A 72,089-nucleotide genomic window follows, 5' to 3' on the forward strand; every position below is an offset into this window, starting at 1 on the left:
ACTTGCACAAAATTGATAAATCTTTTAATTGGTTCAAATGTTGTATCATCAACATATCTCAAGATAATACAAAGCTGATCTTTGTGACTAATGTCTGGTGTAGAATCGACGGATAAACCAAAATATTTTGAATTTTTTACTTTGTTGCTAATCGACTGTGAAACATTCTTGGACATCAGTGCAACGAGTTCGTCACAAACAGTCTTTGACAAATAATTAGTTTTTCCAGATCCAACATTTTCATAATTTTCCACATGTTCAGATAGAAAAGGGTCAAACTTCGAAATAAGACCCAGTAATCCTTTAAAATTGCCATTGAATTCTTTGCCGAAACTTTTCGTTGGATCCTCTGAAAGTCAAGTTTTTTTCTATTAAAGTACAAATCACTGCTACTATTCGTTTCAAAACTTGTCGCCAGTAATTTCGTTCCTTTCTGATTTCAGAGTCCAGCTGATCTTTTACACTATAATTATTTTTACGCTCTAAATACTTCATAATAGCTTTTCTATGTGAAACGATGAAAACAAATTCTTTTAGAAACTCTAAACAGCTTTCACACAAAGCAAAACACACTACCTAGCGATGGTGAATATATTAACCATTCTCGTTCAAATTCTTCACCATTGGCTTTTTTGCTAGTGAAAAGGTTTTTTGAGCAATAGCGATCGTTTTCTGCATACGACGTTTTTGAAGCCAAAAATGTGTCATTTATATTCTGTTAGACTTCAGGCCCCTTTTGAATTCAACATCCTCCATAGACAAATCAGCCCATAGTCCGGCATCACTCTGTCTATTAATTTGAGCTCAGATCATTTAATGTTATTGCACTTATTAGAGATGACTCATAACAAGCTTCAGTTGATGTTTCAGTGATTGCTGAAAAATTATTTGTTTTAAATCCAGTAGCAAACTGATCAAGCTTTGGTAATTTTTTGACTTCCTCATCTTTTTTAGCTTTTTTCTTACGTTTTTGAGCTCCGCTTTCATATGCTCTCTTCATTTTTTAGTTTTAAGTAAAATAAAGGAAAAAGTCAAATATTCTTATATTTCTTTTCTGATTTGAATGAAATAATGCACTAATTAAATTCTTACATTCATTTTTATATTGTACTTTACTTAAAAAATCATTTTTAATCTAAGTTTCTAGTTTATTCTGTAAAAATAGAATTCAAATTTCAACTTATTAAGTTGAAATTTGATTTATATTTCAAAATTTGATTATACCTCCACCTATATTATAATTTCACAAATTATGAATAAGCAAGGTGTTCCACCCTAAGTCTGTTTTTAAACGAAGCCGGGCTTGGGGTGATATTTCACCCCGAGTGCGGTTTTTCGTTGAAACTCGGGGTAGGTCATGTATCACTTGGAGTGAGTAACTTTTTAATGCGAATTAATATTTAGAATTTCGTTTGTAGCGAGTTTTTAAATTAGTTTTACTCCTTCAAAATACAAATGCATAAGAGATAATGATTTTAAAAGTATTTCATGATTTAAAATATATATTATTATATTATAATTTTAGATATAATTAAAAAAAAATCATTTGAATGTCTATGAATATAATTTTTAATTTTTGTAATCATATGAATCATAGGAAAAACTGTAAAAATGAATCCTGAATGTTTTGAACAGCAAAAAGATCAGTTTGAAAAATGGTTAAGACTTAACAACAAGTCAAATAGCTCTATTTTATCTGAATATGAATATACTTCCATTATTAAATATTTGAAAAAAAAAAAAACTGATGAGAAAACTGCATATATTGTTTCACGGAATATTCAACGAAGAATCAAGTCAAACAAATTTAAACTAATTGATTACCCACCCTTTGGTTTAAAAGATATTTTATGTGCTCCAACTAAATGTAATAAAGAGGTAGACTTTATCTGCTATATAAATTTATTGCATAAATTTGTTTTCCATCAACAACAAATTTATGATAATATTTTATATTATGAGTTTTAAGTTTTGCTGTATACACAATTTGTATATACTTCTCGATCTGTCAGAATATAATTAAAGTAAACAGACAATACCGCACCTTTTATGCTTTTTGTTATATTACAGCTACTTACTACAGTGTGAAACTTTGAATAGATTTTAGCCTATACTTTTGAACAAAACTAGCTTTTATGTGCATTAAGTAGTAAGTTTAAAGGTAAATGTGTATTTTTACATGGTATATACTTTTATTAATATTATATATGTATAGTATATTTAAAGTCTTTTTAAATTGGTTTTAAAGTTTTAATAAATATCTAATTAAACTTATTTATTTAGATTAATTTGCGAGATTCGTCACCATTTGGAAACTACAGTTGTGCAGTGAGTACTAAAGATGTTTTCTCTGCTATTAATATTGCACATTGTCAGAATGGTCTGCATCTTGGGGCATTAAAAACTTATAAGAAGGTACTAGTTACTTACTGATATTTTATTATGTTTTATGTTTTTCTATTGCAATAACCATGGTATATTTAGTAAATATACCATAGGTATCAGAATATAAAAAGTAAATTACTTTTTTTATGCTGTGGAAAATTAGATATCGTACTAATTTTATCTAGCTTCAAATAAATACTAACTACTCAAAATATTATTATATTTTTCCATATTTTAAAGATTCAGTTTTCATTGTAGGGGCTTGCTCTATAAATGAATTAACTTATCTTTTATAGATTATTGCAGGTTATGCAAACATTCCAAGGAAGGCTGTTGAAATTTTTATCAGTTTCTGCCCAACTTGTAATTTAAATAAAAGACAGTTAAAAAAAGCACCATTACAACCATTAATTTTTATTGGTTTTTTGCAACGTCTTCAAGTATAGTCGGTTTTTTGACTTTGAATTTCTAACCATGTTTTTTTTAAATAAATATAATCATTTAAATTTTTGTATGTTATTCTGCTATTAGTTAAGATTATTTTAATTAAGACTATTTTAATGCAATTAATTTGTATTATATTTACATATTAAATATATTTAGATTGATTTGATTGCAATGGAATCTAAGCCAGATTATGGATTCAGATATATTGGTCATGTTGTTGATCATTTCAGTAAATTTCATATTTTGTTTACCATGAGAAATAAAACAGCTGTAGAAACAGTAAACAATCTTAAAAGATTTGTGCTGAGTTACTTTGGTTTACCAGCAATTTTACATAGTGACAATCGGAGTGAATTTGTAAACGATGTAATAAAATCACTTTTATTATTATGGCCTGGGAAAACCCAACTTATAAATGGTTCACCAAGACACTCCCAAAGTCAAGGGTTGGTTGAGCAGGGCAACTTTACCATAGAACGATTAATTTCTTCACGTGAATATGATTCTGGTCAAAGTAATTGGTCAGAATGGTTAGATGAAATTCAATGTAAGTTTATTTTAAATTCAAGGTTTTTTTTAAATGAAAAGCTATAGCTCGAACTTAAACAGTTTTATTGCCACTAACATGATAGCATTTTTTCATGTAACATATTTTATTATTATTTTGACAAATAATTTAATGTAAGAATATGGGAAAAAATATTTTGTTTCTTTCCCTTAAAATTCTAACTAAATGTTTATAGATGTTATGAATTCTACATATGTAAGAAGTATAAAAAAGACACCTTTTTGTATTTGGCCTAAAACCAAACGGACAATTCCCATTAGAGGGTAAAGAGGTTAATGAAGACAATGTTTCAAACATAATTGAGAATCCTGATCAAGGTAAAATTAAGATGACTTAAATGTTAATTCTATCAAAACCTTTTTATTATTTTAAAGACTTTTTATGAATGTCATTTTTTGCAATATAGCAGGATGAAAATAACTTTCATTTTGTTATCATTTATTGACATTTCTGTAACAAAGCTGTTGGTTGTATAATAAAAAACCTGGATTAGTTTTTTTTATTTCATTATCAAATAAAGTTAGTTGAAATTCCTTTTTTTGTGTGTGCAAGTTTATTTTACATACATGTTTCTTGTTTTATTTATTTTGACTATAAATATCTGAAAGTTTTGTTATTGTCTAGTTGTTGCTGACAGTAGTACAATTGACACTCCAGAATGCAGCGGAACTTCTAAAGACATTGAAGGTAACTTACTGTTTACTTAATTATTATTTTTTGTTTTAATTAATATTGTCAACCAAAAATGTTTCACAACCATTAAAACTTTTAGTTTTTATGTCTTCAAATGAATTTTTTGTTTTTAAATATTTAGAAATATTTTGTTTTCAATATACAGTATGCTTTATTATTATTAACAAAATTTATGTTCATTTTTGGTCTTCTTTATTTCTTTATTTTTTTTATCAAGGTGGCTTAAGTGATAACACTCTTACTGACGGAGAAGACTGTGGTATTGTTGACTTTTCGTACCACCATGAGTCTGAAGAAGATATAAAAGACAGGATGAAGGTACAAAAAAAAGTTGAAGACTTTTTATAATTGTTGTCATTTTAAAAAAATCTTTTGCATTAATTTTCTTTATTCAAATTGGTTGACATTATATTTAGTATGTCAAATACTTATAAAAATAAGTTTTTTAAATATCATATTACATCATGTTGTGTTTTTAGATAACTTGTCCAATTCGCATGAACCATCGTCATGAAACAGCATGTAATCTTGAAAAAAAATGCAAAATTCATGGTTTAAAAGTACAATAAACAAAACAATATAACAGTTGCAGCTTTTAAAAAAGGTGATCATGTTAGTGTGGCTATACCAAAAGCATTGCGTAACTCTACGGATATGTTGCGTTTACCATGTGTTGTTCTTCATAAGGCGTTTGGGGAAAATCCAACCTATAAATTGGTGACATCACTTGGAATTCTTGAAAAGCGGTTTACTGCCACCCACTTGTTGCCATACACTAATGTTGTCAAAGTTAAAAGTGATGCTACTGTTAGCTTGATTGAGGCGGTTTTGAATGAAATCACTAATAAAGTAGTTTTTTGTCGATGTAAAAAAGCTTGCCAAACCAAGCATTGTCGATGCTTTGAAGTTGGTATACCGTGTGTTTCACGATGTCATAAATGAAAAACAAAAAATTGCGAAAGCAGCAACCCCTATTTGTGCACAGAGACTTCATGATGCCCGGGCTAAGCATCCAATTTATTAGATACCCTACCCCCACACTTAAAAACCATTGATTAGTGTATGTTATAATTGAAAAACAAACAATAATAATATAAAAACTGCCTACGTACCTTTATATTTGATCACCCATACGCTTAAGTACGTTATTTTTTGACCCCTCCTTCCCCTTATTAGCATAAGTACTTTATGGACGACCCTTTATCGGCCCTTTTTTTAGTATACTGAGCTTAAAAGTTTCACTTCCTCTGTAGAAAGTAACAATTCATCAAGAGCGCGTAAAGAATGCAGGCAATTTACTGGAAGCTCCAATGTGGTCAAAAACTAATATGGTACTAAACTTTAGCATTTTTTTATTATAACTTTATTATTATATTAATTCAACTATACATAAAAAGCACGCATGGACATATGTTTGTCCGAAACATTGACATAAGTTTGTCATAATGTATATTTCCTTTTGTTTAAAAACCTTAGAGAAAAAGCCTTTTGATAAAGGGCATCGACAATAAATATCTGTACTTTTAATAACTAATATATCACAAATTTGTACCTTAATAATCAGAAATAACTTCCTTTAATTTATATTCCGGATCAAACCGTAAAAAAAAAAAATTATGAAAAAAAAATCAGCAATCCAAAAAGATAATTACTTTTTTAAACTTTCAATATCCGCAAAAATAATTATTTTAAAAACTTTCAATATCCATACTTGGGGTATGTGTCAAACTCGAGGTACCTACCCCAAGTTCGGCACCCCAAGCCAGGCTCTGCGTAAAAACCAAACTCGGGGTGGAACAAAGGAAGGGGTGTATGTTTTCACTAAAAAATTACTAAAGTAATTTTTAAGAGATGGCGCCCGTAGAAAAACATGTTTTTCAAATTAATTATTTGAAATTATGAACGTTTATGTGCAAAGTTAAAATATATAAAGTTCACTTTGTTTTCAATACAATTGCTGATTTTTTATAAAAAGTTTTCAATTCAAATTTTTATTTGTTTTGGAATTGGATCTCCTGATGCTTGGGGGCCCCCTAAATCTTGGGGCCCTAGTCAGTGCCTAGTCTGCTTATGGGTAAATCCGGGCCTGCTTTCAATAGTTGTCATTTTTTCTTCGTTTTCTCGATAGCCTTTGTATATTTCTATGTTCAAAACATAACCTTGAGCTGAACGAAGTCGTATAATTTAATTCCGTATTTTACCTTTTTGCCTTTCATGTACGTTCGAAATTTAAAGTCTTCCTCAAAATAATAACAAACATTCGTCTAATGATAATGCTTCATTTGGTGCATATACTTTCGCAAACTTTTGTATAAGCAAATCAAGAAATATTTTTATTTTCCTCAAAGGGTTGTTTGAATTTTCTTTTACACAAAAGCATCTCAAAGTTTGCTCAAACCTCTTTCCAGAAATTAGTGAAGGAAATGCTGGATGGTAATGTAATGCATCAATTAAAGAGTTTTCTAATGACAGAGAATTTTAGCTGAAACTGAAGCAAACACAAACCTAAAAACTCGCTCATTTCAATCGATTCAGTATTTTTGAACTTTGCCTTCCTACTAAGCCTTGTATGTGGGCGTTTTTGAATACAAGGTTTAATGCCGTAATCATTCGTTGATGTTATAATTATTTCCATTACTTGGTCATCCCATATCTTTTCAAAAACCTGAATTGGAGAAACATTTTAGCCTTTATCCAGAAGAATCCCAGCGGCATCTGCATCAAAAGAAAAGTTTCTTTTTGGTGTTGTATTGGTATGCCATGTTTCATCCATTTCTGGTTCTTCTGGTGCTTTATATACCTCATATTTAGTTGATCCGAACTGTTATTTTCAGCACTGTTAGAATTGGATTCAGATTTACTGTTGCTTGACCCACTGCTCGTTTCCTCAAAAAGCTTCAGCAGCCTAGCCTGCTCTTTTTCCCAACTGGACACTTTCTTTAAATACTGAATGAAACATTTTATTTAACATCATTATTTATTTTATTTCAATTGCAAAATCATAAAAAAACAAAAAGTAAATTGCATAACCAAAAATATTTCTAATGTATCAAAAAATGCTGAGTTTTATTTTTTTTATTTTTATTTAAAGCGTAAAATTAATACTAAACAAGTACTTACCAGTAAAACAATAAATATATTTAAATGTATAAATAACATAACACAATTCAAGAGAAGACACGATCGCATTACTCCCTTTGCAACCACGTGCGTACTAAAGCTGCAAGTCGTGTAAGAGGTGGAAAAATTCAACCTAAAAAGTTATTTCCAAAACATGACACGAGGTTTCTAATTGTACGCCGGTAAGTGCACATTTGTGCCGCTATAGCCTCAGTGTCCAAAAACGACCGTTTCGTTTTAGACGGCTATTGCAGTCATGCCACATACTGAACTTCGCTTTGACGGCGATAGACGTAAGTGTCTGTCAACGGGTTACCAGTTGTATTGCACATTATATTAACTTTAAGTTAAAACTCTTAATAAAACTTATGAAATAAAATGCCCTAAGTTAATGATGTATTTAAAATTGAAATTAAAAATCTTAAAAAATTGCAAATTTCAAAAGTCTTGAGCAACCACAAAAGATTACCCAAAATGGCTAAAAGTTTGTGTACAATTTTTTATAGTGTTTGTCACCACTTGAAAGGTTTTAAATTTAACATTACAAACTTTTACGTAACTGTTGTACGTAAAAGAGTGCTAATTATTTTAATAATAGCAAAATATGTGTATCTGTTATTTAAATGGAGAAAATCACAATTTTAATAGTACCGTAAAAGTGTCTAACTTTGCCCAAAGTTTTGACTTATTTGCAATTTTCATCTATAATAATCTGCTTTAAACTTTTTATTATATTAATGTAAACTTGCAAATAGTTTGTTTAGGATATCTAAATTCTATTTTAATTGTTAAATTTATTTTTACAAATTAAGAAATAGTTTTTCAAGATTGTTTATAAATGTGCAAAGTTATCCAGGGGTCTGGGTAACTTTGTACAACTTAAAAAAAATTGGAATAGTTTTATGATATGTATTACATATCATAAAACTAATCTAATTTTTTTTAAGTTGTACAAAGTTAGTTTAACAAAAAAAACAAAAGATTAATTATAGAATTATTATGCTTAATAAAGATTATAACATGGTATGATAAAAGAAAACTGAGCACAACCTCATTAAATACACAAAAAAGCTCATTTGTATCTTGGTAAACTTAAATAATTAAACATTACTTTTAGATAAACTAAAATAATTAAAGATTTCCTTTTTTTGAATAAAAACTCAAAATTAAGAAAACACAGTTCAAAAACCCTGTTGAAAGCCTAATTCTGGTACTTTGAAAAGTTTCCTAGTTTTGCTTATATTTTCCTATTTGCAAATGTCTTTGAGGCAAAATCACAACCCTCGTTAAATTTTTCTAGATCTTCAATGTTAACACTTTTGCTTGCAGGAACAGAAAGTTTCTTTTTTTGTTTATTAGTTCCTACAGATTCCAAAGATTTAAATTTGTTTTGTAAGAAAATCTTAAAGCTGTCTTCTAGAAATTCTTTATCATTAGATTCTCTTTCTCTAAACTTTGTAAGTTCATTGACATTCACTAGATAGACGCCGCACTTTCTAAAACCTGATTGTAAATTACTAGCCTGATTTGGCTCTACAGCAGACATTGATTTATTCAAAAGTTCTGGGAAATGTTTGTCAAGCGATGTCTTTGTGGAACCAACAGGTGAATCTTTATACGTTGTGATAATTTTACGCCTAGCTGTTTTTAAAGGTGTTAAGAAAGCTACATCTAGGGGTTGAGTTGTATGTGTACTATTTGATGGTAGAAAAACAAACTTTATTTCATTTACTTCAACAGGCTTCAATAACTTTTGGAGAGATGTGAGAGGATAGGCTATTGCCTAAGAGAACTTTAACTCCTAACTTCTTTTTCAAAGAAGGTAAAACTATAGAAAAAAACCACCTTTTGAAAGCTACTCCATCAAACCACCCACTTTTAGTACTGAAGTATTTGGCTGCTTTAGGACCTCCTACACACCAAGTTGATCACAGATTAGTAGCCTTATAAACAACAAAAGGTGGTAAAGTTTCACCTGTTGCATTACCTGATATCATAATAGAAATACTTGTCTTAGAAGTGTTTCTTATATTTGTGGGGTATTTACTGCCTCTTTTTACGAAGCACTTTTTTAAGCCAGGGTCATCAGTTAGATTTCTTTCATCATAGTTGTATATGTTGCCTGGAGGAACATCTTTTATGGTTTTGGGAAGATGTTGAATATATTCTTTTAGAATTTCTTCATTAACATTTGCTCGTGATTTTTTTATGTTTGGCACAAATTTATTTCTTAGTTCTGGATGTCTTTGTAAAAATGACTTGATTAAATCAGGCCCAGGAATGACTTTATATTCTTTTACTTTTCTACCAGAACTATGGATATAATTTTACATAATATGACGTAAGTCTTCTTTACCGATAGGAAATCCAAGTTGACTTAATTGAATGGTACATTTGACAAAGGTAGTCTCCTTTAATTTGGAAAAATAATACGGTTTACCAGGTTTTATGTTATGCTCTCCTTTCAATTTGTAACTAATCGTTCTTTGACTAACACCATATTTTGTAGCAGCTTACTCTTGTGTCAGCCTTTTAGATTTTACATCTTCAAGACATTTAGCTAGATCGTTCTCTGTATAGTTTTTGCATTTTCTGGTTTTAAGCTTCTTTTTGTAATTACTTGATCTCTAAAAAAAAAACATTACTAATAACTTAGTTTGACTTTGAGTTACCCAAGAAATTATTTAAAGCTATAAAAAAGTATGAAATAACTCTATTATATAAAATATTTGCATGAAGTTTTAGAAAGTATTGTTTTTGGATGACCAACAACATTTAAGGTGAACTGTGTACATTGTGCAGAGTTACCCCGAATTCTGCCAAATAAGTACTTTATTTACAAGACTTAAATTTTAATTTTTTTTTATCGATATTAGTTTAAACACTTAGTATACTTCAAATCAACACCATAACATACACTTTAAGCAAGTTTATTCAATTTTGAGTTTAATTCTGATCTGCTGCACAGATAAAGTTTGTAAGACATAATTTTTGTATTCTACTTCTATGTTTACACAAAACGACTCGTGTTGCGAGAAATCGCGTTTATAAAACTATTTTAAATGAGTTTCGTATTAACACTAAAACAAACCGTAGGATTCTAAAGTGATTTGCATTTGTAGTTCAAATTTTTAGTTCCTAGAGAGTAAAACATCTTTGACATACTGTTGTGCAAAGTTACCAATGGTTGTGCAAAGTTAGGCACTTTTACGGTACTTGAAGTTTCGTGCCTTATCGCAAACATCAGCTATTAATGACAATTTAAAATTGTAAAAACCGTTTAAAAACGAATCAAAGCTACGGTAGAACGAATAATGAAGTAATGAACAAAAGACGCAATCGTTTAGTTTTCATTATCAGAAGAGTATAGAAGGAACTTATTAGAATGTCGGCACTTAGATATTATTTCATTTTTTTTGTTTAGCAGGTTGTTTTCTTTTGTGTGATAAAATTTCAAATTTCTCGTGAAGGCAAAGGTTACAGGTCTTGGTTTCTGGGTTGTAAGGTTTGCAGCGGTTTACAATTCTCCACTTTGCTATAGGTGTAAAGGCTTCTTCTTTGAAGTTCCAAATTTCCTTCGAAAGCTCGGTGTCATTCTTATACCTGGCAGTGTTAAAAGATTTTAAATGGTTTGCGTATCTTAGCATGAATGATGTCTCACTAATGCCATGATAAATTTTTTCTTCGATTTCAGGATTTTCGGAACTCAAAATAGCTTGTTAAACAAGATTACTTAACAAACATTGATTGTTTAATGGACAAGCGGTTTTGGTGATACATTTTCAGGTGTATGTTAACCAATGCTAGTAAACGGTTTCCTATTTTTGTTTCCACGTTCTAACTGAATGGAGGGATAAACCATAAAATATTACACTTGCGCTTTGTGTTTTTAGTCATTTCAACTTGAGGTTAATAATTGAGTTTACATTTATAGCCTGCCTTTTTTGAAGCCTCTATGTAAGGTGGAGTAGCTTTTTTAAAAATAAGTTGATTTGATGAAGTTGAAGATAATCTGAATCAAACAGTGTGAGGTAGTCTTTTAATAACACTAGGTGGGTGGTTGGAGTCATAGTTGACATAACTCAGTTCATTATCAAGTTTTGAGTAGAGTCGAAAGGAATTGCCAGTAAGATCGAATGTCACATTTTTACGTTTTTAATTTGCAATTAATAGCCGATGATTGCCGTAAAGCACAAAACTTCATTTTCAACTCCATTAAAGTAACATATATATATATATATATATATATATATATATATATATATATATATATATATATATATATATATATATATATATATATATATATATATATATATATATATATATATATATATATATATATGTATATATATATATATATATATATATATATATATTAAAAGTTAGGGTGGCCCAGAAAAACTTTTTGTTAAATTTATTTGGAGAAATTTGTTTTTTGTGTTTCCTTTGAATTCAAAACAGCACAGAAAAAATCTCATGAATGTATGATTTCATTTAGTCAGTGGCGTAGCTAGGTAAATAAGGGCCTTGGGGCAAATTAAAAAATGGGGTCCCACTGCTATGTAAACTGATTAGGTTTTATCAAATAAAAATATGAAATATACAAATACTTTAAAAATGCTAAGCTACTTTAGCTCTTTTTGTGCACTGCAGGGCATTTGTTAAAAATATTAAACAGTAACAGCGAAAAATCCGACCCGAATACCTGAGGGTACCCGTAGACGGACAACTTTAATAACTTTAGTTACCCGATACCCTACCCATCGGGTCGAGTATTACCCGGTGTAAATAACCCGAATATTACCCGTAGAAGTACCCGAAAACCGAGTAGTAAAATTACCCGATCATTGTACCAAAATTTTATGCGCGATCGGGTATTTTCGTTAATTTTTTTTTTAATTTTTAATGGAGTAGGTGAAACTAATACTCCATGTAAGTATTAATTCCACCTACTAATTTTTGATTAGCTAAAATTTAATACTTTTATGGATTAGGTGAAATTTAATACTCAATTCTCAACAGTTTTTTTTTAAACATTGTGCTATTAGCTCTTAAACATAAACTAAAAATTTCTTTTTTTAATTTATTTACTTTTTTATTTAAAACGCTACCCGCTTTTATTACCCAATCATCGGAATTACCCACATTTCGGAATTAGTCGATGGATTTTCCATTACTTTTCCGTTAGTTTTGGCCTTCAACATTTTGCTTGATCGTCGGGTATAAGTAGGTGTGGTGTATGTGGTTGTGGAACCTTGAGTTTTAAGTTGAGGTTCGGTCTCCACTTGGGTCTGGATCTGTGCTAAGGAGTTTGTGTCATCAAGTAAAGACTGGGAATTGGTTGGACATGTTTTCCTAATGCATATTTGAAATTGCTGTAGAAAAAAAAAACTCCTGCAACAATGTTTTTGAAGAATTTCTTCTCATTGTTAATGTTGTGAAACACATGTCAGCCTTTTCAAAAATGAAATATTATACTCTACTTGGAATGAACTTTTATTGTAATGCTGGGTTTGACCTTCTGTATTCATTTCTATTAAAGACATGGTTTCAGAATATCATTGAGTGGAAGAATTATGTATTGCTGGAATCAAATTATAAAGAGCTAGATTTAAAGTTAAAACAAGATGAAGAAACTGTGCGCTATGTAGCAGGATTTGTTTAGTTTTTATTGTGAAAAATTTATTCTAATCGTAAAAATACTGATTTGAGTAAAGCTGTAATAGACCTAATTAAGTCATGGGAATCTGATTCTGATATTGAATTCTAAAATAAAACATTTTTTAGAACATACCAAAGGTTGGTCAGATAAAATAAATAGAGGTGAAATTTTTTCAGTAAATTATGATTTTTACATATTCATTCGAAGGATTGAGGATGCTAGGACGGTATTGAACTCTAACTTTTTATCAAATGTAAAGGTGAAGATCTGAAAGATATTTTATCAAATGTAAAGGTGAAGATCTGAAAGATGTTTTATCAAATATAAAGGTGAAGATCTGAAAGATGTTTTATCAAATGTAAAGGTGAAGATCTGAAAGATGTTTTCATGGAAAAATTTCAAGAATGTTGTTTTACTGATTTGAGTTGGACACCTCTTAGAAAAAAAATTAGGAATCTCAACCTTTAAAGGATTTGTTAAAAGAAATCATGCTGAGGAAGTGGGGTGAGCATACGCACACGGACATTTTTGAAAGCCTGGATCCGAATAATAAATAGAAAAAGTGGAAAATTAGGAAATAATAAATAAAAACAAACATCAAAAAAAAATAGCAAATGATAAATGCCATAGTTAGTATTTTTATTATAACTGTTATTTTTTTAGCTAGAAAAGTGATTTTTTTAAAAAAGATTTATCATTAAATTCTCTACAAAATGACATGATTTATTTAATGTAAATAGTCTCCATTATTTTTTGACATACGATATAAGCGATTGGTCCAATTAGTACAACTTTCTAAAGCTACATTTACTCGAATGTTTTTTACAGCTCGTTTAACTTCTTGAATTAACGTTAATTTTGATTTAATTTTATTCCATTTCATTTGGTGAACGAGTTCATCCCATATTGAGTAATCTAAAGGATTGAGATCGGGGGACTTTGGAGGCCAGTGGTTTTTGTCAATAAAACACTTTTTTTATATACTAGTCATGGTTTACTGTATCTTTGTCCAAAATAACCAGTGGTGTAACACCTTTTGAACATGCTCCCAACCAAACTATTACCTTTTGAGGGAATTTTTGTTTCTGTTTAATACCACCATCTTTATCAGCTTCATTACGATTAGTGGGCCATGTGAGATCATTTTGGGCATTGTACATACCATTTAAATCGAAAATTTTCATCTGAAAACAGAATTTTCAGTGTTTATTCTTTTCGAAAATGGTTTCTTATCCAGTTTGCAAATTTAATTCTCTTGACCTTCAACTCTGTGTTTGTATGCCTGCAAATTGAGATCCTTTTGAAGTATTCTTTGAAGACTGGTTCTGGAGATATTGAGTTCATTAGCTAATTTTCGAGATGAAATCCTCTTTTTACGTTTTAGACTACTTCTGACTTTTTGAATGTTTGCATTTGTTCAAACTGATCTTGGAACACATGATGGACATTTCAACTTGATAGAGCCTGTCTCTCTTATCATTTGACACCACCGATTTATTGTGCGAAACCAAATGACACCCTTAATAGTAGCAAATATTTTTGATGGACCATCACCATTTTGGTATTTAGAAAGTACAAGCATTTGCAAATATTTAGATTTCATTATCTACAAATAAAATTAAAAACCATAAAACAAACCCATCAAGACAGACTCATAGAGAATTTAACAATAAATCTTTTAAAAAAAAATTCACTGTTCTAGCTAAAAAAATAACAAAGTTATAATAAAAATACTACCTGTGCCATTTATCTTGGGCCACCCGTTAATATGATTGAAATAATCTTTATCCCCTCAAAAAAAACGAATTAGTGAATATTTTCTGTCCTTGTAAAAAAATGGACCCACCTAGACCAAGTCTTATTAAAGGTGCGTGTTCCTGAAGATTCAAACTTATTTTTTAGCTAGTTTAATGTTTTGGAAAATATTTATAGAGGTAGAATAGCAGCAACACATTTTGAATAAAAAAAAATTTTAGAATATAAAAAACTCATCAACAGATATCTTTAGTTAAATTTTTTTACAGATGCTTTACTTTGCTTACCAAACTATTCCTTTGTTGGATCTTGACAGAACGTTTCGGGCAGAATGTATTCCGCTCCTTTTACAAGAAACAAAATTTCCAAAGGTTTCAATCGAATTCACAAGAAAAGAAATGTTTTTTTCTTGAATATATTGTGCAAATTAAGTATTCAGTACATATAAACTATACAATCTTTAATGAAAGCAACTTGAAAATATGCATGGAAGAAATCTTTATTTTTACATAACTGATATGTAATAGAAATAGAAAAAAATATAATAAATATGAAATGGTTTTACTTAATATGTTTTCTGCATATAAAGAAGGCAATTAATTAGTTATATTTAATTGACCAACGTGGTACAGTAGAACTCTTTTTACCAGTAATGTGAAGTTCCTCAAGAGTTTATTTACTTAAGCAAAATTGTTTTTTTCTGCTTGAGACAAGTTAAGAATGTTTAGGCGCTGCACTTGTTAAAAGCGGCAAAAATTACCTAACTATTAAATATATGCATTAAACATATACTATACATTAAAATAAGGGTTTTTGGGGTCAATGAATTCAAATTAAGAGCTTAAAATTATTTTCACATGCACTAACTGCCCGTATTACGCAGATATACGCGTTAAAACGCGCGTTAGCGGACATAAAATTTTAAATACTATTTTTAGTAAAAAATCTAGCTTTCTTGACCCAAAATACAACATTATTTTATTAATATACAAACGCTCGCGTACGCGTTAAATGCGCCCGAATTTGCTAAACACGCGCAGAAGTGTTACAAAGCGCGTTATGAGTCTTTAACGCAAAAAAAAAAAAAAAAAGACAAATACATTTCATAATACAAAAATAAACAATTCAGAATATTAAAACTTTTCAACATTTAACTTGCTGACAATTTTAGTATTTCTTATGACAAAAAAAAAAAAGAAGGTAAAGAGTATTGTTTCTAAATATGCATTTTGAATCTTTTTAAATTTTCTCGCGTCATTTTTAAAATTTTTGTTTACACGCGTTTATTGTTTGCATATATGCTTTTTTGATATGTATGTGAATGTGGTAATAAGTGCTTTATAGTTGTTTTATTAATGTGTTTTTTCAATAATGTAAAGTAGTACAATAATGTAAAGTGTTTTTATTGTTTGTGTATGTGTTATATAATTGTTTTAAAAATGTGTTTAAATATGTATATATAAGGTATATATTTAGCCTTATGTACATATTTAAACACATTTATTTTATTTATATTTAGTATATATGTTTATATTATGTTGTGTCCGTGTTTTCAAAGTGCTGTGACTTGGTAAACATCTACCTAAAAATCAATTATTGTATTTTAGAGAAGGAGCAGAACAAATGGCTTTAGAGCGTGCAGCTCAAGGTGATACGCACCTAACGGCATGGTTTAAGTTAAATACTGAAATTGAAAGAGCACATTGCTTATTCATTCTTATGTAAACATTCCTTAATACTTTATATTTGATGTTAAACATTGTAAATGGAAGGTTAGACAAAAGGGTGGTAATAAGGTGATAGTAAGAATGGATAAAGGTAATCCAACTGGAGAATTGTTTTTTCTTAAACTGTTACTTTTGCAAGCAAAAGGAGCAACATCTTGGGAGGATGTGCGTACTGGTAATGGTATTGTCCTTGAAACGTTTCGTGAAGCATGTGTTTTGAAAGAATTGTTGTAAGATGACACTGAATGGCAGAATACTCTTTCTGAGGCAGTTTTAACACGTATGCCAAAGCAAATTCGACAGTTATTTTGAATTATTTTCACCTTTTGTGAATCTGAAAATCCTATGCATCTATGGAATATATGCAAAGCTTTTATGATGGAAGATTTCATTCTTTGCTCAATCCTACTTCTAATAGCTGAACAATCTACTCTTCATCAAATTGAAAAGATTATTAATCAAAGTGGTAAAATACTGGCTGATTACAATCTGCCTGTTATTGATGAGTTTATAGGCTTAAATCTAGAAAATTTTGATGAAAATGTTCAACAACTGAAATAGTAGAATTGTGTATAAACACAACCAGTTGAAATAGTAAAATTGTGTGTAAAATGTTCTTTGCATTGGCAATGGGTGCAGAAGTTTGCATTAACTGAAAATATAACAGTACAAGATGGGGAAGGTGAACTTTCCCAACGGCTACTAAAACTTGGGAATGGAACAATACCTGTCAAAGAGGAGGATCCTTTTAAAGGATGCATTGAAATACCAAATCAGTGCATTATTAGAGAAAATGAATCAATTGTTGAAAAGATTTTCGGAGATGCTGATCAAAATGATTATTCTAAACGTGTGATTTTAAACACCATTTAATGTTGATTCATTATCATTGAAGAAGTGCTTGAATGTCTACCGGGTGAGGTAAAAATTTATTTAAGTGCTGATCAAATTGATACTGATGACCATAATGAAAGGAATATTTTTCCTGTTGAGTGTTTGAACAGCTTATATCCTTCAGGTATGCTACCTCATTGTTTAAAATTGAAAATTGGTTGTGTAATTATGCTACTTAGAAATTTAGATCTCAAAGCTGGGTTATGCAATGGTACTCGAATGAAAGTTTGTGCTCTTAAAAATGATTATATTAATGCAGAGGTTTTGACAGGTGTTTCTGGTGGTAAACGGGTTTTTGTTCCTCGAATTCAGTTGGCTCCATCAGATTCTAGTTTACCTTTTGTTCTGAGATGTTGTCAGTTTTTGTCAGATTGGCTTATTCAATGACAATTAATAAAAGTCAAGGTCAAACATTTGATAGAGTTGGGGTATATCTCAAAAAACCGTGTTTCTCTCATGTTCAACTATATGTTGCATGTTCAAGGACTAGAGCATTTAATAGTTTGTTTTTCAAAATTGATAAACATCTCATTCAAGGTATGGAAGGTGAAAAGTGTTACACAAATAATGTTATATTTTTTTTATTATTTAACATTTTTTTCATAGTTTTTGATAAATATACCTGTCATTTAATATGTTTATATGTTATATGAAACCATATTTGTTTACAGCTGTATATATGTTTAAATTATGTTGTTTCCATGTTTTCAAAGTGGTGTGACTTGGCATTATGTTGAGCAAAACTGATAACCTTGCCAGCCAAGCGATGTAGTTATAGCAGAGGTGTGACTTGGCAGCATTTAGTGTCAGGCGGTGTTACTACTTTAGAGGTAGGTTGTGTTGTCTAGCCTTTTTTTAATTATTCTGGAAACACAATGTTGTTAATGTTTTGCGTAATGTGTATGAGAGAGTATGCAACCTTGATCTTTAAATCTAGGGTGTTTTAATGTCCTAAATTTGAAGTAATTGAATAACTAATATTGAACATAAAAACAAATATACTTTTATGTAGTTATATGTTAAATAAAAAGATAAATATATAGTTAACTTTAAATTGGTTTTCTAATTTTGCCTTTCATATTTTAATTTGGTTTGTTATTTTCGCTGGATTTAAGGATCAAGGGTGTAAATATTCTATTGTTATGTATTATTTTTGTGATGTTTTGTGTTGATAGATTGCTTGGCGTACCTTCACGTTGGTGTCTGTTGTTAAAATGAATAATGGGTAGTTTTACTATTGGAACTTACTGCTTTTATTTATATAAACTTTGTAAGGTGTTTAACTAATTAATTAGCTTAGTTTGCATTTGCAACACTTTTGAGGAAAAAAAAAAATTGTTATACATGTAAATCATTGTTTTACATTTTATTATTCTGGTAAAAGGTCTCCATCAAAAACTTGACTACTCTTAATAAAAATAACTCTATTCTCCTGACCACCATTAAGGCAAATATCTTTTAATAATTTGTTCGTGAAGTTTCCCAAGTTAAAGAAATATTTATCGTACACATTTTCGAAAAATGTAGAGGTCTGTGGTTCCTCCAAACTCTCCGCTCTTATGTGTGTCATGCAAACATCATCCACGTTCACATGATCGGTGGCGGAGGTATCTCTAGGTGTTTGGAATACAAATATCTAAGGTGTTTGGAATACAAACATCTAAGGTGTTGAATACAAATATTTTAGAATAATTTTTGAATTTTCAAATGATATAATCAGGGCCGGATTAAGACTTTTTAGTGCCCAAGGCACAAACCCACATCGGTGCCCTCTTCTGCCCGGGGCCCCCGATTTTTCGCTAACAGTGACCGCTAGTATGTTCAATATTATGCAAAGAAAACAGTTTTTAACAAATATGTTTGTAGTTTGTACTACTATCACTCATATAAAACCTTCTATAAAGTATTTCTGTATTAAAATTAATAATTAATTGATTTTGAAATAATAATAGACAAACTGTATTTTTTATTAGACGAAAAAATCAAAAAGATATAGTAATTTACGTTTTGAAGTTTTTTTTTCTAGATTTACATCTACCGAAGTCTTTGAGTATATCGTCAAAGTTAATTTTGCGCAACATATCTGCCTCAATCATAAGCAGAGATAAGGAATCGAGCCTTTCTTGTTTCATTGTTGATCTATTTGGATTTTTTGTACGTTTCAACTGATAAAAAGAACGCTCAGTTGAACAGTTAGTAACCATTAATGTTAAAAATATGCGGAAGGCGATTTCAACATTTGGAATGGCACACTCAATATTGTCTCTAACTATTACTTGGTATAATTCCTCATGATTGAACAAATGATAAAACAGCTTTAGTAATAGTTTCACGTTGTTAATGAAAAAATATCCTTAAGTGAAGTCGTTAAAGCGCAAAAAAAAAAAAATAATAATTAAAGCGCGAAAAAAATAATTAGTTTAAGAAAAAGCTAAATAGAAAAAACCGACTCATTCATAGCTTAACTTTTAAGCATTCAAGATTTTACCAAACTTAAATTTGAATTTTTATTATAATGAATTTCTTCATTTTCATAGCACTTGTTCTATTTTCTGGACTTAAATTTGTTAAAAAAAAATATTTCTTGAGGAAGTGTGGTGCCACTAAACGCTTGGTGCCCAAGGCAATGCCTTGGTTGCCTAATGGTTAATCCAGGCCTGTGTATAATATTACTTAACCATTAGACGGGGTAACATTTTCAAAAATTGCCTGACTGTCATGGGTTCAAAAGTAGTATGCTAAAACAGTTTATTAAGGTTGGTTTTGATATATATATTAAGTTTTGTGAAGTGAATTAGCATGAAAAGTATAGTTTTGCAACGCCTACTGTGATTTATAAATGTAGTTTTGGAACATCAGTTATGTCGTCTAAATATAGTTTTGAAACAACAGTTAACAATAACAAATTTCAATAAAAATTTTTTTTTTTAACTTTAAATTAAATAATTATCAAATCTTGTTTGGTAATTCAGTTTCTTAGTCATGGCAAACAGCCAACAGTGCTCTATTGGAATCATCCTAGAAAGTGAATATCATCTCACAACATATAAAAGCGAATTCGTAGTTTCAGGTGAAAAACTTTGTCCAAAATGCAGACATAAATTAGCATCAAGGAAAGAATCAGAAGAGAACAAGTTGGAGATAATTGAAGATAATATGAAAAAAGGAACTGTAATCAACAAGATTATTGCTCAACAGTACTTTATGCGAACTTGAAGTGTCTCCTCTAAAATTTAATTTACCCAAAACCTCTAACATGCCTTCACTTGGAAAGAGAAAGAGAAAGCAAGTTGAAGAAGCAGTTATTAAGAATCTTGCAATTGCTCTGGATATAACCGAATCCGATCTTGTTGCACCAAAAAATGATGATCTAAAAGGAAATTCAAATAAAAGACTGTGTAAGTGTTGGGAAAAAAAATACATGTCAAAAAAATTTATTTTTTGTAACTTAAAGGAGCTCTATGTGGCATATAAGACAAAGTACTCAGGCCATAAAATTGTTTTTTCTAAATTTTGCAGTCTTGGGCCTAAATGGTACATCTTTGCTGGTCCAAAAGTTACACATTCTGTTTGTGCGTGTACAATACACCAAAATGTTAAATTAATGTTGAGTGTTATAGACCTTGAAACATCTTACCATGAAATCATTGAAAAGATTGTCTACAGCAGAAAATCTAAAGTTTGCATTTTTCACTGATGCAATAGTTGTCCTGGCATACAAGCTGTCCAAAATTTTTTCAGCAGTATCTCACACGAAATGATGGTCCAAAAGAGCAATATGACAGTGATGAAATGAATAGTCAAAGGATTTCAAACAGTGGACAACAATGATAGAACTGAACTATTAACAATAAAACTTCAATTAAATGAATTCATAGAGCTCCTGTGTGAAAAACTTGATAATATTACTTCTCATTCATACACAGCAAAATCACAATCTAGCTATCTAAAGCATCTCAAGGAAACAATTAGTATTGATGAGGCTATTGTACTCAGGGCCGCCGTGAGGGGGGGGTCTACTGGGTTGTTTTGTCCGGGGCGCCAATCGACAGGGGCGCACGAAGCCGAATATAAATTTTTTTTTTTTTCATGTTTATTTAAAAAAAAGATGAAGTACTGGGAAGCAGCGTGGAAAATAAGAAAGCAAAAGCAGCCGGTCAATTTGACCAGCTAAAACATATAATAGACGGTCAATTGCTTTATTTGACCGGTCAATTTTTTTTAGTTTAAATTTTCAACTTTGTAATGAAGTGCTTTATAATTGGACTTTTTAAATAAAAAAAGTAATTAATGCTTTAAAAGTAAGAAATTAGCATTACTTTCAATTTGAAAGTAATGCTAATTTCTTAGTTTTAAAGCATTAATGACTTTTTTTATTGTATTTAAAACTAATGTTTTGAAAGTTTCAAAACATTAGTTTTAAATAAAGCGATTCTTTTTATATAGCGGAAACTCGCAAATAAAGTGAATACTAATGATTTATTTTACAACCCGCTGAAGTAAATGTTTAAAATAACTTTAGTGCACGGAGATTTTCATTCAATTAAAAACGGAGATTTTTTACTTTATTAAAAAAAGAGATTAGATTAAATCCAAGTAGTTTGATATTGATATAAAATATTAAAACAATTTTATTAAATTTATTTCTCTAATTTTTAAAATCTCTTAAATTTGAAACAATTTTGAAACACGTGATATCGATGTGATAGTCTGATAGACCAAATCAAGAAGAAATTCAAACAGTTCTTTGCTTATGAGCTGATGCTGTTTCAAAAAGAATTAAAACATGTCTGGTTTTAAAAAGAAAGATTCTGATTGTCAAGTAAGAAAGAATGCTGCTCAAAGAACTGCGAATGAGGAAAACAACAAACGCACTCTTCAAGACTGTGGTATTACAGTTACAAAAAAAGGAGAAGATGAAAGTCCTACTGCTTCAAACTCTTTCCTGCCAAGTCAATCGATTCAAGTAGTAAATAGTTTTACCCGTGAAAGGATATTTTCCCATTTGATTAATTCAATGTTATATAAATTTTTAACTAATTTTTATAGGTTGGAACTGAAAACGATGTCACTGACATTTCTGAAACCTCGGGAGAGCCCCTATCAAAAATCGGAATGGTAGCTGTGAATGAAGAGAATATTTTGGTAAGTTCTACCTCTTTAAAAGAAATGATGTTAACAAACTTTTAAGCTAATAAAATAAGATTTTTTAAAATTTATTCTCAGGTGTTGCCAACAGAAGAACCCATCGCTACCATTCCTTCCAATAATCCTGCTTTGTGGGCAGCACATCTTTCCAAAGTGGAAAGAGATTCTGTGCTTCTACAGGGGCTTCCTCGAAATCCTTCAGCTTTCCCGAAAGATTCTAATAAGAAGAAGGTTCCTGAATCAACTTTCTACGAAACTTCTCTCAACGGGGAGAAGACATGCCGAGATTGGCTGGTCTGGAGTGTATCTAAGAAATCATTTATTTGCTTTCCGTGTTCTCTGTTTGGAAGCAAACAATCTTTTGGGATCGGACACCAGTCGCACCTTCTAAGATGGAATGATGGAATAAGCTGCAACTGGCACAAGCTACCTGAGAAAGTCAAAAGTCACCAGAATAACGCCCAGCATCGAAACTTTTACATAGAATGGAAAACGGCGCTAGAAAGCTTAGAAAATCAAAGCGGAATAGATGCAGCTCTTGAAAACTTGATAAGAAATGAAGCAGCCAGGTGGCGTGAAATTCTACGATGCATCTTAGATGTTACTCTTTTTTTAGCGTCACGAAACCTTAGTTTCAGAGGTAAATCTATTTACAATTATTCTATTGTGATACCGACTATCTTTAAATCTATTTAGCTTATATTTATAAGATTAACTAGATATTTTGGAAATCATTAAATAAAACAAATCCTTCTTTATTCTTTTAAATAAATATGTTATAATATTCATAAATCATAATATAAAATCATCATAGAATCGTCATAAAATAAAACAAATGCTTCTTTATTGTTTTAAATAAATCTGTCTTATTATTATAATTTTTAGGTTCATCAAAAATGATTGGAGAAGACGACAATGGCAACTTTCTAGCTACCCTAGAGCTCTTGGCCAAGTACAACAAGACTCTCCAACTACACTTAGAAGAAGTTTCCCGCTGCCAACAAGAAGGTAACAAAATGAATGCCCATTACTTGGGCTGGAGCACTCAAAATGAATTCATCAAAGAGTGCGGAGGAATCGTTCACGGTGCCATCATCAACGAAGCTCATATGGCCATCTACTATTCCATTCTTGTGGACGGGACTCCGGACGTCTCTCACACCGAGCAAATCACCTTTGCTCTCCGCTTTGTATACTTTGGTATTGACAAAAGATGGACCGTGAAGGAGCGCTTCCTGAGGGTCGAGAATCTTGAAAAAAAGATAGGTGCTGACATTGCCAAGCTTATTATGGACGTTATAGAACAAAATGGAATCGATCTCAAAAACTGCAGAAATCCTGAAGCTCTCTATATGCCATGCAGCGCTCATAGTCTCAACCTTGCTGGTGTTCATTCTGCTGAATCTTCGGTTGAAGTCAAGAACTACTTTGGCCGAGTCCAGTAACTTTACAATCTTTTCAGTGGAAGCCCTAGTCGGTGGAAAGTCTTGATTGAAACCACTGGTTTGTCCCTTCATCAAACGTCGCAAACCAGATGGAGTGCGCGAATCGAGGCCGTGAAGCCGTTAGTCAAACGATCCAGGGAAATCCTCGAATCTTTGAAAAAGCTCCGCGATTTTGATCTAACAGCTAATCAATTGAATGAAGTAAAATCTCTGGAGAAGTGGGTTCATTCATTCGAGTTCATCGTAATGACAACCTTTTGGTATAAAACTCTTCAATCAATCAACTACGTGAGCCTTGCACTCCAATCAGAAAATATCTCCTTGGACGACGAGATGAAACTCATTAAGACTCTTATTGAAGATCTAAGTTTACTGAGATCATCTTGGACTAGCATCCTTAATGAGGCACGTTTGATAGCATCTGGTCTTGCTTCTTTTGGTTTTCAATCAGAGTTTGTGAAGAAGAGGACAAAAAAAAGGAAGACCTTTCACGAAGAGGTGAGGAACACCGCTCATTTCCATGAAGACGAAGCAAAAGAGTTTGAGGTGAGCGTATTCAATACCGCTCTTGATACTCTTATTCAGCAGGTCAGCGATAGATTCCAAGCTGCTGAGAAGACGACGAATATGTTTTCGTTCTTTTGGTCATTGAAATCTCTTGTTATGTCAAATGAAGAAGAATCAGAAGAAAGTGTTGAAGCACCTATCCAATTGGAGGAGAAATGCAAGGTCTTGGCACAAATCTACGCGACCGATGTTGAGGAAGAGAAACTTATTGAAGAGGTCCGCCACCTCGATGCTCTGAAGCGATCCAATCTTTTTGGTCCAAAAGAATCTCTCACTTCCATGACGTTAATGAATGGAATATACCAGAAAGGTCTTCAGCCGCTCTTCGAATCAGTCTGCATTTTGCTGCGCATCTTCAACACCATCCCTGTTTCTGTTGCGGAAGGCGAGAGATCTTTTAGTAAGCTTGCTCTAGTTAAGACAACTTTAAGGTCTACAATGAGCCAAGAACGACTCACGAATCTTCTGGTTATTTCCATTGAGCATGATCTTGCCAAAAAGTTGTGCTACGGTGAAAAGATTTCCAAATTCGCCATGAGTAAAGCTCGAAAGATCAATTTCCTCTGAAGTTGAAACAACAATAGCTATTGTATTCTAGACAAATTTTTGCTCTTAACATCCAATAGTGTTTAATGATTGTCTTTGGTCTGTTTCTACCATGTTCTAGTGTCGACTTTATCATTTTATGTATGAGTGTATAACCAAGTCAAAAGACCATTGCAATTATCTAGAAATAAACTGTTCAAATGTTCATTAATTAAAATTAAAAAGTTCTATATTCTTTTATCCTCTTTGATTTGTTATCAAATGGCTTATTATATGTATTGAATTATGGATCATTAGATCAGCTTTCACTTTCAGTAGTGCGCTTGGGAAATTTTGACCCTGGGCGCCGCAAAGGCTCACGGCGGGCCTGATTGTACTGGCAGACTTTGAAGAGAATTACACTTTTGTAGTACAAGACGAGATACAGAGTTACCATTGGAGCGAGAGTCAATGTTCCCTTTATCCTGTTGTCATCTACTACAAGAAAAAAGAAATTGGAAATATCTTCTTTTTCTGTAATTCAGATGATTTGAATCATGATGTTGGATTTATCAATGAAGTTATGCATAAAGCCATTAATCATACAAAAACTCATCTTTGTCCCACAATTACAAAAATTCATTAATTTTCTGATGGCTGTGCAGGGCAGTATAAAAACTGCAAACATTTTTAAAACTTATGTCACCACGCTTAAAATTTTTCTATACGTTGCATCTAGATTTTCTTTACAACAAGCCATGGCAAATCTCCATGCGATGGAATAGGTGGCACTATTAAAAGGCTTGTTGCAGCAGCTAGCTTGCAGAGTCCAACCACAGGTCATATAATGTCTTATCAAGCAATGTTTAAATACTGTAAAAAGTCTATCAGTGGGATTACGTTTGTGTACGTCACTGCTGAAGAAATGGAGCTATTAAGAAACAAACTTACTGATAGACTTTTAATAGCAACCACTATTTCTGGGAAAAGAATTTTCCATCAATTTATACCATCTTCTCATTCAATTATATAAGTGAAAATCCAGCAAGCACACAACGTTGAAACAACGTGGAAATAACGTTGATCGATGTTGATCAACGTTATTTCAACATTGTTTCAACGTTGTGTGCTTGCTGGGAAGGGTATCTGATGACGATGATTTTGCTCTAACATTTGACTTCCTCAAAAAATAAAAATAAGAAATTATTCAAATTGAAAATGTTATGATGTTACAACACCTATATTGCAAATACGACAATTTTTACTGGCTTGGTATGGTTTCTGAAGTTGATAAAGAGAATGATGGTTTTATGGCAAATTTTATGCATCCACATTATCCAAATCGGTCGTACTACTGGCCAAAGCAGGGTTATAATTGCTGGGTGCTAAGAATAAATGTCATTTCTCTTGTTAAAGCACCTTCAGCATCTTCTGGGCGTCAGTACCAGAAGATGCTGAAGGTGTTAAGAATAATTAAAAAAAATTACTTTTTCAATGTGTTGTATAGTAAACTATATTTCCATGTATACTTTTGAAAACATTAATCATAAATATACAAGTTATGCAAAGCAATATAATTTTTTATTTTCTTTCAGAGACTTAAACTTTTCCAAACCATCTTATTTTACAATGGGAGTAAGGCAACTCCAGAAATAAGTGAAATGCAAATTATGGTTACAAGAAAAAAAAAAAAAAAGGACGGTTGGCATTTTTAAATTCTAAAATATTTGTATTCAACACCTTTAAAAATGGTCAGGTACCAATTATCAGTCATATTTCTCTACTAGAACTTAAGTTATTCACACAAAAAGTATCGCTACAAAATCTATAATAGAGAATAGCGTCCAAATAAAGAAATTTTTTGTCTAAATTTCAAAATGACATATCTTTATTATGCTTTAAGAAAACAAAACCTTCTTTTTTACAACGATAGCCTAGGATCACCTAACTCATTTGGAAAAAAAATCGAATCCATGAGACTTGGGCAACTCCGGGAATTAATGAATGCGCAACCCATGGTAAAAAAACAAAAAATTTGACTGGCCATTTTAAAATAAAAAAATAATTATCAAAAAACTTAAATTTCACTATTTTATCTACATTTTTGTATTCAGCACCCTTAAAAATGGTCAGGTACCAATTTTTAGCCACATTCTTCTACTAGATGTTGACTTATTCAATTAAAAGTACAACCACAAAATCCATAATTGCGGACTTCGTAAAAAAAGGAACGTTTTAGACTGAATTTCAAAATGTCATAACATTTGAACCGTTTGGGTTTGGGAGCTCCAGTTTTGTATTTTTTCATGATTCCAAAAAAGAACCAGCTATATAAATAGCTGGTTCTTTTTTGGAAACTGTTTGCATGCATCAAAAGCTATCACGTTTTATTGAGGAGAATATTAGGGGAACCCATAAGTATTAATTATTTATAGTGTATATAATGCATACTAAAGTATTTTATTGCGCAATAAAATATCTGTGAATTTTAAGTTATTTCAATTTTTTCCTTAATATTTGTCTTAAAAATATTTCAGAGGCATGCATAAAGTTTTCTATAAAAGAACTAATCATTTAAAGCCCAGTGGGCACGGCGATGTTAGTTTAACGTTTAGGCGACGTCGAGTGCGACATCGCATTAACGTTGGAAATGGAAAGTTGGATCGACGTTAATATGCGATGTAATCGCGATGTCAACTTTTGATGTTAAGACGATGTTTATATCCGATGTAATATTGATGTCGAATCGCAATGTAATAGCGATGTAAACATTCGATGTATCTGCGACGTTGTGTACGATGTCGCCTCTATTTTGGAAATTGAAAATCGGATTAACGTTAGAATATGATATTAAGCTGACGTAAATCAAGCGATGTTCAATAAAATATTTTATTGAACATTGCTTGATTTACGTCGGTTTTAGATAAATTTAAAATTTAGATAAATTTTACTACCATTTAAAACTCGAAACTTAAAATATAACATGTTATATTTCAAGTTTCGAGTTTTAAATGGAAGTAAAATTTATCTAAATCTTAACTTGCATCTCAAACTCCGACTTAGGTTCACACGTGTAAACCTAAGACGATGTACATCGTCGGTTATTAATGTTTAAATATAGACTACATCCTTCATTAAAACAAAGAATAAAATAGAATTTCAAAATATAATTACGGCATTAAAATATAAAACATAATTTACAAGTTATTTACTTTATATATTTCTTTTATATTATACAAATTTTTTATGTTGAAGACCGTCTTCCGCCTGTGGCCTTGTCTGGAGCGTATCGCAAAATATCTTTGACGCAATTTAAAACGTCTTCTCTGTTAAATCTTCTATCCTTCATTGCTGCACCTGAAATATGAAAAATGACTGAAAAATTAAGCGTATCAACTATTCAAATAATAACTTTCATAACAATTTGAATAATTATTTCTATAACAACAACAAAAAAAGGCATTAAAAGCTACTATTTTAACCTAACTCAGATTTTATATTATTATAATATTTAAAAATGGAAATAAATGTAAAAAAAAAGTAAGTGGAAAAATAAGCATAGTAATAAGGTACATAGTAATAAAAGTAAAGCTTCTAAAAACTGAAGTAATTTATAAAACGTACAGCACACAACTTTGCATATATTAAGTTTTTTAAAAGCTTGTTTTTTTGGTCTTGAGTCTTTATTATTTTCAAGGCGATTTGTTCCTTTAAAATTGAACTTGGCGAACACATCGTACGTAGCGACGCTAAAACAAAATATTTATTTTACTATTGTTTTATTTAAAGAGAACGATTCTGAAGAAGTGTTAAACTCCAAGTGAAAAACTTTAATATAAACTTATATGTTGGATGATATGATAAGAACAAGTGTTCAAACTTAGCTATTTTATCTAAGAAGATTATTTGCTATAAAGTACACAATATTCACAATACCCAGTGGACATGTATCGTTCTTAGAACTTCTTAAATACACATGCCCACTGGGTAAGGGCTATAGCTAATATATCATCAATATATTGAGAACCTTTCCATTATGTTTTTGACAACATCTTTAACATCTTTACCCCCAGCAGAAGCGAGAGATAAAACCTGATAAAATTAGAAAATGGAATAAAATTTAATCACAAGATAAAATATTTTTATGTCATAACCTTAATGATATACATTAAAATTAAAAAACAATATATAATACAGAAAAATTTCTACATATTATTTTGAATTGATAGAATCAGACCACCTCTATATAATATATAAAAGACACCATTTTCTTTAGATTGATTTCGCTCATGAAGGAAAATTAGAACTTGAGTAAAATATATTGAGAAAGTGTTTTAATCAAATCGATCCTATTTTAAACCTATTCAAGTGCTTATTAATTAATATATCTATCAAAACCCAAATTTTTAATCAAAATTTATACAACATTTATAGATGCCGATCAAAAAAAAGCTTATAATTAACATAAAAAAAAAAATGATTCTGTGAATCAAAATTATTCTGAGACCTGATCATTAATGGAATTATGTTTTGGTCAGCAGAGTATTTCATAGACACAATAATATTTTTAAAATCACTTTAATCGTTTTGAGGAAAAAACCTACATATATAAATGACATAAACTGACATATGACATAAATAATATGACATAAATAAAATTGACATTGAAAAAAGAAATAAAAATTTATTAACCAGTTTGTTGGACTCTTCTTCATTTACTATTTTTTCTTCTAAATTATGCAACTCATCTAAACTGCTTATTGGGGATATTTCTCTAGCTACTCCAACTGAAGATGTTAAATTTAATAAAGTTTTCTCAATATTTTCAAGTCTTTGATCTTGTTTGATCAAGTATTTCATTACTTTAGCTTGAAATTCTGCATAAAAAATCATAATTTTAATATTATTAAACATTGTTTCCACCAGCTTTAATAAGCAATTAATTCATCACTTAACCACGACATTACTCAAAAATACAATAAGTAAACAAATTTAAATTGAACAAAAATACCTGACTCAGTTAACGGAAACCCTTTAACTGGCAATATAGCTGCATCTTTTCTGCTATATTGACTTTTAGTAAAATGCTCTTCCTAAATGATTTTTTTAAATCAATTAATTAATGAATTATACTAACACTATTATACCGTGAATTATATTTTATATATATAAAAACATATATAAGTAGAATTTCAAACGGAGAAGACTGCATGTAGACTCCGTCAGGTCAGGTTATCCTGCTATTGGTATCCAGCACAACCTGCCTCATGTTAACATCAGGAAGGGCATCCGGTTGTAAAAAATTGCTTCAACTCTTTCATAATGGCATTGATATGTCACTATGGAGAACCATCCAAACCACGCAAGTGTGGAAACATGGATTTAAAACTTACAGAAAGAAAAAAAAATTACTTAGTATAATTAGTGTTTATTTACGGTACCTCAGAATTGTTTTGAACTTGTGAACTACCAGAGGTCTCTTGAAAATCAACCTGAGAAAAAAATCAAAAGTAAAATAATAATAAATAAAGTTGTATGCTTTACCTTAAGATATTCTCTTGTAAAATAAATAATATTTATTGATTATTGTTTGTAGTTTGGATGATAGCTGACAATGAAACATACCTCTTCATCATTGATTTTCTTTAACTTACATAAATTCTAGTAAAAATTATTATTATTAAATTTATAAAAATTATTATTATTAAAAAAAATACAAAAAAATAGATCATTACATAACCTAACATAAAATAAAAATTATATAACAGTGTAACTTTACAAAATTAATAACTTTTAAAGATCATTACTTGTTTTTCAGTTTCATTGCTGGGTAAAAACACTCTCTTTAAATTTTTTAACTAGAAAAATTAGGCAATGATATACTCATCTATATATTCATCATTGTCAATCATATTTATTTCATGATGATTGATCAAAAAATATTTAAGTAAAATAGAAAAATAACTTATAGCTAGCTATACTTTTTCATTGAAATTTGATGACATTTCATTCTTTTTCACACTTGATGTCTGATTCTCAAAATTCAATAACTTTTCTAAAGTTAATCCAGAAGAAAAAGAATATATAAATTCAATATAAAATTCCAATTATGGGTAAGATGAGCATCGCCATCTTCTGAGTGATTTTGTCGTAAAAAAAGGTTTTGGTTTAGAATTATTCACTTTTAAAAACTTTCTTTAAATTTTAAAGTTGTTTAAAAAAAAAATTATGGAAAATATCTAGTTAAGCATACAAACTTTCAGAAAAGACTCAATACATTAATTAACTCCCTAATGACTACAAAAAAAATCAGTTAAGTTGCCTTCTAATTTCAAGGGGAAAATAATTTTTTAAAATTATAAAAATTAAACAGATTACAAATTTGCATATACCTTGATGAACATATATTCGCGATGGTGGTGTAGGAAACTCTTCAACATTTTGACTGTTATCTACAAATTATAGCAAAATACTATTTAAATTAATTTGTTATAACCCAATTTTTTTTAATAATTATTTAACACAAAATATCTAACACAGAGTTAATTTTTTGCTAAGCAAAAATTATATTGGATAGTTACAAATTAATTTCCATATTGTTTTGTTTTATTGATTCTATAAAACATCATAACATATTTAAAAGTAATTATTACTTGTTTTTTTAATTATTTTTTTCTTTATTGGTGAGACTTTTTCATTATCTGCGGAGAACCAGTCGACTTGCGTATTGCATAATTCATTGCAAAACTCATATGTTCCTAAATTAAAATTTAAAAACATAAAGAAAATGTTTTGCAAATATGATAGTTGACATTTTGTTTAAAAATGCTTACCAAAAACCTTAATTTTAATTAGTGGAAATTTTTTCCATGAGTGATCAGGCTCCCTTCATCCATAAAATGCATGTTTCACTTGCAGAAAATTGTTAGTTGGCCAAAAAATATGGCTTCCAGCAATAACACCTGAGGTATCTTCATCTTCATCTTCATTCGAAATAGCCCAACAAAACGGCTCTTCCAACATTTTATTCATGTTTATGATATGTTAGCTACTACAAAAAGGATCTCATGCGTCATAGTATGTAAATTTTTATGAATTATAAAAAAATATTTTACTACTATTGACTATTTTTAAATTATTTAAAATTAATATTCATTATATACTTTTTTTTAAATAGTCAATAACAATATATTTTAAATCCTTAATCCTTTAGGAGTTATAAACGTTAAACTTAACAATACAAAAATTCATTATTACATTGAAACAACAAGTTTAAATAAAATAATAGGAACTCAACAAGTTAATAAATTTTGCAATGGAAAAAATAACTCTAATTTAAAAATATTAATATAATAATTCATGATTAACTTCAATTAATATAAAATCATCATCTTTTTCCAGACAAACTAATTTGTAGCAAATATCAGATAAAGTTATGTATTTTCTTTTCATTTTATTGAACTTAGAAATTTTGTATATTCCAAAATCTGATGAGTTACAAGGGATGGTAAAAAGGTTATCAATGGCACAAAAAGGAATAACATTGCATCAAACTGTGATTCTGAAACTATTTCAATAATACGCACAATTTCAAGTGATTTTAAAATGAACCATCCATCACGATCATTTGGTACAATTTTATCTGAGATAGTCTTAGTGCCATAACAAACATTGCTACTTTTTAACTCACTCAGGCGTTTTGCTAATTGGATGAGAGGTTTATTTTCACTTTTTACAAATTTTTTAACAATTTGAAGAAAATTCTCAAAAGGAAAACTTGAAAGATCATGAAGGCTACAGTTATGATACAAAACATCTTCATGTAAATGAAGCAAAGCATGAACGTTATAAGAATAAAATTGTGGCCCATAAAGGCTTTGAAGATTTGATACAAAAAAAGCCATTAACTTTTTTGCATAATCCAAGTAATGTTGTCGTTTCAAAACATTTGAGTTGCTCATTAAGGATACTGCAATGCTTAAACACAAGAAGTTCTGGTATACCTCTTTTGACAAAATATTTTTTAAAATTATTGGTCCAGTGTACAACAAAAATTGTCGAAACTCACTTGCTTTAAAACGCTTAAATTCATCAAGCGAACGTGGTTGTCGAGCGAACTCACTGGGCATTTTGTTATGATAAAAAGCCAATTTATCGGACATTTGCTTTTTTTGCTGACATGATAGGCGACAAATACGTGGGCCTTCAAACCAATATTTTATTAGGCGCTTCATAACACCAAGACAAACACAATGCATATAGTCAATAACAAACTCCTTTACACACAATATTCCATAATCTACTAAGGGAGTCCTTCCTAATTGATGAGCAAACATTATTTGTTCCTAATGAATGATTTAAATAAATATATTCTTTAAATTGTTCATCACTTCGCATTTGACAATCAACTTCAGTAAAAACAACCCTTCCATCATATTCTCCTTCAGCTAAACATCGCTCACATGAATGATATCCTCCGTGACCTTTAATATTCTTTAAAAAAGAACGTGCAGGCGCATCACAAACAAATGCTTTAATTGAAACAGGTAGAACTTTTCCATTATGTTCAATCCCACTAATTTTAAGTAATCTAAACTCAGTTAAAAATTCATTCAAATAATCAAATAAATTATCTGGTTTCTTTTTACCACAAAATAGACATACAATAAATGGCTGTAACTCTGAAAACCTTGCTAAAATTGGCCAAAATTGTGTGCTGGTACTCTTACATAAAGGCAATCCATCAACATTTATTAGCATCTCAATTTTTTCAACAATTTTTTGAGAATCCTTTAAAATTTGCTTTATTCCTTTTTTAATGCTAAAGTAAATATATTCACCACCACACAGCTCTTTTATATTTATATATTTAGGGGTTTTTAGAAGTGTTTTACAGTCTTTTGGGAGAAAAGATAAACCATTTTTATTCAAAATACTTAACAGTTCATTGACAGCCTTCCTTGTACATCTATTACGTGTAGCCCATGCTGCTAGATCGCTAACTAGCACATCAGATTTATTAACAAGTAAAGATGATGTTATTTGACATGATTCATTGCCTGATACAGCATTACCAAGCACTGAAACGTCTCTATTTGCAGTTTGGTAAGTTGAAAATGAATCTGATGCATAGTCAGAGTTAATGTTACCATCATAACCATCATCTATAAGATTCAACTCGTTGTTTTCTTTTTCAACCTTACCATTACCATTGCTTTCTGTTAAAAAGCTAACTGTGTCGTCAATGTTGAGCTCTTTCATCAGCAACTTATTAATATCTTTGTTATTTTTTCTCCAACGTTTTAAATAAGAGTTCATTTTTTAATACATGTAGGTACACCCTAAAAACTACAAAAAAAAAGTGGCATCCTATAACTGAAGATTGGAAACTTCTGAAGTGCTGAAACTTTCTATACTTAAAAACTACTCAATATGAATGTCTTCCTTGGCCTTATCTTTTAATCTATGCTTTTTAGTAAAGTTTTGTGATTTAAAGAAAAGTCACCTTTTTTGGATATTACCCCTTAAATACAGCAACCAGGTTTTTTGCTTCTAATTTTAGAGCAGTTAATCAGATTCTCTCAAAATTTTGTAAACATTTTGTTTTCAGGCCATAGTATTGGTACACATATTATTTTAAACTTATTATTAAAAAAAAGACATAAACAACCCCATAAAAACCCTTAAAAACTATAAAATAAATCCTTACAAATTACAACCTCTATGGTAAATTCGAATATAATGTAATTAGAGGGACTACTATTATTTAAAATTTACAATTAGTTTAACATATAAGGCACTCTAACTATAAGGCATTATATTTTTATTTAGTAGGAGTATTACTAATGTTTAATTATGCACACAATTGTTTTATACCATATGTATTTAATAGTTAAAAATATTAGTAATTTTATAAATGGGGAAACCAAAATTTATTATAAAAGTGAGAAAAAAAGCTTTTGTTGTTGGAAAACCAAATTCAAAGGCGGGGGCAAAAAAACTGTACTAGCAAAAACATTTTGAATCCTTTTAGATTCGTTGGCTGAAGAACTTATTAAATGTGATTTTTACAAACTCAAAAAAACTTGAACCTGGTGTGTGGAAGGGTGATATTAAATATATATATATATATATATATATATATATATATATATATATATATATATATATATATATATATATATATATATATATATATATATATATATATATGAAGCAACAGTATAGTTATATAATTGTATTTTTTTTGGAGAGAGTATTTATATGGAGTCTCAAAACAAATAATATTATGCGCTAAAGCTCACATAGTGCTTGACAAGAATATAAAATATGACTTTGTAGTTTTTAATTAAAAACTACATTTTTTACATATTTAAAAACCTTAAAAAAAACCTTTAAACACCTTAAAAAGAAAACATCTTAAGGTGTTTGTTTTTTTAAGGTGTACCTACCTGTAGTTGAGTTAACTTGAATATCAACGCGTGACTAGGGTTAGGACTATTGTAATTGTAATTGTAAAAATTAAATACAATTACACATTACAATACAATAATATGGTATTGTAATATTACAGAAACAATAAAAAAATTTTATTTTGGTATTTTATTGCTATGATGAAAAACAATTACAATAAGTATTGTATTGTTTTTTTTTCTAACAATACAATAAAATTCGAGAACTATTGTATTGCATTGTTTTAATGAAATATAATTACAATAACTACTGTATTGTTTTGATGAAAACAATTACAATAACTATTGTAGTGTATTACTTTACATTAAAGTAGAAAAGCTAACGTATTTTAACGTATTTATATTCATCTCTGACGAACTTGCTATTATTTTTGCTATTTTTTATTTACGGATTTGAAATATATTGCAAATTTTATTTTTTACATATTTTGTTTAGAAGAAATTTAAGTTAAAATTATTTTTGTAACTTGAACATGCCGATCCTATAATTATGCGTGGTTGTGCTGACAAATTACCATGAGTATGCCATATATAGCACATTTATGATGATCATTAAAAAATCAAGTTATCTATTTTTAACCGATTAAAATTGTATAAATAGGGTAAAAACATTATTTTATATATGTTGATTAAAAAGTAGCAAATGCGGTGTTGATCTTCAAAATATAATATAATACGCAATCGGTATTAATCTTGATCACCTTCAGATCATATTTAGATTTCGCATCACCTATCTTGTTATGTATTTCTAAGTTCTAAATGGTCGCAAAATATTGCTTGTCTGATGATCGCCTTACTATTTAAAGTTGCCCAATTTACCATTCTGACACCCCTTCCCCCTCCCATTATGTTTCAGTAAAATAGAATCAATCATTAAATATTAGTTGTACCCTATTTCAAGGGTACAAGGGTATATAGTCGGCAACTGGACTATTAAAACATTTATTAAATTTTGACAATAAAATAATTTTTTTTATTACAATAACAATATATTGTTATTGTATTACAAAGACGAATTACAATACAATATTTATTGTTATTGTAGTGGGTCATTACAATACACTTTTTTTTCAAATATTGTTATTGTTTTATAAAGATTAATTGCAATACAATATTTATTGTTATTGTATTACAGAATTACAATAGTTGTAAATCACAAGTATTGTTATTGTTTCTAAATTAAGTTAATACAATAACAATAATTATTGTTACTGTTATTGTTTTCATTACAATTACAATAGTCCTAACCCTACGCGTGACAATTTTAATGATATATCACTAAATGTTTGATAGAAAAATTGCTGAAATTTCCCAGTGGGCATCTGTGACGACGTCTGTGCGATGTCTTATTCAAATTAAAAATCAACGTTGGATAAAACTACTAGTTTTACGTCGTTTTGACGTTGATTTAACATCTCAACTCGATGTTAATTTTCGACGTCATTCTCACGTTGTTGCGATGTTGACTTTACGTTGGCGACGTCGCTAACCTAAAACTAACATCGAACCGACGTGAGAATGACGTCGATGCCCACTGGGAGGTTATTTGTTGAAATGCCTTAAATGTTGAAATGAAAGTAACAATCTTTCAAACTAGTTTTTATCTTTTTTTTTTCTGTTTTCATTTCTATTTATATTTAAATAGAAGAAATATAAAAAATATAAATTTTATCGGACCAATCCACTAATTGTAATAATGCGCAAAGCGAATTAATTCGCAAAGGGATTCGATCTACAACAAAAAAAAAGAAAAGAAAAGAAATCCCCAAAAATTCGTTCCAAAATTTTTTAACTTTTAAATCAAAATAATATAACAATGTCTTACCGTGATAGATGCTAGTAAAGAATAGCAGACTTGTTGATTTATTGAACGAATTTTTGTAAACATTTTTAGCTTTAATTATCTTACTAATCATTAAAAAAGTTGAGTTCCAACGTACATGAAAATCTGACGATAAGTTATTTATTTTTAGCCCCTCTTTCTTAACCTCATCAAAAACAAATGATTGCAATATTGAAGACCTTTTAACAAGAGCTAAAGTTTTTCTTAACCTAAATAAAATGATGGATGAAAAGTTAAATAACTGATTAACAGTTTCATCTGTAGATGCTTCTTCCTCCTCGCTACTTTTATCATCATCCGAGCTCACGTTTTTCGTTTCAAAAGTACACGCATTTCTACTTGATTGTTTACATCGTACATTTCAAGCTGTTCGTCCGACGACATATTTTCATTAGACTCGATATCGCTTTCATTGTAGTTATTGTAATAAATAAGATCCTCTTCGATATCTGATGTTCCATCAAATAAGCTCTGTGATGGTTTGGCCCACAACTTTATTCCATGATTTAAAACGAGGTTTAAGTTATGACAAACGCATGAAAGCCGTAAAGCTATAGATCCCATCGCCTTTTTAATGTCTTCAGCGTTGTCTGTTGTTATTGAAATAACTTTGGTATCAATTTCAAGTTTAGTAATTTCTTTTTGCACGAATGCTGCAAGTCTACTACTTAATTGTCTTCCGTAAAATCTACGAAAGCAAACTATATTTGATTTGTATTTAAATTTCTTTGTTAAATAATGCGCTGTTATGCAAAGCCAATATGATCCAACCCTATTTTTCCACAAATCGGTTGCTAGAGCAATATGGGTAACTGACTTAAGTTTAGCTCTAAGATTCTTCTTGTATTGATAGTATTGCTTTCTCAATCGCTTTGCTATTGTCTTTCGATGGGGCGGTTTGTAAAGTGGGGCAAGAATGTTTAGAAGGCGTTGCATACCAGGTTTATGAAAATCGTTAAAAGGACGGCCATCTTGAATAATGCAGTTTATTACGGCTTCATCTATTTCATCTTTGTTCTGCATCCCAACTCTATTTTGAACGAGTAATTTTTTTTGAGAATCGTAAAGGTACTCAGATTTTTTATGAACATGGAAAGTATGTTTTCGCAGATTTGGTTCAGGCCCACACACAAGGTTTCCATTCTCCGGGCACATCAAACAAACATACTTGTTTGTGTTGGCAACAAATGAAAATAGGGTCTTAATAGGCAATGCTTTTATTTTAATGACTGATTTTATAACTTGATCATCGTCGGTATCAGAGTTCGAACCTACAGCACAAGCAATAGTTTATAAAAATATATTTCAAGTATCAACGCAAATTAAAGACTGATACAAATACATGACTGTACAGCAAGTAATTTTTCTGGGTCATTTAATTTCTTTGACCTTTCCGTTTTCATTCACAAGTTCATCTTAATATTTAAATAAAGTTTACAAACATACCTGAATATGTAGTATTGTCACCAGATAGACGTCTTGCTTCAACAGTTGGCGTGTTTGTTTCAGATAAAGACAAACATTTCTGGCGATGTATGTCTTGCGTTCCAAATAAAGGTCTTTTAGATAATTTTTTTTTTTTTTCTTGTTTTCCAGTCATTGTTATCAAAAAAATTAAACAAAATTAATATGGTGCTTGTCTTGTTCACGAGAAGTCTCAGATTCATATCGTAAATAAAGACCCTGATAGTAATTTAATTTAATTAGTTTCCTCAATCATTTTTATGTCTTTGAAGTCCCATACAGAATAGTTGGATTTATGGAACATAAGGTAATTAAACGATCGAAAACGAGTTTGTAACATAATTAAAGAAAAAGTAGAACATGTGAAAAAATTTTGATATTTGAAGTTCGCCTAAGGAATGATTTGAGAATAGTAACTTGAATCAGTTATGTAATTTCAATTAAAATTGCTATAACTGTCGTAATTAAAAATTGATTTACCCACAAACGATTACAATTAGGAAAACGTCATGATCACACTGAATTAAGAACAAGTTATCTAAACTTAAAAAAATCTCCTCACAAAAGTTTCGTCTCATTTTGGTAGTGGTTTGAACAGAAATTTTGGCCGAAACCGAATAAGTAAAAAGTTGTCAAAGCAGATGTTTTTCGCTCACAAAATTGGTTGTCAAAAAATTATTTTTTTCTACGCGCCAACAAAACATGATATATAGATACACATATATATATATATACCTTTACATAAAAAGTCTTCAACTTTATAATCGTAATTCCGTTACGGAAAGAGCACGAACGTTCAACGGCGTTACAGATTTAACAATTTCAATATCTTTTTACCTGTGAATATGATAAAAATGTTGAAGCGGTTTTTAATGACGATATTTGAGGGATATTTTTGGAAAACTATCCGGTATAAATGAACAAGAAAATTTGTAAAAGGAGATTTTTTGGAGAGAGAACTATTATAATTTTGTCAATATGATAATAGTTATCTCTCCAAAAAATTTTTTTATGTGGCGAGAAAGCTAAAATGCTGGCCAGTTTTGATGGCCTTATTCTAATCTATTTTTATATGCCCTTACTATATTTAGTGTCCCTCCTTAATTTTTAAATAATAAAAACATTTATACATAAAACCTTAAAAAAAACTACTTATAAATTTGCCTTTCAAAGAATCTCTTCTTCTTAAACGGGTGTCTCCCAGGGTAAATGCGTTTTCTCCTTACTACTATGTTTAGGCTATTTCTAAATTGGTTTAAGAAAGAAACCCGAGAACCCCACCCAAATATCCCCCCGACAAAAAATTCCCCTGGAAAAAAATCCCTCCTCTCCCAAAAATAAAAGTAAAAGAAAAAAAAAATCAAACTTTTGTTTAAATTAAAAGATTGCCTCCCCCAACTCCTAACCGTCAGTTGTTGTGTGTACTATTTCGTGCACGTTCTCCCTAACAATCAGTCGATGTATATGTACACTCCGCTGCACAAATTCCAAAAAAGTTTGTCGATAAAACAAAAATAAAAAAGCAACAAATAAATTTAAAAATTTACACATTAAAAGCGGTACTACTACAATATGCGGATTCTGGCTCATTGATACTTTTCTATACTTAAGGAATTCAAGATGGTGTTGTGTTTTTAAAATGTAAAAATGTTATTAGATTTCCATCTCATTGTTAATATCATGCCGGAACCTGCAAAGAAGTATAAAACTGTATCTTTTTCGTAATTTATTCTAGACCAAAGAGTTTATCATAATCCATAAATGTAAAGCACGGTTTTAGTTTGTAGTGTCCAATGGCTAGGGTATGAATTCCGTCTTGTAAGATGTGTCTTTTGTCGTCGTTAGCGCTGAGAGCGACTTTGTTGATTTCTTCGGTGTAAATGTTATGTTCATGTGATCGGAAGACGTTCATGGTTGCAAGCTTTTCCATCTTATTCATTAAGCAGTCGTAATAATCTTGATGAGTGATGTGTTTATTAACGACTTTCTTTTTAACCCCTTTACATTTTTTGTGTTCATCTTTAGCGATCTTGTAAGAGTAGAGTTTGGGTCGAAGTCCAACAAACTCTTTAATTTGTTTACCAGCAGCTTCATCCTTGAACTTGCCTATAACCTTTTTATTTTTAAACCCAATATCAAATCCAAAGTTTTGAACAGCAGGATGATCTTTCGCGAATTCGCTCGTGTCAAATTTAGCTTCAATATCGTTGGCAATGTCTTGATAAAAATCATCCGTTTCGATTTCGTAAAAGAGTGAGTCAGTATCGGTCATGAGTAATTTCGCGCGATCTCCGTATTTAGGTTTCATGTAGTCATAATGATGCTCAAACATGAGAATTTTGCTTATGTCTAGAACACACAGCCCCAAGTAAACAGGCTTGTTGTAAAAGAGTTTTATTCTTTTCATGTGAACCGCAGCAAGGTTTTCATCAAAAATGGTACTTCTATCATAATTAGGTTTTCTTGACAATTTTAGAACTTCTTTTCTTGTGGTGACAAGTTTAATATCAACATGTTTTAGAATATTCTCCATGGTTTTTCCAAAGACAGAGTTGTTCATAAGCTTGAAGAATTCTTTTTCAAACTCGTTTTTAGCTTTTGCTCTTAATGCGGTGTTGAGATCGATGTATTGTTTCATAAAAGGTTCTTCTTCAAAGGTGATACCACGATGAATTTTGGTAACGATCAATCCAAGTCGTTCATATAGTTTTAGGCTTTCATTGTGAATAGTATATTTTTCCTTGTTGTTTAAATTAGGAACGAGCTTGTCTACTTTTCCAATGGTTAGTCTTTCAGGAGCCAAAGGATAGTCGTTGTGTAAATCGTGAAGCTCTTCAGGATAGGTTAAATCGACTTCGAGAATACAAGGCATGGATTTCCAATTTAAAAGTTCATCTTCAGCCATCCATCTGAATCCTCTAACAGGAAGAGGCTTACACATAGCCCATCCATATAAATTATTAGCGTCTAAGTACTGAATGAATTTCGAAGGTTGTGAAGGATCATAATCACTCATGTATTTGTTATTGGCAGTTCCATATCGGTTTGAGATCATGCAAATTCCACCGCGTATCCCTCTTTGAACCATGAGAAGCATATCAATATCAGACAGAAGCTCTAACTGAATTCCAGTTAGTTTCAACATGGCATCCCAAGCCAAACCAGGAGAGGTGTAATACCAAGCAGGGTCAAGCTTGTAATAGTTACGACACACGTCTCGGAAATTTTCAAAGATATCGGCAAGTATCAAGACGTCAGACATGTTGTACAGCTCGTGATAGTTTTTAAACGTTTCACATTCAAATACATTCCAAACGTTTTTTGCATGCGCATAGTCTTCACAGCTTATTTCCTCATCATTCAGTTTGGAATAGAATGCTTCAATAGGAGGTAATTGCGTTTCGGAGAACTTTTCAATCGAGTCCACCCATTCGTAAGGGTAAACGCCTTTTTTTCTTAATAAATCAAACTTTTCTCCAGAGTAATATTGAGCAACGTTTTTGCATTGATCGTTGTTTAGATTTTTAGCTAGATCTTCTAACTTGAAACCCATGAACCTGTAGCTGTCAATAAACCTTAGCTCTTTCCATATTTCCTGAAGTTTACCCTTCTTATTAATAAATTCTCTCACTTTGATTTGTTTAGAGAAGCTGATATATTTTTCTTCATTGTTGGGTATGCAATTGAGCTTTCCACCTAATTTCTTGATGAACAAATGGCTGTCATAGCCAGACAAATTATGTAAAATGATGGGTATGAATTTTGGAAGTTTATAATCCAAGTTGCATTTGTTATGAGCAGCTCCTCGATACTTTCCAGTCAAATGACAGTGGTCTAAGACTTTATCACCGTTAAGGTCTTTTTCGCAAATATGACATAGAGTTGCAACCTTAAAATTCTTTTCATCCTCATCAGTCATGACTTTCTTTTTTATTAAATCAATCTTGTCGAAAATCTTTATAAGATCTGATTCAAGCATGGTTATAAATTTTTGAGCTACGTCATCGTCATCGCTTTCAGCTGTGTACATGACTGGTTTTCCTTTGTAAAGGCTATCGTCGAAGCATTTGATGTAATAGCAGAAGGAGCTTGGAACGTGCTTTTGGTATTTTTTAGTATGAGACTCACCATGTTGCTTAATGTCATCGAAGGGTTGGATAAAACTTTCAAAGTCAGCATATACAACGTATGGAACTTTCATACCTCTTTGATAGTTTTTAAACTGAACGGTCGTCCCTTCTTTAGGAAGTTCAATTCTTACTGAGGTGTTATCATAACAATAAGGTTGATGATGTTGAAGCTTTTCTTCCTGGTCATAGCCTTGCAAGCAATTTCTGCAATAATGTTGTTTTCTTTTACCTTTTGATGTTTGTGTAGACAATAACCGACTCAAACTTTTAATCACGCAATAATGGTCAGTGTCTTCGTTTGAAATAAACAACAAATCAACACAGTTATTTCGATCAGCAAATTCAGATACTCGCAAAGGGTAAGGTTTTTTATTTTCATACCCAAAGACGTTAATGCTAATAGTTGGATTATTCTTTTCAAACTTTTTGATTTTATTAAGCTTGACAGGAAACTCCATTCCATCCCAATTCAACTCTTCTGATTTTAAAACCAAGTCTTCATCGATTCTTTCGTTGTTTTTATTTTTCAGATTCAACGCTCGAGCGACTGACCATTTAAAGCATTGATCGTCCTCGTTTTCCATGTTGATGATCGCCTTTTTGTCTTTCAGCTCTTTAGACAGTTCAATATAGGAGGAACCGCTAAGAGGTTCATAATCAGTAAAGTTGATATCCATTCTTAAAATCTTAGATATAGTGCAATTAGATCCTAAAGCATTGTATTTAACACTACTTTCCAAGACTTTCTCTTCCATTTCGCTCATTAACTCTCTTACATTTGTAGCTGCTAGAATAATCTCTGATCTTGATGAAAAGCTCGCTTCCCGAGTCACTTCTTCACCAGTCATCATGCTTACAGATTTCATTTTGCATGTTAAAATAATTCTTACTCTGGTGTTTCTTTCCCCTTCCATGGTTTGAATGGCAGACTCTCTCACCAAATTAAAAAAGGATGCAATGTCTTGGTATCGAGAAGAAGGTCTATAAGAAAATTGTCTCACAGAACTCTCCGCTGAATGTTCAGTCATTTTAAACTTTACTATAATTGGCTTTGGCACAGGCTGTACTATAATTGGCACGGGTTGTTTATACTCTGTTCTTAATACAAGTGATTTGATAGACTTTATTTTTTTATCGATTTGTTCTACTGATTTGCTTACCTGATTCTTGACTACTTCAGGAACGTAGGGTTCTACCCATTCTTTAATATCATTAAACTTAGTTTTAACATAGGATGCCACACTTTTTGTAGCTGCCGTCAGACTTGAAAATAAAGGTCTTGGTGCTGGAACCGGTCTAGGTGTAATAACGTTTGTTGAATCTATAACCGGTGTGTTAAGAATAGAGGGTTCATCTCCAGTCACCCGATTTTGCAAGAGAGTAGAAGGTTCGAATGAAATCAAGTCGTCAGACCTTGGTCTTGGAACAGGCACAGGTCTAGGTGCTGGAACCGGTCTTGGGACAGGCACAGGTCTTTCAGAACCAACAGCAAGCCTTACTTTTGTCGGTTTTATTGAAACTTTTACCGGCTTTACAGAAACTTTTACAGTTGGTCGAACAAACCTCACCACGGTAGGTCTTACATTAACAGACAACGGTCTTGCCTCAGTCGTTCGTCTACGAAAAGAAGCAGGAGCAGAGACAACTCTAGGAGGCTGTAAAGCCATTATAAGTTCTCCCTTTCTCATTTTAGAGTACCCTTTTATTTTTTGCCCTTTAGCAATTTCTTTTAATTCTTTCACAGTTTTACTTTCCATTTTTATTACGGAAAGATTTTTCTTTATGTCACTTTCAATTTTTCGCTCTTTGGCGGTAGTTTTTGCTTTTTGCTCTTTAGCATCAGTTTTATCACCCATTTTATTAAGGGAAATAAAATTTTTTTCGATGCATTCAAGTTTCCGCTCTTTAGCAATTAATTCTGGTTTTGAAGAATAGATACTCATTTTTATTATACTAAGATTTTCTTTAAGTCAATTCAATTTTTTTAAATCTTGGCACACTTTCAGCATATTTTCTTCTTCGAAAAGTTTTTACCGTTTTTTAATTCTTTTCGCGGGAGAATTAAAAACTTATGAAACAAGATAATTGGCAAAAATTTCGCTTATTGAGTCGTATACATGTGCTTCACCTATTTCATCAAATCTAATCGTATACTTTCTTCCCCACTCGTCATGTGCAGTAAATTCGTATCCAGTCGCATGAATTTCTTTTTCTTCATCAAACAGATGCGCACAACCCATGGTATCAAATTCAATCACATACTTCCTCTCCATCTTTTTATTTATGCCAAGAATTTTATTTAAGTCAATTTTTTAACATGTTAAAAGTTAAAAAATCAATTTTGCTGCTTTTTACGTTTTTCAAGCTTTTCAGAATTTAAAAATTCAATCTTGATTCCATTATCCACCTTTCCATCTCGACGCTCTAAATATCTCCATCCACGTTCAGTCCCTGCCATCGCTTTGTAAAGAGACTTGTATTCAGTCACCTCACCCGTTTCAATGTTGGTTATTCTCACAGTGATGGGTTTTTTCTTAACTAAACTAAGCCATTCCCATTTTGGATCAACAGGTTTTTTTTCTTTTGGAGGAGGCTTTACTTTTTTTTCTTTTGCTCTTTCTAAAATCTCATCTTTACTGATCAAATTATTTTCAACCGCAAGCATCATCAACGTTATTAAATCATCTGCTGTTTTACTAACGCCGTTTTCATTCAACAAATTTTTCAAATACGTTGTTGTATATCTCATTTTTATTATACCAAGATTTTTTTTTAAGTCAATTCAATTTTTCCTGAAAAGACATCTTAATAAACTTAATAAACAGCAGTCATGTTGGTTCCATCTGAAACAAATTTAAGCAGTTTGTCAGAAATAACCACTGCAAAAATAACGGTATTTGCAATAGTTGAAGTTCGAAATTTAAGGTTTACCACTAATTCAGCTGTTTCCGACGTCATTCTTTCTTTTTGCTTGCTGATATCCACAAAGAACAACGGATATAGTTTTATATATTCAAGCAAGGTTAACCCTGATTGACAAACAAGATCATTTGTGCCGTAATATTTTTCATCAAAAGAGAACGCATCTGAATAAGCCATGACCACTCTCTTTTCTCCAAAATTCAAGTCGTAATTGTAATTTGGATACTTTATTCCATTAACAGTCACGTAAAAATTGCTAACATCACAATGGTCGAATAGTGATGGATTAACTGTTTGACTGGAATTTCTGTTTGTCTGAAGTCCGAACAAGATAAATCTTGGAATGCTTTTGTCAGTGACTCTTCCAAGCGACCAGGTAAATTCTGTTTGACCGGCTGGAATAAGCTGTCTTTCACATTTGTTTGATTTATAAGCTACTTGAATGGGAATTTTTTGAGCTATTAAATTCATGAAATCAGTCTTTTTCGAAATATCTAATTCAACGCGAGGCATATAAAGTCTGAATTTTTTAAGGTTGATCATTCCTGCACTAACGCTCTCCGCTCTGTAAATCGCATCATCGCATTCTTTCTTTGTAAAGGTGATGGTATGTCTGAACCCATAAACAACTTTGTCATAGGTTTCGCAAAATCCAAAAATGTGCTTCAACGGAATTTTAAACGAAAAAGCTCCAACGGATGTAGTGTCTGCAAACAAGTGGTCTCGTCTAACATTGAATCCTGAATTTCCAACAAGATTTGACGTATCCATATACCACATCTGTTTTAATCCATCAGCAAACTGAAATCCATAAGGATATTTCATCAATCCAAGTATGGTGGTGGCTGGACCTGGATACATCACTCGTTCCACTTGCTCTCCCGACAAGTCATAAGTCACATCATTAAACAAATACAACAAAGCGTTGTTCACCAGTGCAATGTTGTCTTTAGCATCGTAAAAGGTTCCATCGCTCTTTTTCAACACTCCTTCAATAAGAATGTAAGCCTCTGATGGTACTGTTTGAATCGATTGACAGTCAATCTCAAAAGTAATCGTGCCTGAAGAATTTAAATCGAGATTGGTTGGAAGATACTCAAAAAGATCAACTTTTTCAATACCAATATCATACTCTGGGTTCTCAGTAACTCTTAATCGCTCAGTACTTATCATTTTTTATATAATAAAAAAATTATTTAATTCATTTAAATGTCTCTTATCGCAAGCCATCGCAAGTTTATAACAAGCCATCGCAACAGAATGCTATCTTCATGCTATTTTCACACCCTGTCCTATTTTCACCAGGTCTTGAATTCGAATCGCGTTCTTTTTAGACATTTTATTACTTTGAATAGATGAACCAGTCTTTAATTTCTCAATGGTCTTTTTACCTTTATCAATAGCCACGTCTTTAGCAGCGGAGATGGCTGAAAGGGCTAACTCTGTCCCAGCAGATTTTGCAGCTGTAATCGCTTCTTGTCCAATTTTACTTGTAGCAGCATTTTTAAGCAAATTCACTGTTGCTTTTGATACACTTTACGCAGCTGCTCTTTTTATGAAATTTTTAATCATGTCCACAATACCACCTCCTCCAACAACGTTCTTTTTCACATATCTTCTTTTGTTCACAATGAGCATTTTTTAAATAAAAACAATTTTTTAAATAATTTTATCAATAGTCCTCATTAACGATTTATATTCCTCTTTATTAATCTCTCCTTGTCTCAACAGCTCATCGCAAATAGCAACAGCCACATTTCTTGACTCTTTATTCCCAGCATGCCAAGCAGCAATACTCAATTCAAGCTTTTCCACCAACGCATTAGGATCGCTCGGAAGAATAATGACACCGCGACCTTTTTTACCTTTTTCAATACGCATCATTTTTTCCCAAATAGGAGCAATAAGTTGCTGATACTTTGGTCTTCTTGATGATTTCGGTTTATGCGGTTGCGAATCAGATCTTATAGCATCACTGTCCATTAAAATTTTTTCATAATTTTGCAAATCTTCATCGGTATAGCTCTTTGGTATTGTTAATTCACTCATCAGCTCCCAAAGACCTTTTGTTCCTTCATACTTTTCTCCTCCGACAACGATATCATTTCCATCTATTTCAACCTCCATTTTTCCAATGTACATTTTATCTCCAACTTTGTTCACTTCGAAAGGTCTTTTCTTTTTTTGATCGACTGACAGGCTTTTGATCATCTTTTCATTGCTCTCGATGATCGGCTTGAACAGCTTGCTCAAATCAGCTTGAAAATTAACATCTGAAATGTTGTCGTTGATGCTGTTCTGATAAATTCTCTTTCTTCTGTCATTAATTTGTTTCACAATTTCATCCCTTTTATTCAGGTCTTGTATTTTAAAGAAAAACATCTTTTTAAAATACGTGGAAAAAAACATAAATTGGTTTTTACGACTACGTTGATCCTTTTTTAAACAAATTGTTAAACGTTTGAATCGCGTCTTCTCGTCCTTTTTGGATCAAGTTTTCTTTAGTAACTTCATCTATTCCTTTTTTGGTTTTGGTTCGTATTTCATCCATCAAGGATTTAAATTTTTGAAGCTCACCAAGAATCAATTGAAACTCTGCATCGCTTATTTTCCCGTCCATCAACGCTTTGGAAATGTGCTCGCTAATCGTATTCAATTTCGACTCAGCCAGCACTTTGATCTTTTCATGCTTTTCCGCTTTTAATACCATCTTTTTGTTGACTTGACCTCCAACAATCGATAAAAATCCCATGCCAATAGCTACACCTTCACACGCAATCGCTACTGGACTGGCAATAATCGTAGACAAAAGCCCTATTCCAGTCGCACCTAGTGCTATACATAATCCTTGCATCACATTGTCCACATTTGAAATGATTCTAAACACGCGATGGTACTTTTTGCTTAGATGAACTCGCTTTGCTTTTTCACTCTCTATCTCTTTCTGAATCTCGCTTATTTTCTGAAGCCTATAAACATGCCCTCCTTCATCTGCAGGAGCTGATGGAAGAACTGGATAAAGTTTATCATTCAATATTTCCATTTTTTATTAATAAAAAATTATTTTAAATCAATGTAATTAATCTTACAAAGTTTTTCTCCTTTTTTAACAATCACGTCCTGTTTGCTGTTACTATTCACGTCCATAATAACATCATCTACAGACTCTGAAATAATAACTTCGTTTTTTCTATAATTCAATTGATCAGTAATTTTATTCATTAATGTTATCACTGCAATACCTTTCTCCAAATTCAGCCCAATGGATAAAGCTATCATTGTATGTGAGAGAGCAGCAAATTTAATGTCTTTCTGGGCAAAAATCTCATATTGTTCGTTAACGTTGAAATAAGGTGGATGATCTAACGTTTTCGTAGACACAATAATGTTGTTCGGTCTTCTTTCCTCCAACTCTCTAACCCTCTCTTCCAAAATTTTTAATTGCAAATCCAAACTGTGGACTTCTGCTGAGGTAACATTTCTAAAAAACTTGTGAGGAGCATGCATTTTACATATTAAAAATAAATTTTTAGATCATTTTTGCAAACTTATTAATTCTTTATTGTTCACCCAAGAGTTGAACGTATCAGGATATCCTAACCATTTGACTAAGGATTTAACATTATCATCATTTGAATTATTTTACTAATTATACCACAGTGTCTATGCAAGTTATTCATGTATGTTTCCAATTTCATATTTCTACTATCCCATCGAAATTTCTGTTCCACTTCTAAAAAATCATCAACTAATTCACTTTCAAAATAAAACATCTTTTCAAGGATATCATTCATATTATCTAAATTCACTGCTTCATGAATACTACAACGCAATTCATTCAACATCAATTGGTACTTAGACATGAACCTATTCAAGTCAATATGTTTCATGCTTTCATACACATCAGCTTCAAGCACATTTATTTTTATAATCATCTTATTCATTATCGCATTCATTTCTTTTCTATATGCAAGATTTTATTAAACTCAAAATCAAAAATTTTTTTTCTTGCCATACAAAACGACGCGTCTATTTTTGCAAACTTAACAATTCATTATTATCTACCCATGAGTTGAACGAGTCTGGATATCCCAACCATTTGACTAACGACTTGCTCTTGGTTTTGCGAATGATTTTTTCAATTCTGAATATGTCTTGATGTGTCTTTTGCATCTCCTGCTCGTAAAAGGTGCCTTGAATTTCTTCACCGTTAGCGTCAGAGATTTTATACGTGGGCAGATTCGTATACTGAACTTTTGACACTGTAAAAACCTCCTCAGTCCATCTCGGCGTATACCCCTTTTCAAAATGAGACTTCTTTTTTACGATTCGCACTTGATCGCCCATGGAAAATTTCGGTTTTGCTGGTAATGTTTGATCCTTTCCATACAGACTCCACCAGACCTTATATTTATTCTTTTCATCGCTAGCTTCCACTGGTGTCATTTTGATGGAAGAATGCTTTGTGTTGTTGTAATTTTTCACCATCTCATCCAATACGTCAATGTATTTATTGGTATTGTTGGCTGAAAAATATTTAAACATTCTCTCTTTCATCGTTCTGTTCCATCGCTCGACAACAGAACTTTTTTCCTCGTTTTCAGTGGAATACAGTTGCACACCCAACGCTCTCACGTGCTTGTTGTAAAACTCTTTTCCTTTGTCTACCCACAATTTAATGCATTTTCTTTCTGTGAAAATCTTTTTTAACGCTTCAGCTACTTCAAGACCTGTTTTGCTTTTTAACGGAACAATCCATCCATACTTTGAAAACACATCAATAACCATGAGCAAATATTTTACGCCCTTGTTGAATTTTGAAAACGATTGCATGTCCACCAAATCAGCAGCCCATATTTCATCAATGTTGTTCACAATCACTTTTCTTTTTTTAAAATGATGAATCACCGGTTTATGAAGCTCCTCTGCAAGTTGATCCGTCCATTTCAAATCACTCACACCCAATCCAAATTTAGCTTTGGCTTTGATGATGGGTTCGATTATTTTTCGCTCGCTTATTTCTCTCTGAGTAGGATTTTGTATAGAGTTCATTTCTTCAAGCATCATTTGATCTGCTACATTTCTGCTTTTAACATCGTTTAAATACTTGTAAGCTAAATCGTGGTGATATGCAGCATTGTCTACTCTATCCACCGGTTTGCTCCACTCTTGATACATGTCTGTGGAAGTGAGTCTTTTGTCTAAATTAGTACCAGGTCCTGCAAAATTCATCCCTGGAACGTGCATTTCTCCTGGAAACTTTGCCCATGGAAGCTTTATTTTTTTTGAAAAATTGTTGATCGATTCCACCAAGTCTCCTCCATTGACCGCATGCGAAGATGATCCTTTGGGCGTATGCGAAGAAACAAACTTGCATTTTGTTATCCCACAAGAGTTGCAAGTCCCTTTCAACATAGGTCTGTTGTTTTTTGTGATCTCGTTTTTCAAGTGAATGGTTTCAGTCTCTCTTTTGCATTTAACGCAGTACATTTTAACATATATAAAAACTTTTTTAATATAAAAAATATGGAAGTGATGAAATTGTCGTGTAAAATTGGGAAAACCAAAAGAAACAACAGCAAGCTTTTACCGAGAAGCATTCGAGGAATCATTATTGGAAAATCAGGTTGTGGAAAAACGACGCTGCTACTCAATTTACTTTTAAGACCTGGATGGCTCGATTATAACCGCTTGCAAGTGTTTGGAAAATCCTTTTTCCAACCCGAATACAAAATACTCAGAAGATCATTCGAAAATAAACTTCCTAAAAAGGATATTGTTGATTTGTTAACGGATGATGTACAAGACGAAATGGAAAAATTGAATTTAATCCATGAAGATGTTATTAACGATCTTTCAAAAAAATATTCTGACAATTATGATATGGAATGTCAATTTTTCGAAACAGCAGACGATGTTCCGGAACCAGAAGATCTTGATTCATCTAAAAACAATTTAATGATCTTTGATGATTTGCAATTGACCAATCAAAACAAGTGTGAAAAATATTATATCCGAGGAAGACATTCTAACGTTGACTGCTTTTATCTCGCTCAAAACTATTTCGAGATTCCAAGACATACCATCAGAGAAAATGCTAACTTTATTTGTCTCTTTAAACAAGACCAAAAAAGCGTTAATCACATTTATCAAGATCACGTTTCCTGTGATATGAAAATAGAAGAATTTAAAAAGTTTTGCAATCATTGCTGGAATGAACCTCACGGATTTGCCGTCATTGATTTATCCTCGAAAAAGGATTGCGGAAAATATCGAAGCGGGTTTGATGATTTTTTATTTTTCTAAAACAATTTAAAAAATAATTATTATTTAAAAAATGACAGGTATAATCATCGATGTAGATGGAAAATCAAGTGTTATCACCACTGAATTTTTAGATAAAATCGTTTTTGACGAAGGAAAAAGTTATGAAATGGCTTTTCTCGGTCTTGAAACTTACAACAGCATTCCAAATGTAAGCAGTAAAAACAATTATTTCAAATACAGCATGAACAATGGAGCTCATTGGGAGAACATTATCATTCCATCAGGAAGCTATGACATTAAAGACATCAATGAGTATTTGCAAAGGTCTATTTTAAACACAATAAAAACAGCTCAACGTGGAAGTTATATTATTGCAAATAAAATTAATTACTCTCCAAACAACCTTCAAATTGGAATCAATCTTAATACTTTAAAATCAACCATTAAACTTGCTTTGAATTATTTGATTGACTTTAACGTGGAGAATAGCATCTCTTCAGTTTTAGGGTTTACTAAAAGAAAATTAAATTCCAATTCCGAATACGAGTCGGATCATATCGTTAGAATTTCAAGCATTAACACCATCAGAATCGTTAACAACGTTATCGGATCATCCTATATTAATGGAACCCAATTAAATTGCATTTACTCCTTTTATCCAAATGTTAGTCCAGGCTATAAAATCATCGAGAGACCAATGCATTTGATTTATCTTCCTGTTAAACTGTTTGAAATTTCAACAATGGTTACTCGTATCATTGATCAGAATGGAGATTTGGTTGATTTTCGTGGAGAGGATATTACAATACGATATCATATTCGAGAAGTGAAATAAATAATTTTTAATACATAAAAAATGAGCAATTATCAAAACATCAAAATTAACATCTCACAGAGTCAATCTGATAAAATTAAAAAAGCTATGCATGATAAAACCGATACTAGCATTAAGCTTTCTCATCAAGACTTGAACGGTAAACATGTTCTCGCTATCACTAATGCGCAATTGAACAAAATTAGAAAAGCGTATGAATCTGGTAAAGGAGTCACTCTTAAATTGAGCAAAAGACAAATTGCATACAACTCAACCATTGAAGGCGGATTCATCGGAGCTCTTTTACCGTTATTAGGTATGATAGGTAGCACTCTTGCCACAAAAGTAGTCCCTGCTCTAGCCACCGGATTGTTAGCAGGTGTAGGCTCTTCTGCTGGCTCTGCTATGGTTGATAAAATTGCTGGGCGAGGTCTTTTTTACATGAGCAAAAATGGAAATGGAATGAAGATAAAAACTTTAGGTGGAGAAGGATTGTTTATCACCCCATGGACTAAAAATGTTCACGGTGATGGACTCTTTGTTAAAAATGGAAAAGGCTATCAATCTATTGGATCTGGATTATTGCTCGGACCTAACTCACCCTTTAATAGTATACCCTTTTTAGGCGCTATTCTATGAAAATCGCTTGTTAAAAAAATTCGGATAAACTTTTTAAGAAATTAAAAAAATGATCGACTTTCAATGGATTGACGTAGAAGGAATTGTTTTACCCAATGAGGCTTTAACTAACTTTCAATTGATAAAGGCTACTAAACAGTTAAAATTGAAAAACTTTAGAGGTGTTTTTGTGAGGGATGAGTTACCAAAAAAGTCAATGAAAAAAGAATGTGGAATTGTCAACACAGGAGATTCTAGTACAGATGGATTTCATTGGGTGTGCTGGTATAAAGACGTTGACAAAAAATACAGCTTTGACTCTTATGCTCAGCCTCCTCTTGTTGAATTGACTAAATACTTGAAAAGCCCGGTTTATTATAACAGTGAAAGAGTGCAATTTGGTAACACGTCTTATTGTGGTCACTTGTGTCTTTACGTCTTAAAAAAATTGGATGAAGGTCTTGACTTTCAAGAAGTTATCAATACCTTGTGGTTTAATTTTTAAAGAATAAATTTTTTTTAAAAATAACAAACCATGGAGAATATTCAAAAAACACATCACTCATCAAGATTATTACGACTGCTTAATGATTAAGATGGAAAAGCTTGCAACCATGAACGTCTTCCGATCACATGAACATAACATTTACACCGAAGAAATCAACAAAGTCGCTCTCAGCGCTAACGACGACAAAAGACACATCTTACAAGACGGAATTCATACCCTAGGCATTGGACACTACAAACTAAAACCGTGCTTTACATTTATGGATTATGATAAACTCTTTGGTCTAGAATAAATTACGAAAAAGATACAGTTTTATACTTCTTTGCAGGTTCCGGCATGATATTAACAATGAGATGGAAATCTAATAACATTTTTACATTTTAAAAACACAACACCATCTTGAATTCCTTAAGTATGGAAAAGTATCAATGAGCCAGAATCCGCATATTGTAGTAGTAGCGGTATCAGGAAAAAAGCTGATACAAAGATAAAATGACAGTAAAGCGTATCTAAGTATATAAAAAAAAACTATTTAAGCATTTTTCTTGGGAGGCATTTTTTAGGAGGATATTTTTCTTGATACCGTCTAAATTCCATACGTTCCGTCATTGAAAATTTTCAAAAAGATAACTGTTCCAGCTTAAGACTAGTAAAATATTTCCATGTTGGCCAGGAATTGAACTTTTTTTTTAACCAGGGTCTAACAATGGTTTCAAAGCAAATGCGAAATTGTTCCGGCGCTAGGAATGGTTTTAATTGCCAATATAATCATGGATCGGAGTCGGTTATTGATATTTTAAAGGTTCACAGGGAAAAAAAAGTCTAAATCCGTTCAGACCAGTTGTTGCCCCAAATTAAATTAACTATGCTTTACTGCAAGTTTTGTTTCACTGCATTTTACTCTCTCATACAATATCCTTTCAGAGAAAATGTTGACCAAAAGTAAATTTACTTACTTTTTAAGTATAGATTACTTTTAATTGTAACTAAAAGTTACTTAAAATGTAAACTTAAGTAATCAAAAGTAATTTTATGTAATTTACTTTTAATAGCCATTTCATTTTAGTTATAAAATAACACATGTCTACTTAGGAAAACTTATAATATAAGCAAATTTTATTTACATTTGATTGCATGTAACTTTTTTATAATGTATTTTAAAATGCTTTTTTTTTTTTACAATTACTATAATATAATTTTTTTAAAAATAAATTCTTTTTAAATGTAAAAGTAAGTTACATTTCGAGGTAAAATTGTATTATTTAATGCAGTTTTAAAAAAGTAATTAACTTTTAAATTTAAAAGTAAATTACTTTTCCATGTAACTCAATTTTAAATGTAAATGTAAATTACTTTTTTATATAATCTACTTACATATAACTTACATTTGAAAGTAAATTCACCTTTCTTTACAAAATAAAAATTGTTTTAGAAAAGTAAATTACTTTTAAAAGTAAATTTAAGTTTTTTTTGAACGCTTACAATTACATACGCAATTTACTTTTTCATAAAGGCTTACTTACTTGAGTAAGTAAAAAAAAAGTAAGTAAAAGTGCCATCCCTACTTGTCTTTCAAGTATTATTAGAAATGCATGGGAAATTATTTCTAATGACTGTTGCACCAAGACATCAAATTCTATATTGCCAGTATCCTCAAATAATTTTTCATAAAGTTTATCTTTATGTATTTTAACATCTCTTGGGTCAAATACAGGTGTTGCATTGAGCATTGGAGAAGCATCTTTGCAAAGATCTGACAATTTCATTTTTAAACGAAATAAATACTTATTCATGCTAAGAATGTTTTTCTTTTCTTCAATAAGTCTCCAAAGAGGACCAGTAATAAGCTTATCAAAAATACCTAGTGCACGAGATTCAGCTAAAAATAATATATTTGATATATCTTCCTTAACTGCCTTCAGTATATTATTAGGATTTCGCCATTGACACAAAAATTCTTTAATAGATTTAGAATGATAATACAGTGCAGCCCCATTATAAAACAAAATGTTAAATCTATTGCCTATAAAAGGAGCAAACATACACTTGTCTTCACCTTTTCCAATGAGAAAAGAATTGAAATATCCTGCCACACCAGCTTCATCACTACCTCGTTTGTGGAATGCTTTACATGCAGTGCGTATCAGTCTTGCAACCCCAGATTCAAAAGTTTTAAATGCAAAAGTGTTTTCATGAGCATCACTCAGAGCAATTTTTTCAAATGAATCCAGTACTTTATCTGTCTCAGTTGCAAAGTTTGTTAAAAGATGTAACTTGCAAAAAAAGTTTGACATATCCTTAAATTCATTTTTCTGTTCAATTGTTAAACTATCCCAATGTTCTATAACTTTTGGTAACAATAGCTCCCTCATTTCTTTGAACTAACTGTTAAACAGTGGATTGACAGAACCTAAATCTGACATAGTTGTTTTGAATGAACAAATTAACTTTGCAAAGTTTTTTTCCCTGTCCTTTGTGTCTAGAATATCACAAATATCATATAACATTTCTGTTAAAGAACTCAAAATTGATGCAGCATCCCCAGAGGCCATTTCTGATAGTCCAAATGATAGCATTCTACCGCTTTTGGTAGTCAACTGAAAGTTTTAATAATGTCTGTAATATTTGGTTGTTCCATCTCCATGTAAACAGTTTCCTGTGTCTTTTTCAATATTATGTAACATTTCTTCTAATACTTGAAGTTGTGCAAGAATTAAAGCTTCTGACATAAATCTAGATCTTGTACCTAATGAGGGAAGTTTTGTAATTCCTTTTTTTGCAAGTTTCTTTAAAACAATTTTAATAACATCATTGACCTTGTTCATACTGACATTTAATGATAACAGCTCCATGATAACTTCTCGAATATCATTCGAATAACGTCCTCTTTCAAATGTTACAATTTCCTCATCTTCCAACAATTCTAAAAGAACATTTAAATGAATATTTTCTTTGTTTAATGAATCAACTTTTGCACTAAGTTCTTTAACTTCCGACTTTAAAAAAGTGAGATTTTCAATTGACGAGAAGGAAATTGTTTCCTTTGTTTTACTTAAATTATTTTTTACACGACTTAATTTCTTTTTGAGATTTCTTTTTTCTTGACTCAACATTTCAATTTTTGCATTACTATTTTCTAGCATTTTTTGAATTCCATATTTAAAGTTTGAGATTGTTTTTCAAATTGTGCTTTTAATGCATCAATTTGAAAAACAATCTCATAATTGTTTTTTTAACTTTATATCTCGATAAACAATCTTCTTGTTTAAATTTCGAATTTTGTTTGTTTTATTCTTTAGTTTCAATGTGGTAAACTTTTTTCTAGACTCAACAAGCTTTTGTTTGTTGCTGTATATAGTGCTTTACACTGCATGGCTTGTCTTATAAATTCTAATTTCTCTCCATTTCTGGTTTTTACAGCTAATTTAAGTTGTTTTTTTTTCACTTTCAAGACCATTCAACTGGTTACAGTAGTTTTCAGAAACTTTTTTAAAACTGTCGATTTCTTCAACTTTGCGCTTTAGAGTTTTAATTTTGATTTTGAGATGTAGGTCTTTCACAAGATTTTTTTCTTTTTCAGATGACGTTGATTGTAAAAATGGTTGAACATTTGTTTCACATAATGGTGGTATAAAATTTAAAAGCAAAAATTCTTCTTTCTGTTTTTTTAGTGAGCAACCTAACTTTTTGAATCACTCTTTTTATTTTCGAAAACAAAGTAAGGTCATTTTTAGCAATTTGGAAACTGGAAAAAAAGTGTTGTCTAAAAACTGTGCACACATTGGGTAAGCTTTTGTCTTCTAAATTTTGATACCAGAAATACAGATCTCTATTCTGCATTTCAAACAGCTAGATATAAAAAACTAATTATATATCAAAGTCACATAAATAAGCGCTTACTAAATATCCATGTAGATAACTAACTATATAGGTTAAACGGAATACCATAAAGGCGTCTAGGAAAAGATCGAAAAACTGATGGAAAGTGTATTTTTTAAATTGATAAGTCCAGATATAAAAAGCAAATGGTTATAAAAACTAATATCAAATACTATTGTATAATAAGCTTAATATTCTTTTTTGAGGTGCTAGAATGCCAAAAAAGCAATGTAAGTCAGCATATTTACTTGTCAAAATGTGTAAATTAACATAACTATGAAGAAAACGACTTGAAAAATTTTCTGGCATCTTTTTTAAGGAACTTCAAAGAATGAACTTCACAGAACAACATTTTTATTTAACATTTGCTAAAGGTATACAACGGGCAATTTGGTTTGAAATTAGATAGCTAGCCGAAAAAGTTGCCGAAAAAATCGCGTTTATTTATATGATGAACTTGCGACACGGAAAAAGTCACGTGACTGAAGTCCCTAATTTCATGCTGTGCTGGACTAAGCCAGTGAGTGTGTTATCATGCACACTATGACAGCAGTTATGCTTGATTGCTGCTCAACCAGCAATCAAGAGCTCCTTTAAAACATTTAACCGATTTCGCTGTAACAATTTTAGTCGGAAGTAAATTCCATGCATTTGCAGTTCTATTAAAAAAGAAATGTTCTCTTGAAGGGTGTAAGCAAATTCTTTATGGTATTTAAAACAGTTTCCTCGCAAACAGTTATTAACAAGTGGAAAACATTTTCTACTGTTTATCTTTTCAATACCATGCATAAGTTTGTATAGTTGAATTAAATCTCCCCTTTTTCTTCTTTTAGTTAGCGTTGTCAAGCCTAAGGCAATGAGCCGATCTTCATATTTGAGGCAACTAATTGATAAAACAAGTTTAGTTACTCTACGTTGTATTTTTTCAACTGCATTACAGTCTCCTTTCATATAAGGAGACCATACTGGAACAGCAAATCTTCTCAGAGGAACCCAGCCATTACCTAGAATTTTAACAAAAATCAAAGTTTGATTTATTTATTTTAATGTCATAGTAATTAAATTTTGCAAATACGGCCGGAACCGAAATCTTATAAATACCCGGAATCGGAACCGGAATTTCGGTTCCGGTCGTAATTTTTGCCAGAAACCGGATCCGAACCGAATTCCGGTCGATCACTAGCGATCAAGAAGGTTTTGAAGTTTAATTTCAGCATGTCCGCCATGATATGGTTGGATTGTGATGTTGAGTCTTTGGGCACTCATCTGCTTCTGGCAATACTTCTTTTAATGCTTTAAACAAGTGATTTACTATCCCAACAAGCAGATGAAGTTCCATTGGGGGAATTAGTTCGAAAATGAATTGGCTTGCATCAACTTATCGAAGCGGTTTATGGACAACATTGTTTAAAGACTTTGCCCTACTAATGTAACCACTTTTTGAAAGAAAGTCTGTTTAACAATTTTGAAGGTCAGACAGCGTCCTGAGCGCACCTTTTTCAGCTAAGTTCTTTACTTCAATATCACAGTATAGACATGGATGTGAGCTAGAGTGACATTGCAAACCACATAAAATGTTAGCAACTTTCAAGTCGCAAGAGACCACAAAGTCTACATTTCTTGGTTGAACAAGCTCAATAAAGTTTTTGATGTTGCTGTAATTCTCATGTAGATCCTCTGCAACTGCAATTAGAAGTTGCTTTTTAACTTCACTGTCTTTTAGAGCTCGAGAGGTGACAATTTCTTTTGAAGGTGGGCTGCTTGAATCATCTTCATCATTCATTCTTTGAAGACTTACTGTAAGCTTTAGGAAGCCTCGACTCCTTCAATCCCAAGTTTCATGAGATGACCTGCTTGAATTTGTCTCATAAGTGAAATTTTTGATAGAAAGTTAGAGACGTTTTTGCAGTGAACAACTGTGTACTCTGTGTGGCTTTTTTTCGCCTGATGATGCAAGAGTAGTTTTTGTAAAAAAATTTGCAAGTTGCAACCCTGCATCATGAAAATTTGCTCGATAGTTTGGCTCAAAAAGAGGCGACTTGTAAACCAAATTTAGTGTTGTTGCATGTTTTTTGACTCCAATATCAGACATGCTTGTAGCTTGCTAAATTTGCACCAGGTCTTGGGCACTTAAATTATACTTTTCTGCAGTTGTTGATTTTGAACATGATGCTCCTAAAGACAAATTTTAAAAAGCCTTGTTATGAAATGTAATCTTAGAACAGACAAAATGGGACTATTAAAAACAGGAAAGATACAAAATTTAAGTTACTGAGGGAAACAAGTGTTCTGTTGAAATTTCTCTAAGGTTTAAATTTAAAGAAGTTAAAAGATTTTCAGATTGTTTGTGGTGACAAACAATCTGAAAATCTTTTCAGGGGATTTGTGGGATTTGAAGTTGTAGAATTACAGTTGGAACCTCTTTTCACAGTCTTGACATTGATAGTTTGATAATTGTAAAGAGTAAGCAGCTTGACAGATACTCCTCTTTCAACCCTTCTAAGTTGATTTCTACACGTTCCACACATTCCATTTCTACACTTTGTGAGATTTGGCACTATTGGGTCTTTTGAAAGAGTCCAAATAAAGTTAAAATTGCAAAAAGTACTTGTTTTTGCTTTCATTTGATATTTTATTGTCAGCAACTAATAAAAAAATTTATGTTTTCACTGCTTCTTTATTTCACTATTAAATGACATAAATATGTAACACTGTAACATTAAGTACTAAGCAATAAAATGGACCTAGCTATTCAAAAAATATAGGCTTAAAAAAACGTTTAAAACACTTGACTTTTAAGAGAAAGCGAATTAGTAGGTAAAGATACCTCTAGGTTTATGCAATTTAAAATGGATTTACAGTAAAAGCAATCTAGTTTCATCTTGTTTATTTTGTTTTTGTTTTTTTTATCAAATTTTATTTTTTCTAGTGGTTATCAATCAAATTTTATAGGTATTCATAAATAAGTATCATCTTTTCTTCCTTATGCCTTTAAGAAAGGAGCCAATAACATGTGAAAATTCAAAGTCATTTTTTTTCCTTGGACGTTGGCAGATGATTTCAATTTTTTTATTTTTTGAAACATGGATGTATGTGCTACCAAACCCAATTGGTATAACTTTTTGAGCATGACTTTTATGTTTTGAGGCTCTCCGGACAGGTGAGTTTCATTTATGTTAGAAAATCAGTTTCCATTTCGTGAGACAAGTTTTGTAAAAAATAACCAGTATTAAATAACACATGGGATTATTAAAATAAAAGCAAACAATAGGTTGTTCCCATTTTATTGCTACAGACCATCAATACAAGAATTTGGTCCACTTGTTTGCCATTAGATTGAATTCCAATGACCTTGTCACTATTTTTGTCAAAATCAAAACAAGGCTAGACTTCCGTTCCAATTCTGTCATGGTGTGTATTCTCATTTTTAATAAAGTCATAACCTTATTGGAAAATCCAGGTTCCCGAAAGATTTTTCAAAAATCATTAAAATCGTTCTTCGAAGAGGTAATGAAAAAACTGTTCTAAGCATTTTGAAAGCTTGTGGACTGCAATACATAATCTTCACAGCTAAAAGTTTATCCTTAAAAGTCCAACGTTCTTTCCTCGCTTGTTTGCACAATTGATGGCTGAACAAAAGGATGGTATATTTAATATTATTATATCTATTATTAAAACTATTTTATATAATTATTTATATATGTTCAAAAAATACCCGGAATTTTTAATTTTCCCGGGTTTAAAGAGTCCGATTGTCAGCATTTTTTTTTTTTTTGTGTTGGTATACATGCCCCTAAAGTATGATAAAAAGCTCAGCTATATTCATTGTTTACTTTGTCTGTAGTAGTCGCTAAGGTTCGACGTGTTTTTATGAGCTCGGCGATTTTTGCTTGTTTAAAAAATGGAAGAATTTAAGAGTCAAAGAATTTGTATTAAATTTTGCGTTAAAAATGAAATAAAGTGTAACAAAGTGTGTGAAATGTTACAAAAAGCCTATGGTGAGTCTGCTATGAAAAAAACAAGTGTTTACGAGTGGTTTAAGCGTTTCCAAGATGGCCGCGAAGACGTTGAAGATGAAAAACGCTCCGGTCGATCCAGCACGTCAATAATCGATGAAAACGTGAAAAAAGTGGAAAAAATGGTTATGAATGATCGCCGAATCACAATAAGAGAAGTTGCTGATGAAGTTGGCTCATGTCATAACACTTTTTCAAATGTTTTGGGCATGAAACGAGTGGCAGCAAAATTCATTCCAAAACTGCTGAATTTCGACCAAAAAAACAATCGCATGAACATCGCTCAGGAGCTACTAATTACGTCAATGACAATCCAAGTTTGCTTGAAAGGGTCATAACTGGTGATAAAACATGGGTGTACGTTTATGACGTCGAAACCAAAGTACAATCGTCACAATGGAAGCACCCTGAATCACCAAGACCGAAAAAAGCACGTCAAGTTCGATCAAATGTTAAGGTTTTGCTCACTGTTTTCTTCGATTATAATGGCGTAGTTCATCATGAGTTCTCACCACAAGGTCGTACGGTTAATAAGGAGTATTATCTTGAAGTTATGCGACGTTTACGTGAAGCAATCCGAAAAAAACGCCCCGATTTATGGCAAAACAATTCATGGCTTTTGCACCACGATAATGCACCTGCTCACTCGTCGTTGCTTGTTCGTAATTTTTTGGCCAAAAACAATACCGTGGTCATGCCCCAACCTCCATATTCACCAGATATGGCTCCGTTTGACTTTTTCTTATTCCCAAAAATGAAGAAAAACTTAAAAGGCCGTCGTTTCATAAGCATAGATGACGTTAAAAGCGCATCGCTGAGTGAACTAAAGGCTATCCCAAAGATCGAGTTTGAGAAGTGCTTCAAGGATTGGCAGAAGCGCTGGCACAAGTGCATAGTATCTAATGGGGACTACTTTGAAGGAGACAACATTAATGTAGACGAATAAATAAATACTTTTTCGAAAAAACGAAAATTCCGGGTATTTTTTGAACCCACCTCGTATATATATATAAAGTAAACAACAGTGTGTTATAAAATATTATGTTTAGAATATGGTCCCGCAAGATATCCCATAATGCAATTTACAGACAATTCCACTTAAATATATGGATTTTTAGCCGAGTTGGCAAGCATTGATCAACATTTATACGATCCTGAGTTTTACAGGGCAAAGAAATTTTTGTTTTTAAAAGCTTTTTTTTTTCAATTTTAAAAAATCTCTTCTATTCCTAAAATGAACAATTCTCAATTGTCATTTGGAAACGATGTCTGATTTAATCTTGCAAAATAGTGCTCTCGCGTACCCAAGGAAAGCAAGTGTTTCTCAGCATTTCAGCATAATTTATTTAAGAGAAATTCTCATGATAGGATTTTGTTAAGTAACAGTGTGTGTTGTTTATTCTTCGAAAAAGGTGTCAATTATTTCTCTTAACAGTTGTTGGTTCTTTTGTTATATTTTGTTAGTTTTGTTGTTTCGTGCTATATGTTAAGGATTCGGAGCCAAAACATGCAGAGTTGACCTTAAACTAGAAAAAAAAAAACGTGCAGAGTTGGCCTTAAACTTAAACAAAAAAAGTGCAAAGTTGGCCTTAAACTTAAAAAAAAAAAAAAAAAAAAAGCAAATTTCTTTTAAATTAAATTCTCCAGAGAATTCTCATTCATATTACAAGAAAACAATTTTGAACATCCAGTTCAAAGTGGTTTCGGAGATTTTCTTTTTTAATGTTTTCCGTGACATTAACGTCTCGACACCCTCTTGCCGTAAAAAATGTTTTTTGTAATTTTATCGATAACTTTATAAGTTCTATTATAAGCAGAACGTTGTATCAAAGTGAAATTGAGGGCGAGGAATGTATTAAAATTGCTTAAATTGTAAGGGAAAAAATAAAAAATATTACGTTTTTAGTTTCAATATTTAAAGTTAATTATTTGCCTGCCTTCTGTGAGAGCAGTGGATTTTATTTAATTTGTTTTATTTTGTTCTATGTTTTATTTATTTATTTGAGTGGTGCGAGTTGCTAGTCGCAGATTATGATGAGTGTGGTGGTTGGTTCTATGTATTTGTAATGGTAGCGCAAATATAGAGAGTGTTAGAATGTGGGGTAGGACTGTCAGTGTGTAACGCAGATATGGTAAAAGCGCGATAGAAGCATCTGACTTTTTTTTTTTTTTTTTTTTTTACAATTGTTAACGCGTAAAACAATAATCAAATTTCTAATACTGATATTGCCTTAATCAATATACAAATTAAAATACTTACGACTGGTTTTTCTTCTCTTATCTATTTTCCTTAATCAATAATTTCAATTATTTCTCATTAATATATTTATTCTCTTAATATTAACTCATACATATAACGGTACATTAATACTCATAATAACGCATATTGAAAGTTACTCAAATATTTTCTTACCAACTCTTCTCATAAAGTTCTCTTAAATTTTCCATAAATTATTTTCATAAGTTTCTCATTAAATCTTCAAAACTCTTTTTTCTCATAAAATCCTTTTTAACATCTCTTAAAATTATTTTCTCATCAGATTCTCTCAAGGAGAATTTCACTAAATCTCTTTAAACTCTTTTCTCCTAATATCTTCTTCTCCTCCTCTCCTCCTCTCTTTTTCGTCTTCGTCTCTCTTCTTTTTATAATTTTTGGTTGTTTATCGTTGCCTTACTCATACATCATTTATCTATCATGACAGGTTGAATAAGTCTCCATGTGTACGTCTTTTAGTTGTTATTTTTCACTTTTCTTCTTTTTTGCTTAATCATTTATTTATATGACAGGTTTTTACAAGTTTTCTTTTTATTAGTCTTTGTCTCAGAAGGGTTATAGAACTTTCGAGAACTAATTAAATTAATATCATTGTATTTCTAATCGTGTTTATGAAAACAGTTTTCAACATTAATGATGTTACTCACTCATTGAATTTGTGTTTTACACCTGGTATTTTGGTTGACTCACTCTTTTCATCGTTCGAATGTTATATGCTTCAGTCGGGTGAAAACTCACGGTTTTCTCATTTTCCCTCCTCACACTTCTTTGATGTTATAAAAGTTATTGTTGACTTGAGCAGGCAAAAAAATTTTGCAATTTTGATTGCATTTTTATTTACCTATAAAAGGCCGCTAATATACTAAGTTGTATATTGAAGGGTAACTGAAATTGTTACATTGTTTTTAAATAACTTATATTGTGGTGTAACTGCCACAGGTTGTCCCTTTCCTTATTAACTTGATAAAGTTATTCTATAAAATTTAATTTTTTTTATCCACATTTAACTGAAGTTATGCTACATAAGGTCATAAGTTTGTAATTTGACTGGATTCAAGCAATCGCAAAAAGTAGTTTAGAGTTTAAAGTCACGAAAATTTCTGAAATAAAGTTTTTGAATGATGCGTTTATAAGTTTGGAAAAAGTATTTCCAAAAATGGATTCATAAATTTTTTATAAAATTTTAAGTGATGCTTGTCATAAATTAACAATTTAAAAAGCAATAATATTATCCCTCGACACCAATTATGTAAAAATAACTATGGAAAGACAATTAAAACGTCTAGAAAAAGCAATGGTAAAAAGCTCATGCAGAAGTACCAAAACTGAATAGCTTACAGAGCTTTAGTCCAGAAACTATGCTACTAAATAACGTCTACTAAAAAACGTCTTGTGCTCAGCAGCCTTAAAGAGTTGATTTCAAAGCTAATATGCAACCTAAATCACAAAGAGTGCATGATACAAAGCCGCCCAAGATTAAATGTTTTAAACGTATTCCGGGATTTAGAACTATTTGACTTTGATAATAAAATGGAAATTTCAATAGACCATTAGTAAACAACTGATAGAACTGAATAAATCACAGTTCAAGCATGTTTTACATAAGCATATTAAAAGTGTGAAAAAAAGCAGTCCAAAATTAAAATCTATTGATTGAAACGTAATGATATTTTGTTTATATTGGTTATTTTTATTGGATTGGAATGATGTAAGAAAGTAATTTTGTTGAAAAAGACGTAGAAGTCAAGATTATGCATCCACTTTGACCACTTACGCAGTTACTATTTTCAGCTAAAGTAGATGATATATAATATATCATATTTTTCAGCTACAGCAGGTGGCTGCTGAGTTTGTTAAAACATAAGTTTAAATATTGAAAAAAACTAAAACTGTTTCGCCTTTTTTTATTTCTTCCTTTGCAACTACAGAAATTTTAACAGATTCAAATTCACTAAGATACAACGTTCTGCTAATCGGAGAACTTACAAAGCTATTGATAGAAGAAAAAAAAATCATTTTTTTTACTGCAAGAGCGGATTGAGATTGAAATGTGGTGATAAACCTTAATAAATAATATTCCCGCAATCTATTGGACATGGATGTTCAAGTTTTCTAATTTTTTTAGTAGCAATAATTTCTTTCAGAATTTTAGAAAACCAAGCAATTCTGAAATATATAGTGACATAGTCTGGTTAACTTGACGTGAAGGTACCCAGAAGCTTTGTTGTAATTCAAAAATAAAGTTTGGTATTATGTGCAAACTTTTAGAACCATGTAAAAATTACAAAGATCAAACCGCTAAAAACGTTTGGTAAATTTCAATTAAATTCAAGTAAATTTCAAATTAAATTTTGTAATATATTAAAGTGAGCTCATTCTTACAACATTTTAATCGTTAAAACTTAGATTCGGTAATTTTCCACAAAAACCAATACGATGATAAAGGATTTCAATTTCTTTCAATTTTCATGGCAGTTTTTAAAAAGGTAAAAAGACATAATTTTCATCTTTATGTTTGTTATGTTTTCAACTGAGACAAATAACATACCTTTGTATTTTAAATTGAAATGGGAAATTAATGAAGCAACTTTGTGAAGACGATTATTTGCTGCCTCTGGGTCTTCATTATCACCAACATGCCAAAATTGAAAAAAGAGATTGAAACCTGTTCCTTGACATGATTGAAGGTGCAACATTGTTTTTAGGCTTCGACGAACAAATCCCATATAAAGTAATATTCCCAAAAAATGCTTCATTTCTGTTACATCAATTGGTTTCCAGTTGACAAGTCAACTTTTTCGTTTTATATTATTTTTTTCCAGTACTTGTGTAGCATTTCGATTTGTCTCAGTAATCATCAATTCTGATAGGTCTTTCGATTTGTCTCAGTTCATCAATTCTGATAGGTCTTTTGTTACAAAAAAGTAAATAAGCAAATGATTCCGTAGTTTTCCATAATAGGTCTTTTGTTACAAAAAAAGTAAATAAACAAATGATTCCATAATTTTCGATAAATCCAAATTCAATACTACAAACACATCAAATTGAAAAACTTGCTGATTTTCACCATTTGCTTCTGTCCATCTAGAATCTAGTTGGTTACTGTTATCTTCCTCTTCGTCTTCTTCTACATCATCAATCAAGTTTTCAGAAGAAATTTCGGAAGAATCAGAAAAATCGCTTTCAAAACTTGGATCATCTACGCTGTCATCACCATCAAATATGTTTTCTTCGTTTTCTTCATTTTCTTCAGAAATCATTTCGTCGCAACTCATTTTGAGTTAATGGTCTTTTATTGGAATAAGCAATACTTTCTAAATATTTTAATTTTAGAATTAAGTAAAATTAATTTGTTAAATCTAATAAAAAGAAAAAAAGAAAAGAAAAAAAGTTTCGCTCTAAAAACAGGACGGGTGTAAATCCACAAACTGTTGAGTTTGCTTATTTACACACGGAAGAATAAAAATATAGATCATTATTTTTAATATTTATAAAAATTCTACACTGACAATATATAGTTCAAAAGTTGTGCACACTTTTTTAACACCTTAAACACGTATGAATAAAAACAATTCAACAAATCTAAAATTTGCCTAATACAACTTTAACCATGCACGTGCATTTGTAAATAAACGAACGCATCGGCGTATGGCACATACCGTAGTAAAACGTGGAGTGGCTTATCAAAATATGCTGTTGTTGGCCGCCGGCTCTACATGCGGCAGTTAACGTGTTAAGAAACATCTGGTGAAACGTAGAAAAAGAACGGTTGAGAAAATCGTACAGAATTTTCCGAGGATTTTTAGAAAGAATTTTTATGGGAAGATTTTAATAAGAAAATCAAAACAAATTTTTGAGGAAAATTTTGTGGAAGAAGTGTTAAGAGAGTTTTTGGGAGATTTCGAAGAAGAGATTTTTTAGAAAAAGAGAAAAGACGTTTTGAAAGAAGAGGTAAAGAAGTAAATGGAAGTTTTTCAAAGAGAAAAAGAAATCTTTGAAGTAAAAATAGTTCTAATATAAAACGACATTTTGCCCTTGATTCCAAAGGTGGTAAGAGAATAATTTCCATGGCTTTTAATTTTATATTATTCTATATTAACAGCATATTACTCTACATTAATTGCATATTATTTTATTTTAACTGCATATTACTGCATATGTATTTGTAAATATTTAAAGAATATATATACGAATTAAATATTTGAGAATATTCATTAAGTGAAAAGTGAAGAACTATTAGTAAGTATCATTATTATTTCATTTATATTACGAGTGAGAATTATCATGAAATATTGAAATGTAATAAATGAAGATTTTAAAAATTGAATTAAGTTTTTGTTTTTAAGCGTTACTTAAGCTAACGGCAGAAGTCTACCTTTACACGAACTATAATCGAGCTATAGACAAACCACACATACCCACCAAGTATTAATGGCAGCCCGACACCCACACACCTTAATGTAACCAAACGTAACCAAAAAGATTCCCCAAAGACTAAATAAAATTACCACACTCAAAAAATCTCCGTTCTTAAAATAACTGCATACAGGAAAATTAGACCACTTAGTAACATATAATGCATATAGTTTATTGGTCTTTCGGCCTTTTAATTATCTCTAAATATCTCTAAAGGACGTTTCTAATTTTGTCATTTTTCAATATTTTTTCAAAGTTAATGCATGATATAAATCTAAAAAATTTGTTCACCACAAGTCATTTTATACCTTAAAATTATTGGTGATTTATTGTCAATCAATTTTGAAGTAAATCAATTTTTTAAAGCACATATGTACATTAAAACTAGATAACATGATCTTCGTAAACCTGAAAATCAGGTCTCCAGAGCTGTAAAAATTGACTGTTGATAATCAGCAAAACTGAAAGGGCTCAACCGGGATTCGAACCCGGGGCCTCTCGCACCCAAAGCGAGAATCATACCGCTAGACCATTGAGCCATGGTGTAATGGTTTTTATCTATATTTAAGTTTTCAAGAGGATTCGTTCAAGCGTATCAAGTTTATGCTTTACTGAGCTTCATTTGACAATATTAATAGCAAGAAAATGTAACATCAAGAGTGTTATTAAGCAAAAAGATTTTTGATTTAAAAGCTCCTTTCTTTAGTTTTCGAATTAAAATTTTAATTTTATGAAACAGTACACTCGCGTAACCAAAGCAAAATAGGATTGTCTTATCATTATTCATTTATTCTCATAATTAGATTCTATTGAGTAGCTATCATGTATTAAATCATGTAAATCATGTTCTTAAATTGCTGTGACAGTAAATCTCTTACATCTCTATAACTCTTATAAAATATATTATCAACGGAATTCCATATCTTCTCCCTTTTGCATTTAACAGGAAAAGAAATTGATCTTAGCAGTACTTTGCCATTATGCTGTATACACAGCTCGCATTGTAATGTAATAAAAAGTAAAAATGGCTAAAGTATAAATTCATTTTTTTAGACATTTGGAATATGAAACCTTCGTATTTCGTTTTTATTGATAGAGCTGGAAGTAGAAACCAGCCTCGCAATTTATGAAATTCACATCGCTATGTCCATTTTTAAACCAATCCATGACGCAGTGTTTTGGAGCAAATTTGCTCATGGGTATGCTGACTAACAATATGATCATTTAGCTTGAATCGTTAGCGAGCTTCGAACGGAAAAGATAATACTCATTGTAGAAAATGATGAATCACATTAAGCCAAACACTTGAGATGTTTTGCAAATCTGTTCTAGTCCCCTCTGGCAACGTATTCTCAAAGCTTTTGCATATATGTAATTCCACAGATATTAAAGGTGTTAGCTAATTTTCAAATCTGAGTTTCTCCAAATCAAGGATTACTTTCTGAAATCAATTTTGGTTTATCAAAAATTTCCACTTTCCATTTTCCAATTTATGAGAATATTGTACTTTTGCCTGTTGGGATTGTTTTTTTTTTGTTGTTCTCCTAAAGAGCAGCTCTTAGTTGTAAACATTCGAGAATCTATATTTTCACTTAATTTACAAAAAAAATCTTTTTGATTGATTTTTTGGGGAGTTGACCAACTTGCAATTTTTACACCTTAAATTCAAGTTTTTCTACTGCACTCTGTGCTTGCGCACAAAACTCATCAGGGTTTTTTTTCATTGATTGGTTTACATGATATTTCAATAAGCCGATGCGCCTCTGCAAGATGTTCAAGTTCAATTAATGCATCCAGCATAAGCCCCATGTTAAATATGAAATTGACGATTTCTATTTAAGGCCGGCATATTGCGCATAATTTTTTATTGCGTATATCTTTCTCTCTCATTACGGTTTACGTCAATTCTAGTTTCGTGAAAGCGTTGGTACAGTACTGCATAGTTATTCCAAATAGCCATCACGAATTGTGGACTGGATGGTACCCATCTTGTGCCTAGAATGCTTTCAATTGAATTTAACTTTACACTTAAAAGAATTGCAACATTTTCCAGTTCCGTTTTGTTTCTAGAAGAGGAACTGTAAATGGCATGTAATTTATTAAAAAACGTCTTTGTGTAACAAACTGTAAATACAACATCATTTACAGCTGATTCTAAACGATGATTACAAATAACCAAAGTAGGAAATTTATTCAAAAGCAAACAAAATATGCCTGCATTTTTGCTGATTGTATATGAAGCACTATCACAAGCAAAGGAAATCCAATTGCGTAATTAAAAATTATCGTTAAGACCAGGATCATGTAAAACACTTAAAAACGAATTTGCGATAGTAGAAACTCCTGTGCTGCTCGATTTGATGAGTTCAAAAAAAAATTACTAACAACATTTATTTCTAGGATTTTTACTCGCAAGTTGATTTATAAAGTAAACTTTTTGCTTATTATGGTGGATACATCAATCATAACATAGGGTTTCTGAAATTCCCTGGTTATTTGAAAAATAATGATGTTTTAAAATAATTAGTCGATGCACCTCATGTAGAGATATTAGTCTGTCTTGTAATTTCTCAGATTTTCAAATTCTATTAAAGCATCCAGCATAACTCTTATATTTAGTATGAAATTGACTTAATATAGCTTCTTTTTAAGGTCTGCATTTTGTTATTAGTGTAAAACTCATCAAAAAAAGTTTTCATGTGACAAATAGGTAGAATATGATGCACAACACCATCTACAGCTAATTCTAAATGATGATTGCTACAAATAACTAAATTAGGAAAGTTATTTACAAGCAAACGAGATACACCTGCATTTTTCCAAAGCATATTGGAAGCACCATAACAAGCAAAGGAAATTCAATTGCATAATAAAAAATTATTGCGAAGACAAATTTTGAGAAGGTTGCTCTATGCTTCTAGAAAACTCTTCTAATGACTCTAGCCTAGTGTCCTTTGATACTTGTGTTTCCAACAATTAAAAGGATAAATTTGGCTCTTGCCAAAAAAAATCATGACTTTAAATCTTTTTAAGTATTTATCTTCATACTACCAGAGGGGTCTCACCACAAATGTCCTTCAAATTCTATAAATTCTTACTTTTTAACATTAGCTGCTTTTATTTCCTTTTTAATAAAAGCTCATGGTGGATGCTTTTTAAATGAGACCCCATAACGTCTTTAACTTATTAGTTATTATGTTAGAATAACTCTAAATAATTTTAAAATCGTTTGATTTTGTCTTAGAAATTAAGATTAAGTTCTATCTTTATATTACGTTCATTGAAAACCAGTTTTCTTTATGTAAATGGTGTACATAAAGCAAAAACAGTCTAAAACTGTCAATAGGTATTTAATAATTCTCTATAATAATTCAAGCATTTAATGGTTTAACCCTAAAACGATTTTCTCTGAATTTTTATACCTTAATATTAGGGACCATTTATAACACTTGTTAAAAACTTTACGAGAAACCTTAAAAGATTAGCTTATAAAAAACCTTGTAAGAAATCTTACGAGGGGATTTTC

The 72,089-nt window shown here is 31.1% G+C and overlaps 4 protein-coding genes, 1 non-coding gene and 7 pseudogenes across 8 annotated transcripts; 4 read left to right on the forward strand and 8 right to left on the reverse strand.

The window, feature by feature from the left end:
- Positions 1–1,593: 1,593 nt before the first annotated feature.
- LOC149888018 (uncharacterized) lies at positions 1,594–2,848 on the forward strand (the record flags this gene model as incomplete). Its single annotated transcript, XM_090088988.1, has 3 exons — positions 1,594–1,878; positions 2,284–2,415; positions 2,682–2,848. Coding segments are annotated over 3 exons (567 nt in total), but the record flags the coding sequence as incomplete, so codon positions are not given.
- A 145-nt stretch (positions 2,849–2,993) lies between these two features.
- Positions 2,994–5,089, forward strand: LOC149888019 (uncharacterized; annotated as a pseudogene). The gene is made up of 6 exons (XR_016452944.1): positions 2,994–3,379; positions 3,576–3,640; positions 3,672–3,717; positions 4,025–4,087; positions 4,311–4,411; positions 4,573–5,089. The product of XR_016452944.1 is annotated as an uncharacterized LOC149888019 (transcript).
- Positions 5,090–8,450: 3,361 nt separating this feature from the next.
- On the reverse strand, positions 8,451–14,624 carry LOC149888020 (uncharacterized; annotated as a pseudogene).
- Positions 14,625–22,040: 7,416 nt separating this feature from the next.
- Positions 22,041–23,558, forward strand: LOC149888021 (zinc finger MYM-type protein 1-like; annotated as a pseudogene).
- LOC149888022 (zinc finger MYM-type protein 1-like) lies at positions 23,423–24,981 on the forward strand (annotated as a pseudogene).
- Positions 24,982–28,118: 3,137 nt separating this feature from the next.
- Positions 28,119–31,023, reverse strand: LOC149888023 (uncharacterized). 2 transcript variants are annotated; one of them, XM_090088240.1, is made up of 6 exons: positions 30,921–31,023; positions 30,747–30,797; positions 30,381–30,431; positions 28,967–29,031; positions 28,564–28,688; positions 28,119–28,296 (listed from the first exon to the last, which is right to left on the reverse strand). In XM_090088240.1, the coding sequence occupies exons 1-6, from the start codon at positions 30,942–30,944 to the stop codon at positions 28,184–28,186; spliced, it is 429 nt and encodes a 142-aa protein (XP_089944366.1). In that variant the 5' UTR covers positions 30,945–31,023; the 3' UTR covers positions 28,119–28,183. The 2 variants fall into 2 exon arrangements, with proteins under 2 accessions (XP_089944366.1, XP_089944367.1); XM_090088241.1 differs by lacking the exons at positions 28,967–29,031; positions 30,747–30,797; positions 30,921–31,023 and adding an exon at positions 30,565–30,709.
- LOC149888024 (uncharacterized) lies at positions 29,460–30,208 on the reverse strand. The gene is made up of 3 exons (XM_090087520.1): positions 30,200–30,208; positions 29,951–30,032; positions 29,460–29,816 (listed from the first exon to the last, which is right to left on the reverse strand). The coding sequence occupies exons 1-3, from the start codon at positions 30,206–30,208 to the stop codon at positions 29,518–29,520; spliced, it is 390 nt and encodes a 129-aa protein (XP_089943646.1). The 3' UTR covers positions 29,460–29,517.
- Positions 31,024–31,229: 206 nt separating the features above from the next.
- On the reverse strand, positions 31,230–31,971 carry LOC149888025 (uncharacterized; annotated as a pseudogene). Its single transcript, XR_016453013.1, has 3 exons — positions 31,773–31,971; positions 31,593–31,697; positions 31,230–31,391 (listed from the first exon to the last, which is right to left on the reverse strand). The product of XR_016453013.1 is annotated as an uncharacterized LOC149888025 (transcript).
- Positions 31,972–55,482: 23,511 nt separating this feature from the next.
- Positions 55,483–58,344, reverse strand: LOC149888026 (uncharacterized; annotated as a pseudogene).
- An 8,046-nt stretch (positions 58,345–66,390) lies between these two features.
- On the reverse strand, positions 66,391–69,055 carry LOC149888027 (uncharacterized). Its single transcript, XM_090089327.1, has 2 exons — positions 68,872–69,055; positions 66,391–67,461 (listed from the first exon to the last, which is right to left on the reverse strand). The coding sequence occupies exon 2, from the start codon at positions 67,420–67,422 to the stop codon at positions 67,117–67,119; it is 306 nt and encodes a 101-aa protein (XP_089945453.1). The 5' UTR covers positions 67,423–67,461; positions 68,872–69,055; the 3' UTR covers positions 66,391–67,116.
- On the reverse strand, positions 69,031–69,102 carry Trnap-ugg (transfer RNA proline (anticodon UGG)). The gene has a single exon. It is a non-coding gene; the product is annotated as a tRNA-Pro (tRNA).
- An 888-nt stretch (positions 69,103–69,990) lies between these two features.
- On the reverse strand, positions 69,991–71,029 carry LOC149888028 (E3 SUMO-protein ligase KIAA1586-like; annotated as a pseudogene).
- Between the last annotated feature and the right edge of the window lie 1,060 nt (positions 71,030–72,089).

The sequence above is a fragment of the Hydra viridissima genome, unplaced genomic scaffold, assembly GCF_058129835.1.
Source record: "Hydra viridissima isolate aposymbiotic clone 2 unplaced genomic scaffold, HvirCarnegie_v1 scaffold_5, whole genome shotgun sequence".
In the NCBI taxonomy this organism is placed as follows: Eukaryota; Metazoa; Cnidaria; class Hydrozoa; order Anthoathecata; family Hydridae; genus Hydra; species Hydra viridissima.

Coding starts and splice junctions, on each gene's coding strand:
- LOC149888024 (XM_090087520.1), bottom strand. Junction 29,817..29,950: donor GTTTCCGTTAACTGAGTCAG/GTATTTTTGTTC, acceptor TTTTTTATGCAG/AATTTCAAGCTAAAGTAATG.
- LOC149888023 (XM_090088240.1), bottom strand. CDS start 30,944: ATGTCATCAAATTTCAATGAAAAA. Junction 30,432..30,746: donor GCAATGAAACTGAAAAACAA/GTAATGATCTTT, acceptor TTTTTTTCTCAG/GTTGATTTTCAAGAGACCTC. Junction 28,297..28,563: donor TATATGCAAAGTTGTGTGCT/GTACGTTTTATA, acceptor TTCATATTTCAG/GTGCAGCAATGAAGGATAGA.
- LOC149888027 (XM_090089327.1), bottom strand. CDS start 67,422: ATGAGTTGCGACGAAATGATTTCTGAAGAAAATGAAGAAAACGAAGAA.